This window comes from Triticum aestivum, chromosome 6D, assembly GCF_018294505.1.
Source record: "Triticum aestivum cultivar Chinese Spring chromosome 6D, IWGSC CS RefSeq v2.1, whole genome shotgun sequence".
Taxonomy (NCBI): Eukaryota; Viridiplantae; Streptophyta; class Magnoliopsida; order Poales; family Poaceae; genus Triticum; species Triticum aestivum.
In genome coordinates, this window is record NC_057811.1 from 264,787,279 (window position 1) to 264,859,367 (window position 72,089).

Genomic DNA, 72,089 nt, shown 5'->3' on the forward strand with positions numbered 1-72,089 from the left:
CCAAGTCAAACATATTTTTCAAAGTTTAAAATTTGTTTTTAAACATATTTGAATTTGAACTTCTTTTGATCGTAACTTGAGTTTCGTAATTCCGATTTAGATGATTCTTTTTGCAAATCGAAGTTCTTGACCAAACCTTTCTGTTAAGATTTTTTTCTTTGGTTTTCTTTGCATTTCATGCTTGAGTGCTTATGTATACTATTGTTTGTCTATGATATATTTTCCGGAGTGCGAAGCTTGCTACTACGAATCTCTAGGGTTTACCGATCGTCAGCAAGGCAAGTTACACTTTGATCATACCCTTTATTACCCTGTTTTTATGCATTAGTTACAAACTCAAATATTGCTTGAGTATGATTGGGAACATGTGGTTATTGCTATGTAGTTGATGAGGTACGAACCTAATACCTTTGATCACCCCGGGAATATACGTTATGCTCATATTGCTTAGCCATGCTCATAGACGGGGATTGGTATGTGAGAATCATGCAAGTTGTGAGAGATAATAACTAAGGGAAACTTAAGGTGGCTACTTTAATACACATCTGGGTGGATTGGTTGCGGGCACATGGGGAATCCAGTGTTGTCCTAGGAGATCCCGGGGTACCCATGTGATCATCCTATGGAATGCCGCCCAGGCTCAAAGGGATCATAAGATTATTCATGCTAGAAACTTCCGTGTGCAGCCACAAGCCATTATGGGCTCTGGCATAGTTAAGTAAGTTGTGGGAAACCTTTCCATGATGGGCTAGCAGATGTAGGGGAATTGTAGGTGTACTCGCCTATCTATCGGTTAAGCGGACCTCTTCATAAAAGCTATGTCTCGATCTTCCGATCATGGATGCGGTCGAGTCTTGTGGGGAAAAGTGTGCAAACCTCTGCAGACTGTATAAACTAATCATGGTTAGCCGTGTCCCCGGTTATGGACAATTTGAGTATCTGGTATTTGAATTATTGGTTGATCTCATCACTTTACTTAATGAATTTGTTGGGTTATTATTATTACATGGTAATTTTGGGAATGAGTTGGGGGAACCTTCTCAATAATGGCATAAACTTGGTAGTAAATAAAATATATTCCTTTGTTGTAGGGAAAATTTAGCTTTATGCAAATGTTAAACTTAGAGCCTCCACCAGCCAAATATGCATGTAGTGATAGCTATTATTCATCATTGCTCTATAGTGTGATCTTGCCAGCATATTCCATGTGCTGACCTACACGGCTGCAACGTCTCATGTTGCAGAATTTTCAGACGAGGTGTAAGGTGCGATATGTCGTTGTCTTGCACTCAGTTTTGCAGTGGAGTTGGATGGACTCATTTATCTTTGAAGCTTCCCCGGTTATTTTATTTTAGATGGCCCTCAGCCATATTTATTTAATAAGTACTCTTTATGAGACCCTCGATGTAATAAGTATGAGATTGAACTCTGTTATAAATCCTCGAGTACTATGTGTGTCAGCATACCGATCCAGGGATGACACTTAAGCACAGAGACTTCGATCCATTGGGATCGGGTCGCTAGATTTTTAAAGCGTGATAAAATGCTGATTCTTTTCAAAGAAGATTAATAGACAAATTACCCAGGTTTTCCTAATTTTTCAGAATTGTTGGAGTAGCGGAAATATGGTTGGAGTACAGATTACTACAGACTGTTCTGTTTCTGACAAATTCTGTTTTCAATGCATAGTTTGCTTGTTTTCTAGTTTCTATGGCTTATATTGCTCAATATAAATTGTGGAAATGATATACTATAGTAGGCATTACGTTGAAACAATTATGAATCTTGTCTTTGACAGTAACAAAGTGAAATGGTTTGCTCTTTATCATACTAAGCCATCTCACAAAGTTCCGTTAAGTTTTGTATGATTGAAGTTTTTAAGTTTTGAGTGAGATGTCGATATTAGGAGAATCAGGAGTGACAAGACCCTAAGCTTGGGGATGCTGAAGGCACCCCAAGGTAATATTCAAGGAAGATCCAAGCAACTAAGCTTGGGGATGCCCCGGAAGGCATCCCCTCTTTCGTCTCCAACATTATCGGTAACCTCACTTGGAGCTATGTTTCCATTCGTCACATGATATATGTTTTGCTTGGGGCGTCAATTTATTTTATTAGGACTTGCTTTCTGTTATTCAGAATAATATTTTGCATCTTTTATTTCAATAAAAATATCAAGTATAGCCTTTGCCATGCTTATCTTGCAAGTATATGAGTTGCTGTTTCAAAACAGAAAGTTTATCGATGTTGCAAAATTTCCCTAGAAAAGTCAGAATCTGATACAATGTTGAAACTTTTTGCACAATAAGCTCTATTAAATTTTCTATAGTGTGTTAAATTTTCAGAAGTTTTTGAGTTGAATAAGTATTGGTACTCTTACATTCTTTACAGACTGTACTGGTTTGGCAGATTGCTGTTATGTTTGGATTGTTTGCATATGTTTGCTTATTTAATGATTCTATTTGAGGATAGGAGTATTACATATGCAGATGCATTTAGTATGCAATGTTGAATAATAATTTTAGTGATTTGCTACTGTAGAGAATGGTAAGGTTTTTGCATTGGTTTATACTAACTTATCTCGCGAGTTCTTGTTGAGTTTTGTGTGGATGAAGCTTTTGAGATGTAGGAAAACCGTGATATCATAGGAATTAAGGAGACACAAAAGTTGGAGCTTGGGGATGCCCAAGGCATACCAAGATAATATTTCAAGAAGTCTCAAGCATCTAAGCTTGGGGATGCCCCGGTAGGCATCCCACCTTTCTTCTTCAACAATTATCGGTTAGTATCGGTTGAGTCTAAGTTTTTGCTTCTTCACATGATGTGTGCTATTCTTGGAATGTCATTTTATTTTGTTTTTCTTGCTGTTTTAATAAAATGATTAGATCTGAAAGTTTTTGAATAAGAGAGAGTCCTCAAATGGCTACCTATTTACTTAACTACTCGCTCGATCTTCACTTATATCTTTTTGGAGTAGCTTGTCATTTGCTCTAGTGCTTCACTTATATCTTTTTGAGCAGGGTGTGCTTTACTATTTTTGAAGAAATTCTCTCTGGCTTCACTTAAATTAATTTAAGAGAAATAAATACATGAAAATTAGTTCCAAAGTGATAGATATCCAAGAAGGATATAATGAAAACTTCCATGAAGATCATTGGACAAAATAAACTTGATTCATCGTAATAGTTTTGAGATATGATGATGTGATATGTGAGTCATGTTGATGAGTAATTATGCTTTAGTAAGAATATTGGTGTTAAGGTTTGTGATTCCCTATGCAAGCACGAAAGTCAATAGTTGTGCAATGAAATTACATCCTACTTGTGGTGCATTATTTGGTGTTAATTATGCCCAATGCTTGCTTATGAGATTATTCGTTTCTTGGTTGGTCGCTTCTCAATCTTTTGCTAGCCTTGATTTTGCACTAAGTATGATCACTACTTGTGCATCCAAAATCGTTTAAACCAGTTTTGACACATGAGTCCACCATAGCTACCTATCTACGGTATTCTTTTGCCGTTCTAAGCAAATTTGTATGTGCCATCTCTAATTTTCAAAATAAATTTCTCTTTTGTGTGCCCGTACCGCTCGCGAGGCAGTGAGGGGTGGCCAATATTTTCCATGCTAGATGGGTTATTATCACGATGAGTGTTTATTAACTTGTCATTGCACGTGAGTAAGGCAACGGTATTAGGGATGCCCAGTCCCGATATAAAAGATGAATTTACGTTATGTTGTCAAATAATAAATTCCTTGGAAAGTGTTGGTATGGAGGGCACCCGTGGATACGGTTAGCCATGGAAAGTGAAAGTATGGTGGAAAAAGGAATAAACTTTATTTTCTGCTTGGGAACCACCTATGATATATCTAGCATGGAAAGTGTAGGGAGCTCGAAGTCGTTTTCATTGGTGGGAAAAGTATGCCTCTCAAAATGTTTTTATCTCTCAATTTTCGCTATGAGCTCTGGCACCTCTACAAATCCCTACTTCCCTCTGCGAAGGGCCTTTCTTTTACTCTATGCACTTTTTATTTTTAATTTGAGTCTCCATCTTCTCTTATAAAGCACCAACTAGGAGCACTATGATCATACTTGAGCATTGGGTGTAGCTAATATGCTAGTGTGTTTCATGAAATGATTGAGCATGATGGGCTAGGGATAACTTATTTTAGCGTTGGCATTTTGAAAGACATGGTTACTTGTTGGTATGCTTGAGTATTTAAGTGCTCATGTCAAAACTAGACTATTGCTTTGAACCATATAAAAGTCCAAATGTCCATGCTATAACGAAAAGAATATGAGATGACATGTTAGGCAGCATTCCACATAAAAAAATCGGTTTTTATCATTTACCTACTCGAGGACGAGCAGGAATTAACCTTGGTGATGCTGATTTTTTGATTGTTCCATGCTGTTATATTATCATTCTTGGATGTTTTACAATCATTTTATAGCAACTTTATATCATTTTTTGGGACTAACCTATTGACCCAGTGCCCAGTGCCAGTTGTTATTTTTTGCTTGTTTTTACATCGTAGGAAATCAATATCAAACGGACTCCAAACAACGCGAAACTCTTTGTGGATTTTTTATGGACCAGAAGACCACCAGTGGGCCAGAAAAGCACCTGGGGGTGCCCCGAGGGCGGCACAACCCACCTCGGTGGCCTCCCGCACCCCCTCTTTGCCCTATAAAATCCAAAGTATTCCAAAAACCTTGGGGGTTAACCTTGATCAGATGTTCTGCCGCCGCAGGCCTCTGTAGCCACTGAAAACCAATCTAGACCCCGTTCCGACACCCTGCCGGAGGGGGAATCATCTCCGGTGGCCACCTTCATCATCCCGGCGCTACCATGATGAGGAAGGAGTAGTCCACCCTCGGGGCTGAGGGTTTGTACCAGTAGCTATGTGTTTAATCTCTCTCTCTCTCGTGTTCTTGAAATTTCACGATCTTGATGTATCGCGACCTTTGTTAATACAGTCGGATCATATGGTGTTTTCCCCTCTCTATCTTGTTGTGATGAATTGAGTTTTTCCCTTTGAGATTTCGTTGTTATCGGATTGAATACTTTTATGGATTTGAGATCACTTGATATATGTCTTGCATATGAATACCCGTGGTGACAATGGGGCAGCATATTGATTCACTTGATATGTGTTTTGGCATTCAACTCGCGGATTCCCGCGGTGACATTGTGGTAATCTACGCATATGGGTTGATGCACATTATCGTCTTTTGTTTCTCCGGTAGAAATCTTGGGGCACTCTTTGAGGTTCTTTGTGTTGGATTGAGTATTATGAATCTGAAATTATTTGGTGTTATTTTAGTACAAACTCTTGGATAGATCGATCGGAAGGAATAACTTCGAGGTGGTTTCGTACCCTACAAACGATTTCTTCATATGTTCTCGGCTAGATAGGAACTTTGGAGTGATTCTTTGTTGCACGTTGAGGGATGGGTAGATGATCCAATTATATTAGCATTGTTGAGAGATTGCACTAGCGAAAGTATGGACCCTAGGCCTCAATTTTAAGCATTGTAGTACCGTTTTTGTGCCTGTTTACTATTTGCTACCTTTCCATTTTTATTTATTCAGATTATAAAAATATATTTCTACCATCCATATTATAATTTTATCACCATCTCTTTGCCGAACTAGTGCACCTATACAATTTACCATTGTATTCGGTTTGTTGGGGACACAAGAGACTTTTTATTATTTTGTTGCAGGGTTGCTTGAGAGAGACAATCTTCATCCTACACCTCCTACGGATTGATAAACCTTAGGTCATCCACTTGAGGGAAAGTTGCTATTGTCCTACAAAACTCTGCGCTTGGAGGCCCAACACGTGTCTACAAGAATAAAGTTGCGTAGTAGACATCAATGGGCTGAATCAAGAACGATGAACTAACCATATTTACAAAAACAAAATAGGTTGAGTTCATACCAGATTTTCCTTATCTCAACCATTTCATCATATATCGTCATTATTGCCTTTCACTTGCACGACCGAACGGTGTGGATAATAATAAGAGTGCACGTGCATTGGACTAAGCTGGAATCTGCAAACATTTATTGAAAGGAGAAGACAAGGTAATATGGGCTCTTTGTTAGATCAACAATAATGCATATCAGAGCCACTCAACATTTTCATCGTGGTCTTCTCCTCTCGTCCCAAAGAAAAGAAAAATAATTTCAAAGAAATACACCAATTTTTTTTGAAGTTTTTGTTTTCTGAAGAAAGTAAAATAAGAACGAGAAAAACTATTTACATGGGAAAGCTCCCGACAAGCAAAAGAAGAACAAGAAATCTTTTTGGGTTTTATTTTAATACTACTACTAAATAAACTTAAAAAGAAAAACTGAAAAGAAGCTATAACTATTTTTTTTGGATTTTCTCAAAGTTTTTCAAACCCACAAGAAGAAAGTGAGAAAAATAGACTAACATGGATGATACAATGAAAAGGAATGAACACCGAAAACTGAAATGAGTGTGTGAACATGAATGTAATGTCAGTGAGAAATATGTACTCCCCCAAGCTTAGGCTTTTGGCCTAAGTTGGCCTATGCCCACGGATGGCCTGTCGGATATCCAAAGTTGTAGTCGGGGTTGTACTCGGATGCGGTAGCTAGTGCCTGAAGGGCTTTAGCATGGAGGCGAGCGACCTCCACCTCTCTCTCATACTCGTTCGCCTCCTCTCTTATTGTAAAGTATCTTCGTTTTACCTGAAAGTTAAAGAACGCAGGAGCAGGAATGGTAATATGGACAAGATGCTGCCTGTCAAAGATCAGTCGGTACAGGAGGGACCGTTCGTTCCTCTCAAGAAACTAGTAGCGCAGCATAGCATTATAATCAAGAAAAGCAGTTGGTAACTCAATTCCATTCTCCCTTATGGATACCCCAAGATAATTGTGACGCCCCCGATTTGACCGTACACTAATCATGCACGCAAATGTGTACGATCAAGATCAGGGACTCACGGGAAGATATCACAACACAACTCTACAACATAAATAAGTCATACAAGCATCATAATACAAGCCAGGGGCCTCGAGGGCTCGAATACAATTGCTCGATCATAGACGAGTCAGCGGAAGCAACAATATCTGAGAACAGACATAAGTTAAACAAGTTTGCCTTAACAAGACTAGCACAAAGTAGCAACGATCGAAAAGGCAAGGCCTCCTGCCTGGGACCTCCTAACTACTCCTCGAAGCCGAACTCCATGTAGAATCATCCTCGGGATCTCTAGCTCCTGAACTCCAGCATCTGGTTGCGACAATCCGGTATAGAAAAAGGGGAAAGAGGGAGAAAAGCAACCGTGAGTACTCATCCAAAGTACTCGCAAGCAAGGAGCTACACTACATATGCATGGGTATATGTGTAAAGGGCCATATCAGTGGACTGAACTGCAGAATGCCAGAATAAAAGGGGGATAGCTAGTCCTGTCGAAGACTACGCTTCTGGACATCTCCATCTTGCAGCATGTAGAAGAGAGTAGATTGAAGTCCTCCAAGTAGCATCGCATAGCATAATCCTACCCGGCGATCCCCTCCTCGTCGCCCTGTTAGAGAGCGATCACCGGGTTGTATCTGGCACTTGGAAGGGTGTATTTTATTCAGTATCCAGTTCTAGTTGTCATAAGGTCAAGGTACAACTCTGGGTCGTCCTTTTACCGAGGGACACGGCTATTCGAATAGATAAACTTCCCTGCAGGGGTGCACCACATAACCCAACACGCTCGATCCCATTTGGCCAGACACACTTTTCTGGGTCATGCCCGGCCTCGTAAGATCAACACGTCGCAGCCCCACCTAGGCTCAACAGAGAGGTCAGCACGCCGGTCTAAACCTATGCGCGCAGGGGTCTGGGCCCATCGCCCTATGCACACCTGCACGTTGCGTATGCGGCCGGAAGCAGACCTAGCCCCCTTAATACAAGCGCGAGCTTACGGTCCAATGCGGCGCGCGCCACTCAGTTGCGGACGTCAAAAGAGCTTCGGCGGATACCACGACGTCGGGATACCCATAACTACTCCCACGTAGATGGTTAGTGCGTATAGACCAAATGGCCAGACTCAGATCAAATACCAAGATCTCGTTAAGCGTGTTGAGTAACCGCGAACGCCGACCAGGGCTAGCCCACCTCTCTCCTAGGTGGTCTCAACCTGCCCTGTCGCTCCGCCATAAAGTAACAGTCGGGGGCCGTCAGGAACCCAGGCCCACCTCTACCGGGATGGAGCCACCTGTCCTTTCAGCCCCCTCATCAGAATCACTTGCGGGTACTCAACGAGCCGACCCGACTTTAGTCACCACATGTGTCATGTATATAATGTATAAAGTATATACCCGTGATCACCTCCCGAAGTGATCACGGCCCAGTAGTATAGCATGGCAGACGGACAAGAGTGTAGGGCCACTGATGGAACACTAGCATCCTATACTAAGCAGTAGGATAGCAGGTAAGGATAACAACTGTAGCAACAAAGACAGGCTATGCATCAGGATAGGATTAACGGAAAGCAGTAACATGCTACACTACTCTAATGCAAGCAGTATAGAGAAGAATAGGCGATATCTGGTGATCAAGGGGGGGGGGGGCTTGCCTGGTTGCTCTGTCAAGTAGGAGGGTTCGTCAACTCCGTAGTCGAACTGGGGTTCGCCGGTAGTCTCGGGGTCTACCGGAAAGAAGTAACGGAGGGGGAACACAATAAATAACTGAGCAATCAAAACAACACAAAGCGTAACATGACAATACGCGGTGCTAGGTGTGCCCTAACGCGGTAGTAGGTGATATCGGCAAAGGGGGGTAATATCCGGGAAAGTTTTTCCCGAAGTTTGCATTTTTCGGACAAATGAAACGGTGGGGGAAAGTTGCAAGTTTGCTATGCTAGGGACGTCTGGCGGACGAACGGACTACGTATTCGGATTCGTCTCGTCGTTCTGAGCAACTTTCATGTATAAAGTTTTTTTATCCGACTTATAGATTATTTTATATGATTTTCCAAAGTTTTTAAACATTTTTAGAAATTCCTGGAATTAAATTAATTTGAAAATAATTTAAACGCTAAATGCTATGGGTACACAGAAGTGTACCCAGAGATGTTCATGTGTGGCTGACAAGGGGGCCCAGTTGACTGGGTCAACTGCCCAGTCGGCAGAGGCTGACTGGTGGGGCCAGGGGGCTGAGTCAGCATGTACAGTCAGCAATTTACCAGTCAACGTTGACTGGTCAACAGGGTCAGCGGGGCCCACATGTCATTGACTCCTACCTTTTAACAGGGTCTTGTTTTAATTTAATTTATCCTAATTAGTAGGTGGGGCCCTACTGTTAGTGTCTATTAGAGGTTAGCTAGTTTGGCTAATTAGATTAGTTCCTAATCTAATCTACTGGGGCCCGCGTGTCGGTGGCACGTGCTGCTCACGCACGAGCACACCCAGAGGCGGGGCGCCGGCGGTTGGCGAACGTGGCCTACGGCCATGGCGGAACGGCTCCGGTGAACCACGGCGGAGGGGCTCCGGGAAGCTACGAGAGCAGCGGCGGCTGGAGTCGTCGCGGGCGGGGCCAGCGGCAGGCAACACGGCCGGGCGGCACGGGCGGAGTCGGGGGCCCGATGGGAGCGGCGGCGGTGGGCACGCACAAGGATGGTGCGCGGGTCTGCGGGGACCGAGCGCGGCCACGGCGTTGGGACGGAGGGGGGAAGACGGACGGGGCCCGATGGGGAGCTCACCCCCATTGAAGAGAAGAGGGCGGCGAGGCGCGGGGAGGACCGACGAAGGAGAGGCGGGGACGACGCGGTCCGGTGAGGGAGGTCCGAGAGGTGACGGGGTTCGGCGTCAATCGGCGCAGGTGGCGGCGGGACGCGCCGGGCGGTGGCGTCGCGACGTCGGGAGTGAGCGAGGTGCGCCTGCGTCGTGGAGGGCGGCGGTGCTAAGGGAGAGCGAGGGGAAGGGAGGTCGGGCGTGGAGGCGCCTGGCGGCGGGGGGAGGCGCCAGGGGCGCGATCCAGATGTGGATCGTGGGGGGGGGGGAACGGGGACCATGGGGGGAACGAGGTGGGAGTGGGGGTAGGTCATGTGGGTAGTTAGGGTTTGGGGGGTGGGGGTTATACAGCCGGGGTGGGCCAGCTGGGCCGCGTGGGTGGCCAGCTGGGCCTGTTGGCCCAGTTGGCTGGGGGGGGGTCCTTTTCTTTTCTTTTTCTTTTTTGTCTTTCTCTTTTCTTATTTTTGCCTTTTTTTTAGTTTCCTTTTATTTTAGTTTTAGTAAATTACCAAGGTGGCACCTAAATAGATTTTACAAATTATGCCACTGCCACAATAGTTTAATACTTATAACAATTTAGTTTTGAAAATGTTTATTATTTTTAAAGCATTTAAATAATTGTATTTGCTACTGTTTTATTCATTTTAGAGTATTTTATACATTTTATAAAAGTGTGGTTTCTCCACCATAATTACCTATGCAATATTTGGTTCACTCCGAACATTTTAGTTTTAATATTTGAAAAACTTTTATTGTTTGCTTTTATTTAAATTTTGAATTTGTTTCAGTTCTGAACTATCGAGAGTTTATCAACAGTAACCGCGGTGACATGGCATCATTAGTGGGGGATCACTGTAGCTTAATTATCCGGGCGTCACAATTCTCCTCCACTACAAGAAATCTCGTCCCGAGATTTAAGAGGGGAGTAAGGGGGGAAGGTTTGGTAACGAATCTAGCGGGTCTTCTCATCCTGGCTTGCACTTCTGGAAGAGGCTGGTCCAATACATTGATGTCTTCATTTCTCTGCTTCGGTCATCATGATGAAGTCGGCGTCCTTTCTTCAGGAACTCCATCGTACTTATGAAAGAATAAGGGGTGGGCATTCTGGGAGAACGGGCCTTGGCAAGGTTGTCTATCGGGTCGACAACATCGAGGAAGGTGGCAAAAAGTAACCCTCGAATCGAAACTTAAGAAAATATCGAGAACAAAGTAAGGAGGTAACCTGGGAAGTTTCGAGCGGGCAGGCAATCGTTCGATGCCTGTTATAGGGCGTGAAAGGGTCAAAACAACGGGAATAAGTATTGTGCCCGATATCAGACCTGAAGGTGGCTCGTGAATTACATACGAGGCCAGGTGCGAGGAACAACCTTGGAAACAGGGGGTGTACATAAGAGTCAGGTTTCGATCCTGTGGAACTGTGGGTTATGGGCCCACCATGTGGGTTAAAAGTAGGAAGGGCGGTGACATCTTGCACGATCATGATAGCAAGGCATGGCAGAGGGTAGCCTGTCAGTTATATGTCAGCAACATCGTCGGTACCAAGGGCGAGGGACGAAGAGAACCATTTTCCTGCTCGTTGAAACGAGGCGGACCATTAGGCAAAGTTCTCGTCCATCGGTGGTTACCGAAATGTCACCAACAATAATAACAGGATCTTACTGACAGAGTTGTACACCGAGGTGTTTACATAAGCAGGAGAATATTACTGCTTAGATCATATAGATCACCAGAAAGGTTAAATCAAACAATGGAAAGGAAAATATGATTATCAGATTAAACAGAAGAATGGAAAGGAAAATGTGTTAAAACACATATTTCAAGGGTATATTCTTCCCAAGGGTAAGCAGAGCATGATATCCATGACGGGATATAACGTAGAAAACACTTTAGGTACGGGAGAGAAATTTCATGACATTACCGATACAACGGTGTGTGGATAATTGAGCAGGAAACAATTAGCTTTGGGCTTCAAATGTTCCTGTTTAAAATCAGAGTACCATAGACATGCTTCGAGATAGCATTGACATGGTCAACAGGTGAAGATCAGACTTTGGAAACAAAAAGGATCCATCAGGAACAACTTATAGAGTAAGTCTTACAATTTCCTCATGGAAGAATAGCTAACCTTGCTAAAAAGTAAAACTTATAACAATAGGTCCTCCCGCCAGGTGTGTTAGGCATGACATCACCTTACCGGGTCATAAATAGGCCAATGTTATAACTCTTGGAAATATGTTCCAACCATCATATCTGACCGAGATTCAGATCTGATTGATGTCAGGATAACTCAGACTCAGGATCCCTGAGAAGAAAAGGTGCAACACAAATTGTCAAAACGACATCGAAGATTCTCGGGAGATGAACTATGGAAGCGAGTTCCGAACAAGGGTTCATAATTAAATCAAGGAGAGGTGAGGAGGTGACTGCTTGACTCAGCGACAATCCATTGAGATTTCCAAAAGATGGATTTCCACCACTATGTGAACAAGGAGATAACATTAGCTAGATCGAATGACTTAATGATGTATGCTCGATTAAAACATACACAGTTAAACATTGTTTGAAATGTGCACCCAAAATATGGGCTAGGTAGCACAATCAATGTTCGAATGATGATTCATTAAGCCATAGACGTAGAATGAAACTATAGACCAATGACTTCAAAGCAATAGGGTTGCTAGAAGTTTAGAATTTACACATCACAGACCATTTGTTGGTATTCCTTTTAGAAACAACATGGGGACCAAGAAAGAATGGTGACGGGGAGAAGTATCACTGTACCAAGATGTCATGCGAGGTGGTGAAATTCTTACGACATACTTGACATGAAAGATGGTAATACTCCAAGGTAAAGAAGAACAATTGCTGGATAGCAAGGAACTCAAGGTATAACACCAAACATGAACAAGCTTGTGTTGGTGGGAAGGCAATAAAGTGGTCGATGATAACACAGATCATCGAGGGCAAGGATGGTATTTCTCATCATGAACTCAATCGATATCCTGGAAGAGCGCATAAGGTTGATGATGATCACGACACATTTGTCGAGAGATTTCATGAAGATGTAATCAATCAGCGACGACATCAAGTCAAAGGAATGATGAAGCAGACGGTTATTGGAACCATGGGTAGGACACACGCTTGAAAGAAAGCTTGTTGTTCAAGGTGAAATGGTATGAGAGGAAGATCGGCGTAATCTTAGCTCATCATCGAAAGTTATGCTCCGGGGTTAAGGACCAGGTAGCACAGTTAAAATTTAGCACGCTAATGATATAGCCGATCAGGCTAGGAATGACTTAATGATTATTAAACTCGTAAGCAACGAAAATTACCTAGAGTTATTGAATCGGGGTGCGGACTTGATTCACTATTCGGTGTTCTCGGTTGACAAACAACCCAGAGCCCATGAAGTGACAAAGACAAGGTAAGGTAGTACTTCATCAAAGTTTATAAGATGTAGTGCAATGGAAAGATATCCCCGAGATACCAGGGGTAATACTCAAAGGTAGATCATAATAGAGGTTGGGCAGGCGTATTGACCTGCAGAAGACAAGTGATTTAACTTGTCCAAGAAATGGTATTTAAAGGAGAACATGGTCAGAAATCACGATCATAAATGATCGAACCACGGATACAAGGGGATAATTATTTTAAGAGAAGCTTCCATGATAAGGTATACATCGTGTCCATGGGCATGAACACAGGGTTCAATGTCGACTCCCACTTGTTCAACGCATAACCTTTCATTTACTTCTCATTTTTCAAAGAAGTTGTAGTGTTGAAATTTTATCTGGCAAAATACCAGAAGAGTATGACTCATGAAAGCTTTCGAGTTCACACATATTATGGACGACATAGGTTCAACCCATCGGGGCATCGTGGAAACATATACCACAACTTCGGAGTAAATAATACAAGCTCGAAAGTAGAGCATGGTTCACAAAACGGATGATACAATTTACCAAAGGCATTATATACCCATGGAAAGGCTCACAAGGTCATTCAATAGGAAGGACACTGTCGGATATAATCCAAGAAAGGAACCGATGGTCCACAAGGGATCTGATGTGAGCATCGGTACTCAACCAGAGGAAGAAGAATACAAGGAGATCTGATTATAGAAACAACTGACTAACTCAAAGTTCAAATGCAAAAGAATTATGATTTCCAAATCATGGGGTCAGAAGCAACGCTCTGATCAAGGATGGATAAGTTGAGTAGGCTTAGGGGTACAATCGATGACTATTTGATTGGTCGAGATCCAGCTCATGTTAAAGATGTGTGAGCCGGAAGGATGAATTCTAGGATCTGATTGAGGATTGCGAGCATTCGCAACCTATTGAATCAATGGACTCAAAAAGATAATGACAAGAGATGCCAATAAGATTATGAGAATTAAGATTAATCATAATGCAAGTAAGCAAGAATTTCAAGAGCAAAAAGGCTCCTGAAGATTTTCGGAAGATCGAATGATATCTTGAACACTTTTGTGAAATACTTGAATCAACTGGGGATGACCGGATACTCGGTAAGTGCTAGAAATTATCCGTAGTGGTATTCATGTGGCAAAGAACAGCAAGGCAGTAAGCTCAAAAGATTCTCGGAGCAGCAAAGAGAATTTTGGGGTATCTTGTAATAACAAGATCAACTGGGAAACATTGTATGAGTGGCGAGTATACATGGTTATCCATAGGAGTTTATCGATGAAAGGGAATTGCAAAAGCGATAAACACAAGTTCTCGGGTTATCAGCGGAGAGTATCTTCAGGGTCTTCTCGGGCAGCAGACGATCATCAGTAATAAGGGGCTCTCCGGGTGAAAGTGATAACGAGATCCTAATGTTAGATTTAGCAAAAATCATTTAACCCGAGTAGAAAAGAGATCAGAGTCCCAGAGTATAGACAAGGAGTAAAAGATCCTAATACCACCCAATGGCAACGTGGGCCCGTAAGCCACACAACCATGTTAGTAAAAGTTTTTCAATGACTAGACTCGACTTCGGCCAAGGAGTGTGGAAAGGGGGATTCCTACAGGCAGTCGGCTCTGATACCAACTTGTGACGCCCCCGATTTGACCGTACACTAATCATGCACGCAAATGTGTACGATCAAGATCAGGGACTCACGGGAAGATATCACAACACAACTCTACAACATAAATAAGTCATACAAGCATCATAATACAAGCCAGGGGCCTCGAGAGCTCGAATACAATTGCTCGATCATAGACGAGTCAGCGGAAGCAACAATATCTGAGAACAGACATAAGTTAAACAAGTTTGCCTTAAGAAGACTAGCACAAAGTAGCAACGATCGAAAAGGCAAGGCCTCCTGCCTGGGACCTACTAACTACTCCTCGAAGCCGAACTCCATGTAGAATCATCCTCGGGATCTCTAGCTCCTGGACTCCAGCATCTGGTTGCGACAATCCGGTATAGAAAAAGGGAAAAGAGGGAGAAAAGCAACCGTGAGTACTCATCCAAAGTACTCGCAAGCAAGGAGCTACACTACATATGCATGGGTATATGTGTAAAGGGCCATATCAGTGGACTAAACTGCAGAATGCCAGAATAAAAGGGGGATAGCTAGTCCTGTCGAAGACTACGCTTCTGGACATCTCCATCTTGCAGCATGTAGAGGAGAGTAGATTGAAGTCCTCCAAGTAGCATCGCATAGCATAATCCTACCCGGCGATCCCCTCCTCGTCGCCCTGTTAGAGAGCGATCACCGGGTTGTATCTGGCACTTGGAAGGGTGTATTTTATTCAGTATCCAGTTCTAGTTGTCACAAGGTCAAGGTACAACTCCGGGTCGTCCTTTTACCGAGGGACACGGCTATTCGAATAGATAAACTTCCCTGCAGGGGTGCACCACATAACCCAACACGCTCGATCCCATTTGGCTGGACACACTTTTCTGGGACATGCCCGGCCTCGTAAGATCAACACGTCGCAGCCCCACCTAGGCTCAACAGAGAGGTCAGCATGCCGGTCTAAACCTATGCGCGCAGGGGTCTGGGCCCATCGCCCTATGCACACCTGCACGTTGCGTATGCGGCCGGAAGCAGACCGAGCCCCCTTAATACAAGTGCGAGCTTACGGTCCAATGCGGCGCGCGCCACTCAGTTGCGGACGTCAAAAGAGCTTCGGCTGATACCACGACGTCGGGATACCCATAACTACTCCCACGTAGATGGTTAGTGCGTATAGACCAAATGGCCAGACTCAGATCAAATACCAAGATCTCGTTAAGCGTGTTAAGTAACCGCGAACGCCGACCAGGGCCAGCCCCACCTCTCTCCTAGGTGGTCTCAACCTGCCCTGTCGCTCCGCCATAAAGTAACAGTCGGGGGCCGTCAGGAACCCAGGCCCACCTCTACCGGGATGGAGCCACCTGTCCTTTCAGCCCCCTCATCAGAATCACTTGCGGGTACTCAACGAGCCGACCCGACTTTAGTCACCACATGTGTCATGTATATAATGTATAAAGTATATACCCGTGATCACCTCCCGAAGTGATCACGGCCCAGTAGTATAGCATGGCAGACGGACAAGAGTGTAGGGCCACTGATGGAACACTAGCATCCTATACTAAGCAGTAGGATAGCAGGTAAGGATAACAACTGTAGCAACAAAGACAGGCTATGCATCAGGATAGGATTAACGGAAAGCAGTAACATGCTACACTACTCTAATGCAAGCAGTATAGAGAAGAATAGGCGATATCTGGTGATCAAGGGGGGGCTTGCCTGGTTGCTCTGTCAAGTAGGAGGGTTCGTCAACTCCGTAGTCGAACTGGGGTTCGCCGGTAGTCTCGGGGTCTACCGGAAAGAAGTAACGGAGGGGGAACACAATAAATAACAGAGCAATCAAAACAACACAAAGCGTAACATGACAATACGCGGTGCTAGGTGTGCCCTAACGCGGTAGTAGGTGATATCGGCAAAGGGGGGAAACATCCGGGAAAGTTTTTCCCGAAGTTTGCATTTTTCGGACAGATGAAACGGAGGGGGAAAGTTGCAAGTTTGCTATGCTAGGGACGTCTGGCGGACGAACGGACTACGTATTCGGATTCGTCTCGTCGTTCTGAGCAACTTTCATGTATAAAGTTTTTTTATCCAACTTATAGATTATTTTATATGATTTTCCAAAGTTTTTAAACATTTTCTGAAATTCCTGGAATTAAATTAATTTGAAAATAATTTAAACGCTAAATGCTATGGGTACACAGAAGTGTACCCAGAGATGTTCATGTGTGGCTGACAAGGGGGCCCAGTTGCCTGGGTCAACTGCCCAGTCGGCAGAGGCTGACTGGTGGGGCCAGGGGGCTGAGTCAGCATGTACAGTCAGCAATTTACCAGTCAACGTTGACTGGTCAACAGGGTCAGCGGGGCCCACATGTCATTGACTCCTACCTTTTAACAGGGTCTTGTTTTAATTTAATTTATCCTAATTAGTAGGTGGGGCCCTACTGTTAGTGTCTATTAGAGGTTAGCTAGTTTGGCTAATTAGATTAGTTCCTAATCTAATCTGCTGGGGCCCGCGTGTCGGTGGCACGTGCTGCTCACGCACGAGCACACCCAGAGGCGGGGCGCCGGCAGTTGGCGAACATGGCCTACGGCCACGGCGGAACGGCTCCGGTGAACCACGGCGGAGGGGCTCCGGGAAGCTACGAGAGCAGCGGCGGCTGGAGTCATCGCGGGCGGGGCCAGTGGTAGGCAACACGGCCGGGCGGCACGGGCGGAGGCGGGGGCCCGACGGGAGCGGCGGCGGTGGGCACGCACAAGGATGGTGCGCGGGTCTGCGGGGACCGAGCGCGGCCACGGCGTTGGGATGGAGGGGGGAAGACGGACGGGGCCCGACGGGGAGCTCACCCCCGTTGAAGAGAAGAGGGCGGCGAGGCGCGGGGAGGACCGATGAAGGAGAGGCGGGGACGACGCGGTCCGGCGAGGGAGGTCCGAGAGGTGACGGGGTTCGGCGTCGATCGGCGCAGGTGGCGGCGGGACGCGCCGGGCGGCGGCGTCGCGACGTCGGGAGTGAGCGAGGTGCGCCTGCGTCGTGGAGGGCGGCGGCGTCGTGACGTCGGGAGTGAGCGAGGTGCGCCTGCGTCGTGGAGGGCGGCGGCGCTAAGGGAGAGCGAGGGGAAGGGAGGTCGGGCGTGGAGGCGCCTGGCGGCGGGGGGAGGCGCCAGGGGCGCGATCCAGATGTGGATCGTGTGGGGGGGGGAACGGGGACCGTGGGGGGAACGAGGTGGGAGTGGGGGTAGGTCGTGTGGGTAGTTAGGGTTTGGGGGGTGGGGGTTATCCAGCCGGGGTGGGCCAGCTGGGCCGCGTGGGTGGCCAGCTGGGCCTGTTGGCCCAGTTGGCTGGGGGGTCCTTTTCTTTTCTTTTTCTTTTTTGTCTTTCTCTTTTCTTATTTTTGCCTTTTTTTAGTTTCCTTTTATTTTAGTTTTAGTAAATTACCAAGGTGGCACCTAAATAGATTTTACAAATTATGCCACTGCCACAATAGTTTAATACTTATAACAATTTAGTTTTGAAAATGTTTATTATTTTTAAAGCATTTAAATAATTGTGTTTGCTACTGTTTTATGCATTTTAGAGTATTTTATACATTTTATAAAAGTGTGGTTTCTCCACCATAATTACCTATGCAATATTTGGTTCACTCCGAACATTTTAGTTTTAATATTTGAAAACTTTTATTGTTTGCTTTTATTTAAATTTTGAATTTGTTTCGGTTCTGAACTATCGAGAGTTTATCAACAGTAATCGCGGTGACATGGCATCATTAGCGGGGGATCACTGTAGCTTAATTATCCTGGCGTCACAATAATTAGCCAAACGGGTGATACGTCTCCAACGTATCTATAATTTATGAAGTATTCATGTTGTTATATTATAATTCTTGGATGTTTTACAATCATTTTATAGCAACTTTATATCATTTTTTGGGACTAACCTATTGACCCAGTGCCCAGTGGCAGTTGCTGTTTTTGCTTGTGTTTTACATCACAGGAAATGAATATCGAACGGGGTCCAATCACCATGAAACTTTTTGTGGATTTTTATGGACCAGAAGACAACCAGTGGGACAGAGAAGCACCTGGTGGTGCCCTGAGGGGGGCACAACCCACCAAGGCGCGCCTGGGGGCCCAGGCACGCCAAGGTGGATTGTGCCCACCTCGGTGGCCTCCTGCATCCCCTCTTTACCATATAAATTCGCAAATATTCAAAAACCCTAGAGGTTAACCTAGATCACAAGTTCCGCCGCTGCAGGCCTCTATAGCCACCGAAAACCAATCTAGACCCTATTCCGGCACTCTGCCGGAGGGGGAAATCATCACCGGTGGCCATCATCATCATCCTGGCGGCCACCACGATGAGGAGGGAGTATTCCACCCTCGGGGTTGAGGGTTTGTACCAATAGCTATTTGTTTAATCTCTCTCTGTCTCGTGTTCTTGATGGCACGATCTTGATGTATCGGGGGCTTTGTTAATATAGTTGGATCATATTGTGTTTTCCCCTCTCTATCTTGTTGTGATGAATTGAGTTTTCACTTTGAGATTTTGTTTTCTTGGATTGAATACTTTTATGGTTTTAAGAGCACTTGATATATGTCTTCCATATGAATACTCGTGGTGACAATGGGGTATCGTATTGATTCACTTGATATATGTTTTGGCACTCAACTCGCGGATTCCCAAGGAGACATTCGGGTAATCTACGCATAGGGGTTGATGCACATTCTTGTGTTTGTTTCTCCGGTAGAAATCTTGGGGCACTCTTTGAGGTTCTTTGTGTTGGATTGAGTATTATGAATCTGAAATTATTTGGTGTTATTTTAGTACGAACTCTTGGATAGATCGATCGGAAAGAATAGCTTTGAGGTGGTTTCGTACCCTACACGTAACTTCTTCTTATGTTCTCCGCGAGATAGGAACTTTGGAGTGATTCTTCATCACACTTTGAGGGGTGGCTATATGATCCAATTAGATTAGCACTGTTGAGAGATTGCACTAGCGAAAGTACGGACCCTAGGCCTCATTTTCAAGCATTGCAATACCGTTTGTGCTTCGTTTTATCAATTGCTACCTTGCTGTTTTTTATTGTTACTATTACAAAAATCAATATCTACTATCGTTACTACACTTTTATCACCATCTCTTCACTGAACAAGTGCACCTATACAATTTACCATCGTATTTGGTGTGTTGGGGACACAAGAGCCTTTTATTATTTGGTTGGAGGGTTGTTTGAGAGAGACCATCTTCCTCCTACGCCTCCCACAGATTGATAAACCTTAGGTCATCCACTTGAGGGAAAATTGCTACTGTCCTACAAAACTCTGCACTTGGAGGCCCAACATGTGTCTACAAGAATAAAGTTGCATAGTAGACATCGAGCTCTTTTCTGGAGCCGTTGCATGGGTGGTGAGTGCTTGAAGGTATATCTTTAGATCTTGCAATTGAATCTTTTAGTTTCTTGTTTTATCACTAGTTTGGTTTTATAATAGAAAACTACATAAAATGGAATTGAGGTTGCATCATATTATTGATCATCTTTATAATATCTTTCTTGAAAATGATGGATCGGAAAATTGTGCTCAATTGTTAGAAGAAGAAGTCAATAAAATGTTTGGCACAAAATATTTGAATGACGAGCATGATTGCAATGTTGTTAGTATGAATTCTTTGAATATCCAAAATGCTAAAGATGATTGCACAAGTCATGAGAAAAATGATTTTTATAAGCATGTCAATTTTTGTGGAGTGCATAAAGTTTGTGAAGACGTGCCTTATAGGGAAGATAGATTATGTAAGAAGCATAAACTTGATAGAACCAATTCTTTGCTCAAAGTGATATACGAACTTGCTACAAAATTATGTTCTCTTTGTCCTATTACTTGTGAACTTTCCAATAAGGTTGGTCATCTTAATTTCCAATGCAAACTCTTTCATGATCGAATCGTGTCCAAATATTGCAATAACTTGATCACCCTAGAACTTTATAATGAACTTTGTTTATTTTTGGGGAGTGAAATTGACATATAAAAATAGTTGGTTTGAAGTATTCATTCTCATGGACGACATTGAAACTAAACTAATATATATATATATGTTTTGCATGGTAAATTGCAATGAGAATGCTTATATTGCCAACTACAGAAAGATGGGAAAACCAATAGAATATAAAAGGAATATTAATGAAAGGGTAAAGATTTCCGCTTTCCCTCCTATTGTCTCTCATGATGAAATAGGTGACGAGGAGGAGCTCCCTATTCAACCAATCTCATCAATAAGAAGTTTGAAAAAATTAATTAAACCCACACGTGAGGTGTTGAAGAAGAAAAGGAAAAGAAGAAAGAATAGAGGTAAAAGGTATCTCTCCCAAATAATGTTACTCCTATTACTGTTATGCCTCATGAAAATGAATCAAAAATAATTGTGGAAGATGATGCACTTGATGATGATATTGCTTCTATGTCTTATGGCACAATGTCCGAGAGCACCATTGATGATGATTTTGTTATGCCTATTACTTGTTGTGATGATTATGATTGGGAAGATAATGATACTTCTTATAATCTTGGAAATCTTTTTGGCACCAACTTGGGAAATTATGATGATAGCAATTGTTATACCATTGCTGCTATTCATACTATTAATGATGAGAATGATTATGCTTATGATATGCCAAGCCACAAGCTTGGGGATGCTATGTTTGATGAGAATGACATGTTTGAGAATTTATTTGCTGCAATTAATGTTTGTCCCAATCTCGGGGATGCTATGCTTAATGAAGATGATATTTTTAGTCCCCTTACCTTGAATGATCAAATTCGCTATGATGATTGCATGCCTCCCACTTATGATGATTATTGTGGTGATACTTATGTTATAAAAAGTAGTGATAATTATTGTCTTAATTATGAATATCCTTTTACTGAACATTACTCTTTTAATGTGGGAACAATTTATAGTATTCGAGTTTCCTATGATACTCCCAATATTATGAATGAGAATAAAATTGCTTATATGGAGATTAATAAATTTTCTATGCTTTTGGATCATGAAAAGAATGCTTTATGTGATGGTTATATTGATGAATCTATTCATGATGCTACTGAAAATTATTATGAGAGATGAACTTATGATTCATAATGCTCTCTTTATGTTTCAATTCTTATCTTTTATGTGAGCATCATTGAAATCATCATGCCTAGCTAAAAGGCATTAAAGAAAAGCGCTTGTTGGGAGACAACCCAACACTTTTACCTACTGTTTTTGTTTTTTCACATGATTATGCTACTGTAGTGATCATGTTTTATTGCTTTTGTTTCAATAAAGTTCCAGGTAAAGCTTTTGGATAGTGTGGATGATAGTTGACTCGAATCTGTGCAAAAAACAGAAACTTTTGCGTCCAGTGCAGAAATTCTTATATTTTACTGGAACATGGAAAAATTCTGAAATTCTTGTACAGGTGATAGATATACAAATTCTCTACGATGTCGTAATTTTTCAGAATTTTTGGAGTAGCAGAAATATGGTTGGAGTACAGATTACTACAGACTATTCTATTTTTGACATATTCTGTTTTCAATGCACAGTTTGCTTGTTTTGTAGTTTATGGCTTATATTGCTCAATATAAATTATGGAAATGATATGCTACAGTAGGCATTGTGTGGAAACAATTATGTATCTTGTCTTTGACAGTACCAAAGTGAAATGGTCTGCTCTTTATCATACTAACCTATCTCATGAAGTTCCGTTAAGTTTTGTGTGACTGAAGTTTTTCAGGTTTTGGGTGAGATATCGATAAGAGGAGAATAAGGAGTGACAAGACCCTAAGCTTGGGGATGCCCAAGGCACCCCAAGTTAATATCCAAGGAAGATCCAAGCAACTAAGCTTGGGGATGCCCCGGAAGGCATCCCCTCTTTCGTCTGCAACATTATCGATAACCTCACTTGGAGCTATATTTTCATTCGTCACATGTTATAAGTCCTACTTGGTGCATCATTTTATTTTAGTAGGATTTGCTTTATTTTATTTAAAATAATATTTTGGATCTTTTTTTCAATAAAAATTCCAAGGATAGCCTGTGCCATGCTTATTTTGCAAGTCTACATGTTGCTGTTTCAAAACAGAAAGTTTACCGCTGTTGCAAAAATTCCCTAGAAAAGTTAGATTGTGATAAAATGTTGAAACTTTTTGCAAAATAAGCTCTGATAAATTTCTACAGTTTGGTAAATTTTCATAATTTTTGGAATTTAATACGTATTGATACTCTTGCATTCTTTACAGACTGTACTGGTTTGGCAGATTGCTGTTATGTTTGCATATGTTTGCTTGCTTAACGAATCTATTTGAGGATAGGGGTATTAAATATGCAGAGGTATTTAGTATCAATGTTGAATAACAATTTTAGTGATTTGCTACAGTAGAGAATGATAAGGTTTTTGCATTGGTTCATACTAACTTATCTCACGAGTACTTGTTGAGTTTTGTGTGGATGAAGCTTTTGAGACTTAGGAAAACCGTGATATGAGAGGAATTAAGGAGACACCAAAGCTCAAGCTTGGGGATGCCCAAGGCACCCCAAGATAATATTTAAAGAAGTCTCAAGCATCTAAGCTTGGGGATGCCCCGGTAGGCATCCCACCTCTCTTCTTCAACAATTATTGGTTAGTATCGGTTGAGCCTAAGTTTTTGCTTCTTCACATGAGTTGTGCTATTCTTGAAATGTCATTTTTTTTGTTTTGCTTGCTGTTTTAATAAAATACTTAGATCCGAAAGTTTTAAATAAAAGAGAGTCTTCAAATAGCTACCCATTTACATAACTACTTGCTTGATCTTCACTTATATCTTTTTGGAGTAGCTTGCCATTTACTCTTGTGATTCACTTATATCCTATGAGTAAAGTGTTGAATAAGTTGAATATAATGAAGCTGAAATTATATGTTCATATCATGCCTAGTGGTATCTTCACATTGGGTTTAGAAAGTGAAATCTTTTGAAGCTTGACAATCACAATATTGGTCATACAAGCAATTCCTGAATGATTACTACAAGGAAGAGAACCTTCACATGCAAATACACTATCTTGGAAATCTTTTGTGATTGTGAGCCCCCATCAAAATATTATATGCCAAAATTGTTGACGTTGGACAAGGAATACAATGTAATGGTTTATATTTGTTCATGTTCACATAGAAGTTATATTGTCATAGATCCTTCAATACGTGGTGCTTGGCCCCCATCTTTGCTAGCCAAAAAATTCTTCACCAAGTAGAGATACTACTTGTGCATCCAAAAACCCGTAAACCCAAATCTTATCTTCAAGAGTCTACCATACCTACCTAAGGATTGAGCAAGATCCTTCAAGTAAGTTTTCACCGGTGCAATAAGGCAATAAAAATTGCTTCTAAAAGTATTAGATCATTTAGTGTAAGGGAAAAAATGAGCGTTGTACGAACTTGTGATGGCAAAGTAATAAAAGCGACAGACTGCATAATTAAGGTTGCTATCGTAAGGGGCAAGATGGCGTGACGTTCTTTTGCACTAAGGGTTGAGAATACAAACAAAAAGCGCATGGCAACCTATGCTTCCCTCTGCGAAATTATAAGCCCCTATCTTTCTATGGGTCCGGTTGAAACGTTTTGCGCATGTGTATGCGGTGAGTGTTAGCAATCATAGAAGACTATATGATGGCTGAGTGTGTGGAGCTCTTACTTAGACTCTGTTGAATAAGTTGAATTGCAATTGCTTGGTGACTAAGAATATAGGTTGTTGAGTTTCAAGAGAATTCATTGTTTGAACCTTAACATGTGAATTGGTTGCTACTTTAACATGAGAAACTTCATGAGAAAGAATAGTTGTTATGATGCTAGGAAAACTGATTGAAATTGTCATTGATCAAACTTGTGCACCTTGCTAGCATTCACACTTCATAAATTATTTCTTTTATCATTTACCTACTCGAGGACGAGTAGGAATTAATCTTGGGGATGCTGATACGTCTCCAACATATCTATAATTCATGAAGTACCCACCTCGGTAGGGGTTGTGCCCACCTCGGTGGCCTCCCGCACCCCCTCTTTACCCTATAAATTCCCAAATATTCCAAAAACCCTCGGGGTTAACCTAGATCAGATGTTCCACCGCTACAAGCCTCTGTAGCCACCAAAAACTAATCTACACCCCATTTCGGCACTCTGCCGGAGGGGGAAATCATCACCGGTGGCCATCTTCATCATCATGGCGGCCACCACGACGAGGAGGGAGTAGTCCACCCTCGGGGCTGAGGGTTTGTACCAGTAGCTATGTGTTTAATCTCTCTCTCTCTCCCTCTCGTGTTCTTGATGGCACGATCTTGATGTATCAGTGGCTTTCTTAATATAGTTGGATCATATGGTGTTTTCCCCTCTCTATCTTCTTGTGATGAATTGAGTTTTCCTTTGAGATTTCATTTTATCGGATTGAAATTATGGATTTGAGAGCACTTGATATATGTCTTGCATATGAATACTCGAGGTGACAATGGGGTATTGTTTTGATTCACTTGATATATGTTTTGGCACTCAACTCATGGATTCCCGAGGTGACATTGGGGTAATCTACTCATAGGGGTTGCTGCACGTTCTTGTCTTTGTTTCTCCGGTAGAAATCTTGGGGCACTCTTTGAGGTTCTTTGTGTTGGATTGGGTATTATGAATATGAAATTATTTGGTGTTATTTTAGTAAGAACTCTTGGATAGATCGATCGGAAAGAATAGCTTCGAGGTGGTTTCGTACCCTATAAATAATTTCTTCTGATGTTCTCCGCTAGATAGGAACTTTGGAGTGATTCTTCATCGCACTTTGAGGGGTGGTTATATGATCCAATTATATTAGCACTATTGAGAGATTGCACTAGCGAAATTATGGACCCTAGGCCTCATTTTCAACCATTGCAATACCGTTTGTGCTCCGTTTTATCAATTGCTACCTTGCTGTTTTTTATTATTACTATTACAAAAATCAACACCTACTATTGTTACTACACTTTTATCACCATCTCTTCGCCGAACAAGTGCACCTATACAATTTACCATTGTATTTGGTGTGTTGGGGACACACGAGACTTTTTATTATTTGGTTGCAGGGTTGTTTGAGAGAGACCATCTTCATCCTACGCCTCCCACGGATTGATAAACCTTAGGTCATCCACTTGAAGGAAAATTGCTACTGTCCTACAAAACTCTACGCTTGGAGGCCCAACACATGTCTACAAGAATTAAGTTGCTTTGTAGACATCAACGGGTTGCATAAATCCCACCAAAGAAATCTCCATCCTTAGCATTAAGATGTAACCTCCTTGCAATAATAGCCCCCCAGTTATACCGTTTATCACCCATTACTGCACGCTTGAGGACACTAAGATCTGAATCGCAAAGGTGGCTATGATCATGTTTACCATTAATGAATCTACCTATGAAAAGAGCAAAATAATGTATGGCAGGAAAGTGAATGCTCCCTACGGTGGCTTGTGTAATATTTCTAGTTTCTCCCACAGTGATGCTAGCAAGGAAATCGTTATATTCAGTTTTGTGAGGCTCACTATGAGTGCCCTAGTTTCTCCCACAGTGATGCTAGCAAGGAAATCGTTATATCCAGTTTTGTGAGGCTCACTACGAATGCCCCAATTCAAACCTCTGCACAAAAGACTCAGCAAGGTAATAGTATTGCCTACACTTATCTGTAACGAAGTCTTGAAGGTCAGTGTTTTGTTTGTACGCAACAAATTCCTCCTTGAAACCAGCATGCACCATGAATTCATCCAACGGCCATTCACAAGGCCGCACATGAGCCTCCCTTGGTGGTTCGAAATCGGGCTCACGAATCGTGAGCCTAGGGGCTTTCTTGCTTGAGGAACCACCTTGGTATATTCTCCTAAACATTTTTCTTCCTTTGAAAAAATTATGAAATTTTTAGTGACTCAAAATAAAAGTGAACGAAACTCGAAAAAATTGATAGCAACTACTCCCACAAGTGCCTAGTGGCTACAACATGCATAAAAACTACTTGGGACCATATAAATTTGACATGCAAGCTCAAGAACAAGGTCGCCACAACAGCAAAAAATTGCAATATATAAAGCACTAGAACAAAAACTAATTGGACCATTGGAGGAGACACATACCAAAGAACAATCTTCCAAAACAGTTTTGCAAATGGAGCTTTGCACAAGGAGATCGAAAATGGCAGCAAGACGAGAAAGAACACAGGTTTGAGCAACGGGATGATTTTTTTTCTGGAGGAAGACGAAGTGGATAGGTACTGTAATAAGTGAGGGGGACCCACGTGGGACTCACAAGGCAGGGGGCGCGCCCTCCACCCTTGTGGCCCACTAGTGCAACCCCCTGGTGTGTTCTTGAAGGAAATATGCCCTAGAGGCAATAATAAAGTTGTTATTTATATTTCCTTATATCATGATAAATGTTTATTATTCATGCTAGAATTGTATTAACCGAAAACTTAGTACATGTGTGAATACATAGACAAACAGAGTGTCACTAGTATGCCTCTACTTGACTAGCTCGTTAATCAAAGATGGTTAAGTTTCCTAGTCATAGACATGAGTTGTCATTTGATGAACGGGATCACATCATTAGAGAATGATGTGATTGACAAGACCCATCCGTTAGCTTAGCACTATGATCGTTTAGTTTATTGCTATTGCTTTCTTCATGACTTATGCATGTTCCTATGACTTTGAGAGTATGCAACTCCCGAATACCGGAGGAACACTTAGTGTGCAATCAAACGTCACAACGTAACTGGGTGATTATAAAGATGCTCTACAGGTGTCTCCAATGGTGTTTGTTGAGTTGGCATAGATCGAGATTAGGATTTGTTACTCCAATTGTCGGAGAGGTATCTTTGGGCCCCCTCGGTAATGCACATCACGACAAGCCTTGCAAGCAACGTGACTAATGAGTTAGTTGCGGGATGATGCACTACAGAACGAGTAAAGAGACTTGCCGGTAACGAGATTGAACTAGGTATGATGATACTGACGATCGAATCTTGGGCAAGTAACATACCGATGACAAAGGGAACAACGTATGTTGTTGTGCGGTTTGACCGATAAAGATCTTCGTAGAATATGTAGGAACCAATATGAGCATTCAGGTTCCGCTATTGGTTATTGACCAGAGGAGTGTCTCAGTCATGTGTACATAGTTCTCGAACCCGCAGGGTCCGCACGCTTAACGTTCGGGGATGATTGGTATTATGAGTTTATATGATTTGATTTACCGAAGGTTGTTCGGAGTCCCGGATTAGATCACAGACATGATGAGGAGTCTCGAAATGGTTGAGACATCAAGATTGATATATTGGACCATGTTGTTCGGACACCTGAAGTGTTCCGGAGAGTTTCGGATAAAACCGGACTGCCAGAGGGTTACCGGAACCCCCCGGGAAGTTAATGGGCCACCATGGGCCTTAGAGGAGAGAGGGCCTGCGAGGAGGTGGCGCACGCCCCCAGTCTGAATTGGACAAGGGGTGGGGGCGGTGCCCCCCTCCTTCCTTCTCTCCCCTTCCTCCTTCCTTCCCCTCCTTGTTGGACTAGGAAAGGGGGGAACCTACTCCTAGTAGGAGTAGGATTCCCCCACCCTTGGGCGCGCCCCTTGAGGCCGGCAGGCCTCCTCCATTCCTCCTTTGTATACGGGGGAGGGGGGCACCCCATAGCCACACAAGTTGATCTTTTAGCCGTGTGCGGTGCCCCTCCACAGTTTCACACCTCGGTCATATCGTCGTAGTGCTTAGGCGAACCCCTGCGCCGGTAAATTCATCATCACCGTCACCACGCCATCATGCTGACGAAACTCTCCCTCGGCCTCAACTGGATCAAGAGTTCGAGGGACGTCACCGAGCTGAACGTGTCCTGATCGCGGAGGTGCCGTGTGTTCGGTACTTGGATCAGTTGGATCGCGAAGACGTTCGACTACATCAACCGCGCTACTAAACGCTTCCGCTTTCGGTCTACGAGGGTACGTGGACACACTCTCCCCACTCGTTGCTATGCTTCTCCTAGATAGATCTTGCGTGATCGTAGGTAAATTTTTTCAAACACTACGTTCCCCAACAGTGGCATCCGAGCAAGGTCTATGCGTAGATGTTATATGCACGAGTAGAACACAATGAGTTGAGGGTGATAATAGTCATATTTCTTACTAGCAACATCTTACTTTGATTCGGCGGTATTGTTGGATGAAGCCGCCCGGACCGACATTACATGACCGCGTTCATGAGACTGGTTCTACCGACGTGCTTCGCACACAGGTGGCTAGCGGGTGTTAGTTTATCCAACTTTAGTTGAATCGAGTTTGACTACGCCCGGTCCTTGTTGAAGGTTAAAACAACACACTTGACAAAAAATCGTTTTGGTTTTGATGCGTAGGTAAGAATAGTTCTTGCTAGAAGCCCATAGCAGCCATGTAAAATTTGCAACAACAAAGTAGAGGACGTCTAACTTGTTTTTGTTGGGCTTGCTGTGATGTGATATGGTCAAGATGTGATGATATATAAATTGTTGTATGAGATGATCATGTTTTGTAACAGTTATCGGCAACTGGCAGGAGCCATAAGGTTATCTCTTTATTGCATGAAATGCAATCGCCATGTAATTGCTTTACTTTATCACTAAGCGGTAGCGATAGTCGTAGAAGCAATAGTTGGCGAGACGACAATGATGCTTCGATGGAGATCAAGGTGTCAAGCCGGTGACGATGGTGATCATGACGGTGCTTTGGAGATGGAGATCAAAAGCAAAAGATGATGATGGCCATATCATATCACTTATATTGATAGCATGTGATGTTTATCCTTTATGCATCTTATTTTGCTTAGTACGGCAGTAGCATTATAAGATGATCTCTCACTAAATTTAAAGGTATTAGTGTTCTCCATGAGTATGCACCGTTGCTATAGTTCGTCGTGCCGAGACACCAGATGATGATCGGGTGTGATAAGCTCTACGTTCACATACAATGGGTGCAAGCCAGGTTTGCACACGCAGAATACTCGGGTTAAACTTGACGAGCCTAGCATATGCAGATATGGCCTCGGAACACTTAGACCGAAAGGTCGAGCGTGAATCATATAGTAGATATGATCCACATAGTGATGTTCGCCATTGAAAACTACTCCATCTCACGTGATGATCGGACATGGTTTAGTTGATATGGATCACGTGATCACTTAGATGATTAGAGGGATGTCTATCTAAGTGGGAGTTCTTAAGTAATATGATTAATTGAACTTTAATTTATCATGAACTTTGTACCTGATAGTATTTTGCATGTCTATGTTGTTGTAGATAAATGGCCCGTGCTACTGTTCCATTGAATTTTAATGCGTTCCTAGAGAAAGCTAAGTTGAAAGATGATGGTAGCAACTACATGGACTGGGTCCGTAACTTGAGGATTATCCTCATTGCTGCACAGAAGAATTACATCCTGGTAGCACGCTAGGTGCCAAACCCACTGCAGGAGCAACACCAGATGTTATGAACGTCTGGCAGAGCAAAGCTGATGACTACTCGATAGTTCAGTGTGCCATGCTTTACGGCTTAGAACCGGGACATCAACGACGTTTTGAACGTCATGGAGCATACGAGATGTTCCAGGAGTTGAAGTTAATATTTCAAGCAAATGCCCGGATTGAGAGATATGAAGTCTCCAATAAGTTCTAGAGCTGCAAAATGGAGGAGAATAGTTCTGTCAGTGAGCATATACTCAGAATGTCCGGGTACCATAATCACATGACTCAGCTCGGAGTTAATCTTCTGGTTGATAGTTTCATTGACAGAGTTCTTCAATCACTACCACCAAGCTACAAAAGCTACGAGATGAACTATAATATGCAAGGGATGGATAAGACAATTCCCTAGCTCTTCACAATGCAAAAGGCTGTGGAGGTAGAAATCAAGAAGGAGCATCAAGTGTTGATGGTCAACAAGACCACAAGTTTCAAGAAGAAGGGCAAAGGGAAGAAAGGGAACTTCAAGAAGAACGGCAAGCAAGTTGCTGCTCAAGTGAAGAAGCCCAAGTCTGGACCTAAGCCTGAGACTGAGTGCTTCTACTGCAAAGGGACTGGTCACTTGAAGCGGAACTGCCCCAAGTATTTGGCGGATAAGAAGGATGGCAAAGTGAAAGGTATATTTGATATACATGTTATTGATGTGTACCTTACTAATGCTCGTAGTAGCGCCTGGGTATTTGATACTGGTTCTGTTGCTCATATTTCCAACTCGAAACAGGGGCTATGGATTAAGCGAAGATTGGCTAAGGACGAGGTGACGATGCGCGTGGGAAATGGTTCCAAAGTCGATGTGGTCGCCGTCGGCACGCTACCTCTACATCTACCTTCGGGATTAGTTTTAGACCTGAATAATTGTTCTTTGGTGCCAGCGTTAAGCATGAACATTATATCTAGATCTTGTTTGCTGCGAGACAATTATTCATTTAAATCAAAGAATAGTGGTTGTTCTATTTTTATGAGTAATATCTTTTATGGTCATGCACCCTTAATGAGTGGTCTATTTTTATTGAATCTCGATAGTAGTGATACACATATTCATAGTTTTGAAGCCAAAAGATATAAGTTTAATAATGATAGTGCAACTTATTTGTGGCACTACCGTTTAGGTCATATTGGTGTAAAGCGCATGAAGAAACTCCATGCTGATGGGCTTTTGGAATCACTTGATGCTTGCGAACCATGCCTCATGGGCAAGATGACTAAAACTCCGTTCTCCGGAACAATGGAGCGAGCAACAGACTTGCTGGAAATAATACATACTGATGTATGCGGTCCATTGAGTATTGATGCTCACGACGGGTATCGTTATTTTCTAACCTTCACAGATGATTTGAGCAGATATGGGTATATCTACTTAATGAAACGTAAGTCTGAAACATTTGAAAATTTCAAAGAATTTTAGAGTGAAGTGGAAAATCATCGTAAAAAGAAAATAAAGTTTCTACGATCTGATCGTGGAGGAGAATATTTGAGTTACGAGTTTGGTCTTCATTTGAAACAATGTGGAATAGTTTCGCAACTCACGCCACCTGGAACACCACAGCGTAATGGTGTGTCCGAACGCCGTAATCGTACTTTATTAGATATGGTGCGATATCTGATGTCTCTTACTGATTTACCGCTATCGTTTTGGGGTTATGCTTTAAAGACGGCTGCATTCATGTTAAATAGGGCCCCATCTAAATCTGTTGAGACGACACCATATGAACTATGGTTTGGTAAGAAACCCAAGTTGTCATTTCTTAAAGTTTGGGGCTGCGATGCTTATGTGAAAAAGCTTCAACCTGATAAGCTCGAACCCAAATCGGAGAAATGTGTCTTCATAGGATACCCAAAGGAAACTGTTGGGTACACCTTCTATCACAGATCCGAAGGCAAGATATTCGTTGCAAAGAATGGATCCTTTCTAGAGAAGGAGTTTCTCTCGAAAGAAGTGAGTGGGAGGAAAGTAGAACTTGATGAGGTAATTGTACCTACTCCCTTATTGGAAAGTAGTTCATCACTGCAATCAGTTCCAGTGATTCCGACACCAATTAGTGAGGAAGCTAATGATGATGATCATGAAACTTCTGATCAAGTTACTACCGAACCTCGTAGGTCAACCAGAGTAAGATCCGCACCAGAGTGGTATGTATCCTGTTCTGGAAGTCATGTTACTAGACCATGACGAACCTACGAACTATGAGGAAGCAATGATGAGCCCAGATTCCGTGAAATGGCTTGAGGCCATGAAAGCTGAGATGGGATCCATGTATGAAAACAAAGTGTGGACTTTGGTTGACTTGCCCGATGATCGGCAAGCCATAGAGAATAAATGGATCTTCAAGAAGGAGACTGACGTTGACGGTAATGTTACTGTCTACAAACCTCGACTTGTTGTGAAAGGTTTTCGACAAGTTCAAGGAGTTGACTACGATGAGACCTTCTCACCCGTAGCAATGCTTAAGTCCGTCCGAATCATGTTAGCAATTGCCGCATTTTATGATTATGAAATTTGGCAAATGGATGTCGAAACTGCATTCCTTAATGGATATCTTAAATAAGAGTTGTATATGATGCAACCAGAAGGTTTTGTCGATCCAAAAGGTGCTAACAAAGTGTGCAAGCTCCAACGATCCATTTATGGACTGATGCAAGCATCTCGGAGTTGGAATATACGCTTTGATAGTGTGATCAAAGAATATGGTTTTATACAGACTTTTGGAGAAGCCTGTATTTACAAGAAAGTGAGTGGGAGCTCTGTAGCATTTCTGATATATTATGTAGATGACTCATAACCCACAAGTATAGGGGATCAATTGTAGCCTCTTTCGATAAGTAAGAGTGTCGAACCCAACGAGGAGCTAAAGGTAGAAAAAAATATTCCCTCAAGTTCTACCGACCATCGATACAACTCTACGCACGCTTGACGTTCGCTTTACCTAGAAAAAGTATGAAACTAGAAGTACTTTGTAGGTGTTTTTGGATAGGTTTGCAAGAAAATAAAGAGAACGTAAATAAAAGCTAGGGGCTGTTTAGATGAAGACACAACTAAATTAGTTTTAGTAGAGAGCTTTTTGTTACGAGAAAGTTATTTGTCCCTAGGCAATCGATAACTAAACCGGTAATCATTATTGCAATTTTATATGAGGGAGAGGCATAAGCTAACATACTTTCTCTACTTGGATCACATGCACTTATGATTGGAACTCTAGCAAGCATCCGCAACTACTAAAGATCATTAAGGTAAAACCCAACCATAGCATTAAAGCATCAAGTCCCCTTTATCCCATACGCAAACAACCTACTTACTCGGGTCTGTGCTTCTGTCACTCACGCCTCCCACCATAAGCAAATCATGAACATATTGCAAACCCTAAAGCGGGAATCCCTCACGCTTGCGCGACACGGAGAGCACCATAGGACAGCACCAATAATAAAACATGCAACTCAAACCAATCTTGATCATCAAACAGCCCATAGGACAAAACGGATCTACTCAAACCATGCTTGATCATCAAACAGCCCATAGGAAAAAATGGATCTACTCAAACATCATAGGATAGCCATACATCATTGGGAAATAATATATAGCGTTAAGCACCATGTTTAAGTAGAGATTACAGCGGGTAAGAGAGAGGTTACACCGCTGCATAGAGGGGGGAAGAGTTGGTGATGATGGCGGTGAAGTTGTTGGTGAAGATTGCGGTGATGATGATGGCCACGGCGGCGTTCCGGCGCCACCGAAAGAGAAGGGGAGAAGGGGCCCCTTTCGTCTTATTCTTCCTTGACCTCCTCCCTAGATGGGAGAAGGGTTTCCCCTCTCGTCCTTGGCCTCCATGGCGTGGGAGGGGCGAGAGCCCCTCCGAGATTGGATCTGTCTCTCTGTCTCTCTTTGTTTCTGCGTTCTGTTCTGCTGCCCTTTCACCGTTTCGTATATATATGGAGATCCGTAACTCCGATTGGGCTGAAACCCTCGTCGTGATCTTTTTCCAAAAATTTGCTTTCTTGCGGCCGAAGAAGGGCATCAACCGCCTTACGGGTGGCCCACGAGGGTGGGGGCGCGCCTGCCTGGAGTGGCCGTGGGCCACACCCTCGTGGCCACCTCGGGCACCGTCCCGCGTTGATTTTCTTCCCAAAAATCACAAATATTCCAAAATAATTCTCTGTCCGTTTTTATCCCGTTTGGACTCCGTTTGATATGGGGTTTCTGCGAAACATAAAACATGCAACAAACAGGAACTGGCATTGGGCACTGGATCAATATGTTAGTCCCAAAAATAGTATAAAAAGTTGCCAAAAAGTATATGAAAGTTGAATAATATTGGCATGGAACAATCACAAATTATAGATACGACGGAGACGTATCAGCATCCCCAAGCTTAATTTCTGCTCGTCCTCGAGTAGGTAAATGATAAAAAAGATAATTTTGATGTGGAATGCTACCTAGCATAATCTTGATCATGTATCTAATCATGGCATGAATATTAAGACACGAGTGATTTAAAGCAATAGTGTATCATTTGACATAAAAACAATAATACTTCAAGCCTACTAATAAAGCAATCATGCCATTTCAAAATAACATGGCCAAAGAAAGTTATCCCTACAAAATCATATAGTCTGGCTATGCTCCATCTTCACCACACAAAATATGCACATCATGCACAACCCCGATGACAAGCCAAGCAATTGGTTCATACTTTTGACGTTCTCAAACCTTTTCAACTTTCACGCAATACATGAGCGTGAGCCATGGACATAGCACTATAGGTGGAATAGAATATGATGGTGGAGGTTGTGTGGAGTAGACAAAAAGGAGAAGATAGTCTCACATCAACTAGGCGTATCAACGGGCTATGGAGATGCCCATCAATAGATATCAATGTGAGTGAGTAGGGATTGCCATGCAACGGATGCACTAAGAGCTATAAGTGTATGAAAGCTCAGACTGAAAACTAAGTGGGTGTGCATCCAACTTGCTTGCTCATGAAGACCTCGGGCGTTTGAGGAAGCCCATCATCGGAATATACAAGCCAAGTTCTATAATGAAAATTCCCACTAGTATATGAAAGTGAAAGCATAGGATACTCTCTCTATGAAGAACATGGTGCTACTCTGAAGCACAAGTGTGGTAAAAGGATAGTAACATTTCCCCTTCTCTCTTTTTCTCTCATTTTTTCCTTTTTTTTCTTTTTTTGGTGGGCTTCTTTGGCCTCTTTTTTTTATTTGGGCTTCTTTGGCCTCTTTTATTTTTTTTGTAAAGTCCAGAGTCTTATCCCGACTTGTGGGGGAATCATAGTCTCCATCATCCTTTCCTCAATGGGGCAATGCCCTAATAATGATGATCATCACACTTTTATTTACTTAGAACTCAATATTACAACTCGATATCTAGAACAAAGATACGACTGTATATGAATGCCTCCGGCGGTGTACCGGGATGTGCAATGATCTAGCGTAGCAATGACATCAAAAAATGGACAAGCCCTGAAAACATCATGCTAGCTATCTTACGATCATGCAAAGCAATATGACAATAAATGCTCAAGTCATGTATATGATGATGGAAGTTGCATGGCAATATATCTCGGAATGGCTATGGAAATGCCATGATAGGTCGGTATGGTGGCTGTTTTGAGGAAGATATAATGAGGCTTATGTGTGACAGAGTGTATCGTATCACGGGGTTTGGATGCACCGGCGAAGTTTGCACCAACTCTCTAGGTGAGAAAGGGCAATGCGCGGTACCGAAGAGGCTAGCAATGATGGAAGGGTGAGAGTGCGTATAATCCATGGACTCAACATTAGTCATAAAGAACTCACATACTTATTGCGAAAATCTATTAGTCATCAAAACAAAGTACTACGTGCATGCTCCTAGGGGGATAGATTGGTAGGAAAAAACCATCACTCGTCCCTGGCCGCCACTCATAAGGAAGACAATCAATAAATAAATCATGCTCCGACTTCATCACATAACGGTTCACCATACGTGCATGCTACGGGAATTACAAACTTCAACACAAGTATTTCTACAATCCACAACTACCCACTAGCATGACTCTAATATCACCATCTTTATATCGCAAAACTATTGCAAGGAATCAAACATATCATATTCAGTGATCTACAAGTTTTATGTAGGATTTTTTGACTAACCATGTGAATGACCAGTTCCTGTCATCTCTCTAAATAGATATAAGTGAAGGAAGAGAATTTTAATTCTTTCTACAAAAGATATGCCCACGCTCTACCAAATATAAGTGAAGCAAAAGAGCATTCTACAAATGGCGGTTGTCTAAGTGAAGAGAAACAGGCAATCCAAACTTCAAATGATATAAGTGAAGCACATGAAGCATTCTATAAAGCCATACTCAAAAGATATAAGTGAAGTGCAATGAGCATTCTATAAATCAACCGAGGACTATTTCATACCAGCATGGTGCGTAAAAGAAAAGTGAAAACTAAAGCAAAAGACGCTCCAAGATTGCACATATCGCATGAACGAAACGAATCTGAAAACATACCGATATTTGTTGAAGAAAGAGGGGATGCCTTCTGGGGCATCCCCAAGCTTAGACGCTTGAGTCTCCTTGAATATTTACTTGGGGTGCCTCGGGCATCCCCAAGCTTGAGCTCTTGCCTCTCTTCCTTCTTCTCACATCGAAACCTTCTCGATCATCGAACACTTCATCCACACAAAACTTGAACAGAAAACTCAGTAAGATCCGTTAGTATAATAAAGAAAATCACGACTCTAAGTACTGTTGCAAACCAATTCATATTTTGTTTTTGCATTGTGTCTACTGTAATATAGATTTTCCATGGCTTAATCCACTGATATAAATTGATAGTTTCATCAAAACAAGCAAACTATGCATCAAAAACAGAATCTGTCTAAAACAGAACAGTCTGTAATAATCTGAACATTCACCATACTTATGGTACTTGAACAATTCTGCCAAAATTAGGAAAAATAAACAATTCGTATAGAAAGACAGTTCAAAAAGAATCAGAACCATTTGGCGTTCCAGTAAAAAATGTAAAATCGAACACTACAGCCAAAGTTTCTGTCCTGCACCGTACGAACCAACAAGCATCGTAAACATCCTAAAGGCAAACCTTGTCACATTAATTTTATAATACAATGGAATTTTACAAGGGGATAATTATTTTTATTGAAAAGTTTCTGTAATCAAGATTCACAAAGTTTCCGTGAGCATGAACAAAGTTCAAGGCTAGCTCCCACTTCAACAATGCTTGTCTCTCTCACTTTCACTTTCCTTTTTGAAAAAGTTTTGGGTTCCCCTCTTTATTCTTGTTGTTTTTAAACTATATGAAAGCACTCAACAGAAATAAATGACTCTCTAAAACTTTTGGGTTGTCTCCCTGGCAGCGCTTTCTTTAAAGCCATTAAGCTAGGCATATAGTGCTCAAGTAGTGAATCCACCCGGATCCCAAGGTATATCAAAGCCAACTTTAATTAGCAATGATTTGTAATTTAGTAGTGAGCACAAAGCAACATATATCATGTAATGACGAAGTCTAACTCTCTTCCTATGAATCGGCATGCCATAAAAGAACAATTCATGCACACATAGTAAAGGCCAATGCATAGTATAAACAGTTTCTTGCAATTTTATCGTGTGGGAAACATAGAGAGGTGGAGATATAGTTCCTCTCTCATAATAATTGCAAGTAGGAGCAGCAAGCACATGCATATTATACTCATCAAAATCATCATGTGTAGTAGTAAAAGGCAACCCATCAATATAATCCTTAATAAGCACAAACTTCTCCGATATAGTGTAGTCGGGAGAGTTCAAAAAGATAATAGGACTATCATGCGTGGGTACAATAGCAACAATTTCATTTTTAACATAAGGAACTATAGCAAGTTCATCACCATAAGCATAATTCATATTGGCATCTTGGCCACAAGCATAGCAAGCATCATCAAAAAGGGATATTTCAAGAGAATCAACGGGATCATAGCAATCATCCTTTGGTAAGCACGAAGGGGAATTAACCAATGTATGAGTTGAAGAGTTACTCTCATTAGAAGGTGGGCACGGGTGATCAATCCGCTCTTCCTCCTTTTGTTCTTCGCTCTCCTCCTCATCTTTTTCATCCAATGAGCTCACAGTTTTATCAACTTCTTCTTCCATAAATTCCTGCAAAATATTATTCTCTTCTTGGACAGCGGAGACTTTCTCAATAAGTGCATTAATATCAGAATTGTATTCATAATTCTCATAGCAATATTTGAGGATAGCTAAATTTTCAGGTCTATAAATGGCATCATCAAAATCTTCAAACTCTTTAAACATAGATTCAATTTCATAAGCACCCATAAAATCAACAAATTCTTCTATTTGTTCCACATCATAGTAATCATATATACCATTAGCATAAGAAGCTAAGGTTTTATTATCATTAAATTTGCATGAAAAGGGAAGGTGTGGAGCCTTCATCCTAGAGCAACAAGTATAATCATAACTCAAGCATAGTTGCCTGGCATACCACCTTAATATATGAATTTGATCCCATAATTGTTTCCCTTTTTGTGTGAAGCGGTAATCCCTAAAGTATTCACGTTGATCCAACGTTACTCCCATTACATAATTGAATGGGGTTTTCTCAGGATTATTAAAGTAGTACATAATATCTTTCACATAACCAGCATCGAGGGTTTTAGGAGGTTCCTCATCTCCATGAGTAGCAAGTACACCTAATTTTTTTGGTATTTCGTGTTCCATATCCATAACTAAAGATAAAGAACAACTAAGAACATCAAATAAAAATTACTTAGTGATAAAGCAAACAAGCACACACGAGAATATTCACCCCACGCTATTGCTCCCCGGCAACGGCCCCAGAAAAAGGTCTTGATAACCCACAAGTATAGGGGGTCAATTGTATCCTCTTTCGATAAGTAAGAGTGTCGCACCCAACGAGGAGCTAAAGGTAGAACAAATATTCCCTCAAGTTCTATCGACCATCGCTACAACTCTTCGCACGCTTGACGTTCGCTTTACCTAGAACAAGTATGAAACTAGAAGTACTTTGTATGTGTTTTTGGATAGGTTTGCAAGAAAATAAAGAGCGCGTAAATAAAAGCTAGGGGCAGTTTAGATGAAGACACAACTAAATTAGTTTTAGTAGAGAGCTTTTTGTTACGAGAAAGTTATTTGTCCCTAGGCAATCGATAACTAAACCGGTAATCATTATTGCAATTTTATATGAGGGAGAGGCATAAGCTAACATACTTTCTCTACTTGGATCATATGCACTTATGATTGGAACTCTAGCAAGCATCCGCAACTACTAAAGATCATTAAGGTAAAACCCAACCATAGCATTAAAGCATCAAGTCCCCTTTATCCCATACGCAAACAACCTACTTACTCGGGTTTGTGCTTCTGTCACTCACGCCACCCACCATAAGCAAATCATGAACATATTGCAAACCCTAAAGCGGGAATCCCTCATGTTTGCACGACACAGAGAGCACCATAGGACAGCACCAATAATAAAACATGCAACTCAAACCAATCTTGATCATCAAACAGCCCATAGGACAAAACGGATCTACTCAAACATCGTAGGATAGCCATACATCATTGGGAAATAATATATAGCATTGAGCACCATGTTTAAGTAGAGATTACAGCGGGTAAGAGAGAGGTTACACCGCTGCATAGAGGGGGGAAGAGTTGGTGATGATGGCGGTGAAGTTGTTGGTGTAGATTGCGGTGATGATGATGGCCACGGCGGCGTTCCGGCGCCACCGGAAGAGAAGGGGAGAGGGGGCCCCTTCGTCATCTTCTTCCTTGACCTCCTCCCTAGATGGGAGAAGGGTTTCCCCTCTGGTCCTTGGCCTCCATGGCATGGGAGGGGCGAGAGCCCCTCCGAGATTGGACCTGTCTCTCTGTCTTTCTCTGTTTTTGCGTTCTGTTCTGCTGCCCTTTCACCGTTTCGTATATATATGGAGATCCGTAACTCCGATTGGGCTGAAACCTTCGTCGTGATCTTTTTCCAAAAATTAGCTTTCTTGCGGCCAAAGAAGGGCATCAACCGCCTTACGGGTGGCCCACGAGGGTGGGGGCGCGCCTGCCTGGAGTGGCCGTGGGCCCCACCCTCGTGGCCACCTCGGGCACCGTCTCGCGTTGATTTTCTTCCTAAAAATCACGAATATTCGAAAATAATTCTCTGTCCGTTTTTATCCCGTTTGGACTCCATTTGATATGGGGTTTCTGCGAAACATAAAACATGCAACAAACAGGAACTGGCACTGGATCAATATGTTAGTCCCAAAAATAGTATAAAAAGTTGCCAAAAAGTATATGAAAGTTGAATAATATTTGCATGGAACAATCAAAAATTATAGATACGACAGATACGTATCAATGACATATTGTTGATCGGAAATGATACTGAATTTTTGAATAGCATAAAAGGATACTTGAATAAGAATTTTTCAATGAAAGACCTCGGTGAAGCTGCTTATGTATTGGGCATCAAGATCTATATAGATCAAGACGCTTAATTGGACTTCCACAAAGCAAATACCTTGATAAAGTTTTGAAGAAGTTCAAAATGGATCTAGCAAAGAAAGGGTTCTTGCCTGTGTTACAAGGTGTGAAGTTGAGTCAGACTCAATGCCCGACCACTACAGAAGATAGAGAGAAAATGAAAGTCATTCCCTATGCTTCAGCCATAGGTTCTATCATGTATGCAATGCTATGTACCAGACCTGATGTGTGCCTTGCTATTAGTTTAGCACGGAGGTACCAAAGTAATCCAAAAGTGGATCACTGGACAGCGGTCAAGAACATCCTAAAATACCAGAAAAGGACTAAGGGTATGTTTCTCATTTATGGAGGTGACAAAGAGCTCGTCGTAAATGGTTACGTCGATGCAAGCTTTGACACTAATCCGGATGACTCTAAGTAATAAACCGGATACGTATTTATATAAAATGGAGGAGCTATAAGTTGGTGCAGTTCCAAGCAGAGTGTCGCGGCGGGATCTACGTGTGAAGCAGAGTACATAGCTGCCTCGGAAGCAGCAAATGAAGGAGTCAGGATGAAGGAGTTCATATCCGATCTAGGTGTCATACCTAGTGCATCGGGTCCAATGAAAATCTTTTGTGACAATACTGGTCCAATTGCCTTGGCAAAGGAATCCAGATATCACAAGAGAACCGAGCACATCAAGAGACGCTTCAATTCCATCCGCGATCAAGTCAAGGACGGAGACATAGAGATTTGCAAGATACATACGGATCTGAATGTCGCAGACCCGTTGACTAAGCTTCTCTCACGAGCGAAACATGATCAGCACCAAGACTCCATGGGTGTTAGAATCATTACTATGTAATCTAGATTATTGACTCTAGTGCAAGTGGGAGACTGAAGGAAATATGCCCTAGAGGCAATAATAAAGTTGTTATTTATATTTCCTTATATCATGATAAATGTTTATTATTCATGCTAGAATTGTATTAACCGGAAACTTAGTACATGTGTGAATACATAGACAAACAGAGTGTCACTAGTATGCCTCTACTTGACTAGCTCGTTAATCAAAGATGGTTAAGTTTCCTAGCCATAGACATTTCTTGTCATTTGATGAACGGGATCACATCATTAGAGAATGATGTGATTGACAAGACCCATCCATTGGCTTAGCACTATGATCGTTTAGTTTATTGCTATTGCTTTCTTCATGACTTATGCGTGTTCCTATGACTATGAGATTATGCAACTCCCTAATATCGGAGGAACACTTAGTGTGCTATCAAACGTCACAATGTAACTGGGTGATTATAAAGATGCTCTATAGGTGTCTGCGATGGTGTGTGTTGAGTCGACATAGATCGAGATTATGATTTGTCACTCCAATTGGCAGAGAGGTATCTCTGGGTCGGCTCGGTAATGCACATCACTATAAGCCTTGCAAGGAATGTGACTAATGAGTTAGTTGTGGGATGATGCACTATAGAACGGGTAAAGAGACTTGCCGGTAACGAGATTGAACTAGGTATGATGATACCGACGATCGAATCTCGGGCAAGTAACATACTGATGACAAAGGGAACGACGTATGTTGTTGTGCAGTTTGACTGATAAAGATCTTTGTATAATATGTAGGAACCAATATGAGCATCCACGTTCTGCTATTGGTTATTGACTAGAGAAGTGTCTCGGTCATGTCTACATAGTTCTCGAACCCGTAGGGTCCACACGCTTAACGTTCGATGATGATTGGTATTATGAGTTTATGTGATTTGATGCACCGAAGGTTGTTCGGAGTCCCGGATGAGATCTGGGACATGAAGAGGAGTCTCGAAATTGTCGAGACATAAAGATTGATATATTGGACCATGTTGTTCGGACACTGGAAGTGTTCCGGAGAGTTTCGGATAAAATCGGAGTGCCGGAGGGTTACCGGAACCCCCCCGGGAAGTTAATGGGCCACCATGGGGCTTAGAGGAGAGAGGGCCGGCTAGGAGGTGACGCGTGCCCCCCAGTCTGAATTGGACAAGGGGTGAGGGCGGCGCCCCCTCCTTCCTTCTCTCCCCTTCCTCCTTCCTTCCCCTCCTTGTTGGACAAGGAAAGGGGGGAACCTACTCCTAGTAGGACTAGGATTCCCCCCTGGGTGCGACCCTTGAGGCCGGCCGACCTCCTCCCTCCCTCCTTTATATACAGGGGAGGGGAGCACCCCATAGACACACAAGTTGATCTTTTAGCCATGTGCGGTGCCCCCCTCCACAGTTTCACACCTCGGTCATATCGTCGTAGTGCTTAGGCGAAGACCTGCACCGGTAATTTCATCATCACCCTCACCACGCCATCGTGCTGACGAAACTCTTCCTCGGCCTCAACTAGATCAAGAGTTCGAGGGACGTCACCGAGCTGAACGTGTGCAGATCGCGGAGGTGCCATGCGTCCGGTACTTGGATCGGTTGGATCGTGAAGACGTTCGACTACATCAACCGCGTTACTAAACGCTTCCGCTTTCGGTCTACGAGGGTACATGGACATACTCTCCCCGCTTGTTGCTATGCTTCTCCTAGATAGATCTTGCATGATCGTAGGTAAATTTTTTGAAATACTATGTTCCCCAACAGTTCTCAGTGCCAAAAATTCTCAAATATTCTATAAAAATCATACTAAATTTTCAGGGAATTTGGAGAACTTTTTTTTCGAGACATTTTTTATTGCACGGATAATTCAAAAAACAGACGAATACTACTATTTTTGCTTTATGTACTCTAAATAACAGAAAGTAAAAAGTGGGTACAGAAAGTTGTGCTTTCTAAACTCATCCATCTCATGTCCATCAAAAGGAATCCATTAACAAGGTTGATCAAGTCTTATTAACAAACTTCTTCTGAATGACATGAAACCGGTGAATTTTTGAATAACACTAGGTTACCTCAACGGGGATATGTGTGTCCCCAACAATAAGAATATCATATTTCTTCTGGACAGTAGGAAGAGGGAATTCAAAACCTCCAATAGTGATTGTTGAAAATTTTCCAATAGAATTGATACTATTCACTTGAGGTTGTTTCCTCGGAAAGTGTATCGTATGCTCATTACCATTAACATGAAAAGTGACACTGCCCTTGTTGCAATCAATAATAGCCCCTGCAGTACTGGAAAAAGGTCTACCAAGGATGATCGACATACTGTAGTCCTCGGGAATATCAAGAATAACAAAGTCTGTTAAGATAGTAACGTTTGCAACCACAACAGGCACATCCTCGCAAATACCTATGGGTATAGTAGTTGATTTATCAGCCATTTGCAAAGAGATTTTATTAGGTGTCAACTTATTCAATTCAAGTTTACGATATAAATAGAAAGGCATAACACTAACACCGGCTCCAACATCACATAATGCAGTTTTAACATAATTTCTTTTAATAGAGCGTGGTATGTTTTGTATTCTTAGATCTGCTAGTTTCTTTGGTATTCCACCCTTAAAAGCATAATAAGCAAGCATGGTGGAAATTTCAGCTTCCGGTATCTTTCTTTTGTTAGAAAAAATATCTTTTATATACTTAGCATAAGGAGACATTTTCAGAATATCAGTCAAGCGCATACGTAAAAAGATAGGTCTAAACATTTCAGCAAAGCACTCAAAATCCTCATCATCCTGATTCTTGGATGGTTTAGGAGGAAAGGACATGTGTTTCTGAACCCATGTTTCTCTTTCTTTACCATGTTTCCTAGCAATGAAGTCTCTCTTATCATAACGCTGATTCTTTGATTGTGGGTTATCAAGATCAACAGCAGGTTCTACCTCCACATCATTATCATTACTAGGTTGAGCATCAACATGAACATCATCATTAACACTAGCACTAGGTTCATGTTCATCACCAGGTTGTGTCTCAGCATCAGAAATAGAATTATCATTTGGATTCTCAGGTGTGTCTATAACAGGTTCACTAGAAGCATGCAAAGTCCTATCACCTTTGTTTTTCCTTTTAGAAGAACTAGGTGCATCAGTATTAATTCTCTGAGAATCTTTCTCAATTCTCTTAGGATGGCCCTCAAGATACAAAGGTTCCTGGGTCATTTACCACCTCTAGTCATAACCCTAACAACATTATCATTGTTCTTACTATTCAACTCATCTAACAATTCATTCTGAGCCTTGAGAACTTGTTCTAGTTGAGTTTTCACCATGGAAGCATGCTTACTAATAATCCTAAGACCATTAACAGTTCTACTCATATAATCACCCAAGCAGTCAAGCATATAAGCATTATGTTTCAATTGCCTACTAACTTAAGCATTGAAATTTTCTTGTTTAACAATAAAGTTATCAAACTCATCCAAGCATTGACTAGCAGACTTATTATGAGGAATATCACCATCATCAAATCTATAGAAGGAATTTACCTCTACTACCTGTGTTGGGTTATCAAGACCACGTATTTCTTCAATAGGTGGTAAATTCTTAATATCTTCAGCTTTAATACCTTTCTCTTTCATAGATTTCTTTGCCTCTTGCATATCTTCAGGACTGAGAAATAGAATACCTCTTTTCTTCAGAGTTGGCTTCAGAGTTGGTTCAGGAAGAGTCCAATCATTATAATTACTCAATATATTATTCAATAGCTATTCATCTTGCTCAATAGTATGTTCCCTGAAAACACAACCAACACAACTATCCAGGTGGTCTCTGGAAGCATCGGTTAGTCCATTATAAAAGATATCAAGTATTTCATTTTTCTTGAGAGGATGATCAGCCAAAGCATTAAGTAATTGGAGAAGCCTCCCCAAGCTTGTGGGAGACTCTCTTCTTCAATTTTTACAAAGTTAAATATTTCCGTTAAAGCAGCTTGTTTCTTATGAGCAGGGGAATATTTTTCAAAGAAGTAGCAAATCATATCCTGGGAACTACGCATACAACCAGGAGCAAGAGAATTAAACCATAACTTAGCATCACCCTTTAATGAGAAAGGAAACAACTTAAGAATATACTAATAGCAATTTTTTCCTCATGAGCAAATAGGGTGGCTATATCATTGAATTTAGTAAGATGTGCCACAATAGTTTCAGATTCATAACCATGGAAAGGATCAGATTCAACCAAAGTAATTAACTCAGGATCTATAGAGAATTCATAATCCTAATCAGTAACAAAGATAGGTGAAGTAGCAAACTTAGGATCATATTGCATTCTAGCATTCAAAGATTTTTCTTTCCACTTGCATAATAATTTCTTAAGATCATCTATATCCTTACAAGAAAGAAAGTCCCTAGCTACCTCTCCATCCATAGCATAGTTTTCAAGGGGAGATTATTCAACCCAAATTTATTGATTCGACACAAGGGAAGCCATAGAATATCCTCAAGTATTGGCAGATGAGTTGTCACTTCAACCACACCTGAAAGACTTAATTTCTGCAGCAAAGTATTTAGTATCAAAGTAATATGGAAGTAACGGTAATGGTGGCAAAAGTAACAGTAGCCATTTTGTAGTGATTGTAACAGCAGTAGCAATGAATGTAACTTAGCAACGATCAATATGTGAAAAGCTCATAGGCAATGGATCGACAATGATAATTGTGTTGGACGATATTCATCATGTAGCAGTTATAACCCAGGGTGACACAGAACTAGCTCCAATTCATCAATATAATCTAGACATGTATTTCCTATATAGTCATACGTGCTTATCGAAAAAAACTTGCGTGACATCTTTTGTACTATCCTCCCGTGGCAGCGAGGTGTAATGCCCCGAGTCTGATGCGCCAGGTGTCTTCTAGTTATTCACCGTCGTTGCCATGTCATTCTCTTGCATGTTGCTATTTGCCATGTCGTCCTGTGCATTGCATCCTCATGTTTTCAAAACTTGCATCCGGTCACTTTCTGTGTTGTCCGTTTTGGAATCCGACACTCTCACATGCCCCCGTCGCACCTCTCAAATCTTGTTTTGTGAGCGGGAGAAAACCGTTCTCAGAATGGGCCGAGATTTGTCGAGTGGTCTTGGCATATCACCGGTAGACCGCCTATCAAATTTTGTTCCATTTGGAGGTTGTTTGATGCCCCAACGGTTAACCGCGTTAACCGAAATCCCCTTTCTCTTTGCAGCCCAGCACCCATCCCACTAGCCCATCAAAACCCCGTCCATTCTCTCCGTCGTTGGATCACGATCGTGTGGGCGAAAACCGCACCTCCATAGCCCTCTCCTAGCTCCCTCTACCTATAAATTAGCCTCCCCCTCCATTTTGCGGATCAAACCCTAGCACCCACCTCCTCCGCGCCGCCGGACATGTCCGCCGACGGCCGGACACATCCACCCGCTGGCCGCAGCCAGTCAGAAGGCGCTACTTCATCCCGTCGGGCCTCCTCTCTCTCCCCGCACCGCCAAGCCCGCCTGGGCCTCGATCTGGGCTCCGAGGCCCGCCGCCACCCGCCGCCGGGCCCGAGCGCCGCCGCCGTACTCCGCCCCGCCTCGCCGCCGTTCGCCTCGTGCCGCCGGACTCCGCCCGCGCCCGCCGCCTCTCAGCCTCCACGTCGCAGCCAGCCGCGGCGGCGGCGCCCGCCACCCGTTCGCTACCGCCACACCACGCCTCGCCGTCGATCTGCTCCGCGCCATCGCAGGATGATCCAAACGCACGCCCGCGCCCTGGACCACGCCGTCCCGGATCCGCCCCGTCCCAGTTTTTCCCCGAGGTCCAATTTTCTCCAAGTCCCTGGCACATCAGCATCATGTTGCATTTTTGTGAGGCTCATAACCTTGTGCTTGTTACTACAATTGGAGTGTATGATATGTAAAATTGTTCATCTCTTGCTTCTCTACATGCTAGTGTCATTTGTATGCCGTAATCATCGTTGCAAAAGTGCTAAATGATATAAACTGCTGAAGATTGTCATAACTTGCTGATTTGTCTTTTTCATATCATTTTGTGTGTTATCTTTTGAGCATCATGTCAACATGTTTTAGGATCATATTCATGCCATATTTACAGTGGTGCAATTCATGTATTTTGTGTGCCTTGTGGTGAGTGCATGAAGCTTGTGAAATGAGCTACTTACTTTTGCTGATTTCTGCGACGATGATTTCTGCTGTCTATGAACCTGTTATCATTTGCATATTTGCCATGATGTTTTGAGCATGTTCTAATGGTTTCTATCAGTAGCTCATTGTTCATGTTTTGTTTTCCTCTACATGTAAATGCTTTCCATGCCCTATGATGCCTTATTTATCTCCTGTACGATATGTTTGCATTGCCATGAACATGCCTAAATGATGTTCCAGTTTTCTGTTAACTTCATGATGCCATGTTCTAAGCTTGTTATTAATTAGTCTATGCCTCTTTTGGAGATTCTCCAATTACATGAATTGAAGTATGCTATGATTACTTTCTCCGCATGCCAAGTTTGATAATTTTGGACTTCATATCACCTCTGTTCCAAGCTTGCAAACATGCGATGATGATGTTGCTGTTTTTACACTTGCTGAAACTGTTACAACATTCAAACTTGTCTTGATGGTTCCCACTAGTCCATGAGCCATATGTTTATGATGTCTGGATGTTATTTGCTCCTTTTTATGTGTACCTTGATGCCATGCCCTTAGTTGCCTTATAACTTTCTGTAGTTTGTCTCTTTCTTGCTCTCAAGTTGCCATCATGCCAATATGTCAACCTGTTAACAGTATGTTCCATTTTGCAAGAATCATAGTAATTACTCCACGCATCATATGAACTTGTGCCCATGTACTAAGTTGAATTCTATCATGTCTACTACATTCCCATGTCTTCTTAATGATTACTAAAGTTGCTATGCTTGCTGTTATGTGCCTCCAAACTCAGCATCATAACGTTATTGCTTTGCATTCCCAGATTTCCTCCAAGTCTGAGAATCTATTGTTAACTTGCAATCTTGTCTTGATAAATTCCATTGATCTAGGGGTTATATGTAGATGCTTAGTGATCATGTTTTTCCATGTTTTACCTGTACTTTAATTCCATGCTTTTGTTTGCTATGATCTTGCACTGTAGCGTGCTTGTTTCATGCCTCCAACATGTCAACATGTTATTGCTGCTCACATGTATGCCCTGTTTTTCACAAAGTCATAATCTGTGTTATTAAGTTATTTTTTGCATTGATCATCTTGGATTAATCTTTATTCCTATGAACCTGAACCTTAATGTTATAAGCATGTAATCTGTACTTTGAGTGAATATCATGTTTATGCCCATATGTTTCCTGTAGCATGTTGTTTCCTTGATTGGAAAGTGCCTAGTTGCTGTTTTGGACAGCTTGTCCCACTACTGCAGGATGCTGCTAACGCGACAGTAGATCAGAGACCCTTTCACGAAACTGTGTGCGATGCATCAATCACAAACGGGGATGTAAAACAACCGTCAAAAAAGGTGCAAAACATTTGCAATGGAGGATGCATCAAACACGGTTCAGATCTTAGTTGCGTGTGCGATCCAGGGCATACGGTTCAGTCCAATGAACTGTTTGCGATGATACGGAACAAAAGAAACGGGCAGCCTGATGAAGGCATGTGCGATATAGAGGATACAGTTCACTCGGATGAACTATTTGTGATTAGGCAACACAAAAGAAACGGGCAGCCGGATGAAGGTGTGTGCGATATACAACATACGGTTCACTCGGATGAACTGTTTGTGATTTGGCAACACAAAAGAAACGGTCAGCCAGATCATGGTGTGTGTGATTGAGGGCATACGCTTCAGAAGGATTAACTGTTTGCGATTAGGCAACAAAACAGAAATGGGCAAGCCAGATCAAAGTGTCTGCGATTGATGGCATACACTTCACATGGATGAACTCTTTGCGATTAGCCACAACAAATGAAACAGTTAGATAGATCAAACTGTGTGTGCTAGACGGGCACACCCATTCTAATTAAAAGAAGCATGTGCGATGGTAATAACGAGCACGCACGGTTGTTGGAACAAGACGTGTGCTGACATTGCATATTGTGGTGCACCCTATGGTGCAAACGCCACGTACGCGGCCGAGAAGGCGTACGTGCCCACGTTACGCATTTTGGGAATACTGCCACACTTATAACCGTCAGTATAGTTTGAGCATGTGTCCTATCACAATTTTTTTAGAAGAACAGGGAGGCCGCGTCCCGTCCCATTCTAAATTGCAAAGCTGTTCACACCGATCAAAACCTAAACAGTTTCCCACTTAGGAGCGTATTACTAGGCGGTTATAAATACTACTACTCCAAGATGACTGTACGTTCCTCCTTGTCGGTGGAAAACGACACCTATGGGATCACAAGAATCCCTACTACAGTTGCCGGGCCGCGGGGTCGTGAGAAGAGCAGGATTAACAGTCAACACAAGTATCGTTTACCTAGGTTTGGGCCGTGAGGATGCGTAAAACCCTAGTCCTGCTTTGGTGGATGTATTGAGAGTTCTTGAGCTTTCGAACTAGCTACGGTGGCTGTGTAGTTCAAAAGAGCCGAATCCCCCTCCAGTACGCCATGGGCGTCCATTTATAGTCGAAAGGGGCTGCCACAGTGGCACACAGGAGGTGGAAAGGTATATAGTGTTGCGAGCTTATCGCCCGTGTTATAGGACAAGACGCATTTAATGTGTAACTTAGGTGTCCCTTAGCTTTATCGGGGACGGGAGCGAGGCCCGTCCCGTGCGTTGCCGCCTCGCCTTCCTTCGACACGCGACCAGGTCAGTGATGCATGCGGCGCCATGTAGGCAGGCAGGCAGCTGAGGTGGCGCAGTGGTAGGGTCTTCACGAAGATCTGCATGCCACCACGCAGGTGCTTGCTGAGTTGGCGTAGGGGCCGCCCGTCGCCACGTAAGCGCCTGCCCAGCTGGTTGAGCTAGCAGCTGCTTGGGGACGATGGTGGAGTCTTAGTCGACGTGGGCCTGGCTGTGGCCCCGCTGACGCCCTCGGCAAGGGCCTTGCCGGGGGCCCGGCAAGGGTCTTGCCGTGGCGTTGTAGTCGTCTGGCAAGGCGCTTGCCGGGGGTCTTGTGGATCTCCTCGGCAAGGATCACGCCGCGGGTCGCCGTCTTCTGGTTCTCACCTGATTTCATATATCTATGGTCTTGACAAAGATCTGCATGCCACCACGGAGGTGCCTCCCGAGCCCTGGTCCCAATGCAGTTGGTTGGGTTGGGACCCGTGGGCTCAAGGGTGGATCACTCTGCTGGCGTCGGGTGTGCCGCTCCGGCAAGGCCCTTGCCGGGGCCGCCGAGGTTGCCCCGGCAAGGGCCTTGCCGGGGGAACCTGCTTCACCCTTCTGTCCTTTGTTTTTTTGTCTTGGCGTTGCCTTGGCCGTCTTGTCCCTTTGGCTTCTCTCCGGCTTCCATCCCTTGTCCTGCTAAGAGTGGCCATGGCGCGTGGCTCCGACTGCCCGTGCACAAGTAAAGGGGTACGAAGGAGTGCCCCCACTTTTGTACACCGACAGGAGCCCCCGGGCCTGGGCCACACATAAGCGCAACACGTTGTTGGGCCTGGCCCAGAACGGTGCGCGGGCAGGTGGGGCGGATTTTACCGCAGTAACTCTTCGTCTGCTGCGCTTCCCCACGACCCACGTTGAACGGGCAACGTGGGGAGGGGGGCGTGCATGACGTGGGTGGCATGCGTGGGGCGGTTCTCGCACTCATGCATCACATCTTAGTTAATGGGAAAGGAGGTGGCCCGCTCCTTCCCTATAAAAAGGAATAACCGCGGGCGCGCTGCTCACTTTACCCCCTCCCCTGCGTCTTCTCCAATCTCAGAGCCGCCGCCTCTTGGGGAACGTAGTAAATTCAAAAAATTTCTACGCACATGCAGGATCATGGTGATGCATAGCAACGAGAGGGGAGAGTGTGTCCACGTACCCTCGTAGACCGAAAGCGGAAGCGTTATGACAACGCGGTTGATGTAGTCGTACGTCTTCACGATCCAACCAATCCAAGTACCGAACGCACGGCACCTCCGAGTTCTGCACACGTTCAGCTCGATGATGTCCCACGAACTCTGATCCAGCAGAGCTTTGAAGGAGAGTTCCGTCAGCGCGACGGCGTGATGACGGTGTTGATGATGCTACCAACGCAGGGCTTCGCCTAAGCACCGCTACGATATTACCGAGGTGGAATATGATGGAGGGGGGCACCGCACACAGCTAAGAGATCAATAGATCAATTGTTGTGTCTCCAAGGGGTGCCCCCTCCCCGTATATAAAGGAGTGGAGGAGGGGGAGGGACGACCCTCTCTATGGCGCGCCCTAGGGGAGTCCTACTCCCACCGGGAGTAGGATTCCCCCTTTCGTAGTAGAACTAGGAGCCCTTCCAAGTAATAGGAGTAGGAGTCAAGGAAAGGGAAGAGAGAAGAGAAGGAAGGAGGGGGCGCAGCCCCTCCCGCTAGTCCAATTCGGACTAGGCCTTGGGGGGCGTGCAACCTCTCCTCTCTCTTTTCCCTAAAGCCCAATAAGGCCCATATACTCCTCGGCGAATTCCCGGAAATCTCCGGTACTCCGAAAAATACCCGAATCACTCGGAACCTTTGCGATGTCCGAATATAGTCGTCCAATATATCAATCTTTACGTCTCAACCATTTCGAGACTCCTCTTCATGTCCCCGATCTCATCCGGGACTCTGAACTACCTTCGGTACATCAAAACACATAAACTCATAATACAAATCGACACCAAACGTTAAGCGTGCGGACCCTACGGGTTCGAGAACAATGTAGACATGACCGAGACACGTCTCTGGTCAATAACCAATAGCGGAACCCGGATGCTCATATTGGCTCCTATATATTCTATGAAGATCTTTATCGGTCAAAACACATAACAACATACGTTGTTCCCTTTGTCATCGGTATGTTACTTGCCCGAGATTCGATTGTCGGTATCTCAATACCTAGTTCAATCTCGTTACCGGCAAGTCTCTTTACTCGTTCCGTAATACATCATCATGCAACTAACTCATTAGTTACAATGCTTGCAAGGCTTACAATGATGTGCATTACCGAGTGGGCCCAGAGATACCTCTCCGACAATCGGAGTGACAAATCCTAATCTCGAAATACGCCAACCGAACAAGTACCTTCAGAGACACCTGTAGAGTACCTTTATAATCACCCAGTTACGTTGTGACGTTTGGTAGCACACACAGTGTTCCTCCGGTAAACGGGAGTTGCATAATCTCATAGTCATAGGAACATGTATAAGTCATGAAGAAAGCAATAGCAACATACTAAACGATCAAGTGCTAAGCTAATAGAATGGGTCAATTCAATCACATCATTCTCCTAATGATGTGATCCCGTTAATCAAATGACAACTCATGTCTATGGTTAGGAAACTTAACCATCTTTGATTAACGAGCTAGTCAAGTAGAGGCATACTAGTGACACATTGTTTTGTCTATGTATTCACACATGTATTAAGTTTCCGGTTAATACAATTCTAACATGAATAATAACATTTAACATGAAATAAGGAAATAAATAATAACTTTATTATTGCCTCTAGGGCATATTTCCTTCAGTCTCCCACTTGCACTAGAGTCAATAATCTAGTTCACATGGCCATGTGATTTAACATCAATAGTTCACATCTTTATGTGGTTAACACCCATAGTTCACATCGATATGTGACCAACAACCAAAGGGTTTACTAGAGTCAGTAATCTAGTTCACATCGCTATGTGATTAACACCCAGAGAGTACTAAGGTGTGATCATGTTTTGCTTGTGAGATAATTTTAGTCAACGGGTCTCTCACATTCAGATCCATAAGTATTTTGCAAATTTCTATGTCTACAATGCTCTGTAGGGAGCTACTCTAGCTAATAGCTCCCACTTTCAATATGTATCCAGATTGAGACTTAGAGTCATCTGGATCAGTGTCAAAACTTGCATCCACGTAACCCTTTACGATGAACCTTTTGTCACCTCCATAATCAAGAAATATATCCTTATTCCACTAAGGATAATTTTGACAGCTGCCCAGTGATCTACTCCTAGATCACTATTATACTCCCTTGCCAAAATTAGTGGTAGCGTATAAAATAGAACTGGTAAACAACATGGCATACTTTATAGAACCTATGGCTGAGGCATAGGGAATGACTTTCATTCTCTTTCTATCTTCTGATGTGGTCGGGCTTTGAGTCTTACTCAATTTCACACCTTGTAACACAGGCAAGAACTCTTTCTTTGACTATTCCATTTTTGAACTATTTCAAAATCTTGTCAAGGTATGTACTCAATGAAAAAACTTATCAAGCATCTTGATCTATCTCTATAGATCTTGATGCTCAATATGTAAGCAGCTTCACCGAGGTCTTTCTTTGAAAAACTCCTTTCAAACACTCCTTTTATGCTTTCCAGAAAATTTTACATTATTTCCGATCAACAATATGTCATTCACATATACTTATTAGAAATGCTGTAGTGCTCCCACTCGCTTTCTTGTAAAAACAGGCTTCACCACAAGTCTGTATAAAACTATATGCTTTGATCAACTCATCAAAGCGTATATTCCAACACCGAGATGCTTGCACCAGTCCATAGATGGATTGCTAGAGCTTGCACATCTTGTTAGCACCTTTAGGATCGACAAAACCTTCTGGTTGCATCATATACAACACTTCTTTAAGAAATCCATTAAGGAATGTAGTTTTTACATACATTTGCCAGATTTCATAAAATGTGGCAATTTGCTAAAATGATTCGGACAGACTTAAGCGTCGCTACGAGTGAGAAAATCTCATCGTAGTCAACACCTTGAACTTTGTCAAAAACCTTTTTTCGACAAGTCTAGCTTTATAGATAGTAACACTACTATCAGCGTCCGTCTTCCTCTTGAAGATCCATTTATTTTCTATGGCTTGCCGATCATCGGGCAAGTCAACCAAAGTCCACACTTTGTTCTCATACATGGATCCCATCTCAGATTTTATGGCCTCAAGCCATTTCGCGCAATCTGGGCTCATTATCGCTTCCTCATAGTTTGTAGATTCGTCATGGTCAAGTAACATGACCTCCAGAACAGGATTACCGTACCACTCTGGTGCGGATCTCACTCTGGTTTACCTACAAGATTCGGTAGTAACTTGATCTGAAGTTACATGATCATCATCATTAGCTTCCTCACTAGTTGGTGTAGTAGTCACAGGAACAGATTTCTGTGATGAACTACTTTCCAATAAGGGAGCAGGTACAGTTACCTCATCAAGTTCTACTTTCCTCCCACTCACTTCTTTCCAGAGAAACTCCTTCTCTAGAAAGGATCCATTCTTAGCAATGAATATCTTGCCTTCGGATCTGTGATAGAAGGTGTACCCAACTATCTCCTTTGGGTATCCTATGAAGACACATTTCTCCGATTTGGGTTTGAGCTTATCAGGATAAAACTTTTTCTTATAAGCATTGCAACCCCAAACTTTAAGAAACGACAACTTTGGTTTCTTGCCAAACCACAGTTCATACCATGTCGTCTCAACAGATTTAGATGGTGCCCTTTTTAACGTGAATGCAGCTGTCTCTAATGCATAACCCCAAAACTATAGTGGTAAATCGGTAAGAAACATCATAGATTGCACTATATCCAATAAAGTACGGTTATGACGTTCGGATACACCATTATGCTGTGGTGTTCCAGGTGGCACGAATTTGTGAACCTATTCCACATTGTTTTAATTGAAGACCAAACTCGTAACTCAAATATTTGTCTCCGCGATCAGATCGTAGAAACTTTATTTTCTTGTTACGATGATTTTCCACTTCACTCTGAAATTCTTTGAACTTTTCAAATGTTTCAGACTTATGTTTCATTAAGTAGATATACCCATATCTGCTCAAATCATCTGTTAAAGTGAGAAAATAACGATACCCGCCGCGAGCCTCAACACTCATCGGACCGCATACATCGGTATGTATTATTTCCAACAAGTCAGTGGCTCGCTCCATTGTTCCGAAGAACGGAGTCTTAGTCATCTTGCCCATGAGGCATGGTTCGCAAGCATCAAGTGATTCCAAAAGCCCATCAGCATGGAGTTTCTTCATGCGCTTTACACCAATATGACCTAAACGGCAGTGCCACAAATAAGTTGCACTATCATTATTAACTTTGCATCTTTTGGATTCAATATTATGAATATGTGTATCACTACAATCGAGATCCAACAAACCATTTTCATTGGGTTTATGACCATAGAAGGTTTTATTCATGTAAACAGAACAACAATTATTCTCTAATTTAAATGAATAACTGTATTGCAATAAACATGATCAAATCATATTCATGCTCAACGCAAACACCAAATAACATTTATTTAGGTTCAACACTAATCCCGAAAGTATAGGGAGTATGTGATGATGATCATATCAGTCTTGGAACTGCTTCCAACACACATCGTCACTTCATCCTTAACTAGTTTCTGTTCATTCTGCAACTCCTGTTTCGAGTTACTACTCTTAGCAACTGAACTAGTATCAAATACCGCGGGGTTGCTATAAACACTAGTAAAGTACACATCAACAACATGTATATCAAATATACCTTTGTTCACTTTGCCATCCTTCTTATCCGCCAAATACTTGGGGCAGTTCCGCTTCTAGTGACCAGTCCCTTTGCAGTAGAAGCACTCAGTTTCAGGCTTAGGTCCAGACTTGGGCTTTTTCACTTGAGCAGGAACTTGCTTGCCGTTCTTCTTGAAGTTCCCTTTTCTTCCCTTTGTCCCTTTATTTGAAACTAGTGGTCTTGTTAACCATCAACTCTTGATGCTCTTTCTTGATTTCTACCTTCGTCGATTTCAGCATCGCGAAGAGCTCGGGAATTACTTTTGTCATCCCTTGCATAGTATAGTTCATCATGAAGTTCTAGTAACTTGGTGATAGTGACTAGAGAATTCTGTCAATTACTATCTTATCTGCAAGATTAACTCCCACTTGATTCAAGCAATTGTAGGACCCAGACAATCTGAGCACATGCTCACTGGTTGAGCTATTTTCCTCCATCTTGTAAGCAAAGTACTGTCAGAGGTCTCATACCTCTCGACACGGGCATGACTATGAAATACCAATTTCAACTCTTGGAACATCTTATATGCTCCGTGGCATTCAAAACATTTTTTAAGTCCCGGTTCTAAGCCGTAAAGCATGGTGCACTATACTATCAAATAGTCATCATACCGAGCTTTTGTCAAAACGTTCAAAACGTCTGCATCTGCTCCTGCAATAGTTCTATCACCTAGCGGTGCATCCAGGACATAATACTTCTGTGTAGCAATGAGGATAATCCTCAGATCACGGAGCTAGTCCGCATCTTTGCTACTAACATCTTTCAACTTATTTTTCTCTAGGAACATATCAAAAATAAAATAGGGGAGCTAAACACGAGCTATTGATCTACAACATAGACATGCTAATACTACCAGGACTAAGTTCATGATAAATTAAAGTTCAATTAATCATATTAGTTAAGAACTCCCACTTACATAGACATCCCTCTAATCATCTAAGTGATCACGTGATCCATATCAACTAAACCATGTCCGATCATCACGTGAGATGGAGTAGTTTTCAATGGTGAACATCACTATGTTGATCATATCTACTCTATGATTCACGCTTGACCTTTCGGTCTCAATGTTCCGAGGCCATATCTGCATATGCTAGGCTCGTCAAGTTTAACCTGAGTATTCCGTGTGTGCAACTGTTTTGCACCCGTTGTATTTGAACGTAGAGCCTATCACACCCGATCATCACGTGGTGTCTCAGCATGAAGAACTTTCGCAACGGTGCATACTCAGGGAGAACACTTATACCTTGAAATTTAGTGAGATATAATCTTATAATGCTACCGACAATCAAAGCAAAATAAGATGCATAAAAGATAAACATCACATGCAATCAATATAAGTGATATGATATGGCCATCATCATCTTGTGCTTGTGATCTCCATCTCCGAAGCACCGTCATGATCACCATCGTCACCAGCGCGACACCTTGATCTCCATCGCAGCATGGTTGTCGTCTCGCCAACTATTGCTTCTACGACTATCTCTATCGCTTAGTGATAAAGTAAAGCAATTACAGGGCGATTGCATTGCATACAATAAAGCGACAACCATATGGCTCCTGCCAGTTGCCGATAACTCGGTTACAAAACATGATCATCTCATACAATAAAATATAGCATCATGTCTTGACCATATCACATCACAACATGCCCTGCAAAAACAAGTTAGATGTCCTCTACTTTGTTGTTGCAAGTTTTACGTGGCTGCTATGGGCTGAGCAAGAACCGTTCTTTCCTACGCATCAAAACCACAACGATAATTCGTCAAGTTAGTGTTGTTTTAATCTTCTCAAGGACCGGGCATAGCCACACTCGGTTCAACTAAAGTTGGAGAAACTGACACCCGCCAGCCACCTGTGTGCAAAGCACGTCGGTAGAACCAGTCTCGCGTAAGCGTACGCGTAATTTCGGTCCGGGCCGCTTCATCCAACAATACCACCGAACCAAAGTATGACATGCTGGTAAGCAGTATGACTTGTATCGCCCACAACTCACTTGTGTTCTACTCGTGCATATAACATCAACGCATAAAATCAGGCTCGGATGCCACTGCTGGGGACGTAGTAAATTCAAAAAAATTCTACGCACACGCAGGATCATGGTGGTGCATAGCAACGAGAGGGGAGAGTATGTCCACGTACCCTCGTAGACCGAAAGCGGAAGCGTTATGACAACGCGGTTGATGTAGTCGTACGTCTTCACGATCCGACCGATCCAAGTACCGAACGCACGGCACCTCCGAGTTCTGCACACGTTTAGCTCGATGACGTCCCACGAACTCCGATCCAGCAGAGCTTTGCAGGAGAGTTCCGTCAGCGCGATGGCGTGATGACGGTGTTGATGATGCTACCGACGCAGGGCTTCGCCTAAGCACCGCTACGATATTACCGAGGTGGAATATGGTGGAGGGGGGCACCGCACACGGCTAAGAGATCAATAGATCAATTGTCGTGTCTCCAAGTGGTGCCCCCCTCCCCGTATATAAAGGAGTGGAGGAGGGGGAGGGCCAGCCCTCTCTATGGTGCGCCCTAGGGGAGTCCTACTCCCACCAGGAGTAGGATTCCCCCTTTCCTAGTAGAACTACGAGCCCTTCCAAGTAATAGGAGTAGGAGTCAAGGAAAGGGAAGAGAGAAGAGAAGGAAGGAGGGGGCGCAGCCCCTCCCCCTAGTCCAATTCGGACTAGGCCTTGGGGGCCGCGCAGCCTCTCCTCTTTCTTTTCCCTAAAGCCCAAAAAGGCCCATATACTCCTCGGCGAATTACAGTAACTCTCCGGTACTCCGAAAAATACCCGAATCACTCGGAACCTTTCCGATATCCGAATATAGTTGTCCAATATATCGATCTTTACGTCTTGGCCATTTTAAGACTCCTCGTCATGTCCCCGATCTCATCCGGGAATCCGAACTACCTTCGGTACATCAAAACACATAAACTCATAATACAAATCGTCACCGAACGTTAAGCGTGCGGACCCTATGGGTTCGAGAACAATGTAGACATGACCGAGACACGTCTCCTGTCAATAACCAATTGCGGAACCTAGATGCTCATATTGGCTCCTACATATTCTACGAAGATCTTTATCGGTCAAACCGCATAACAACATACGTTGTTCCCTTTGTCATCGGTATGTTACTTGCCCGAGATTCGATCGTCGGTATCTCAATACCTAGTTCAATCTCGTTACCGGAAAGTCTCTTTACTCGTTCCGTAATACACCATCCCACAACTAACTCATTAGTTACAATGCTTGCGAGGCTTATAGTGATGTGCATTACCGAGTGGGCCCAGAGATACCTCTCCGACAATCGGAGTGACAAATCCTAATCTGGAAATACGCCAACCCAACAAGTACCTTCGAAGACACCTGTAGAGTACCTTTATAATCACCCAGTTACGTTTTGACGTTTGGTAGCACACAAAGTGTTCCTCCGGTAAACGGGAGTTGCATAATCTCATAGTCATAGGAACATGTATAAGTAATGAAGAAAGCAATAGCAACATACTAAACGATCAAGTGCTAAGCTAATATAATGGGTCAAGTCAATCACATAATTCTCCTAATGATGTGATCCCGTTAATCAAATGACAACTCATGTCTATGGTTAGGAAACTTAACCATCTGTGATTAACGAGCTAGTCAAGTAGAGGCATACTAGTGACACATTGTTTTGTCTATGTATTCACACATGTATTAAGTTTCCGGTTAATACAATTCTAGCATGAATAATAAACATTTATCATGAAATAAGGAAATAAATAAAATTTATTATTGCCTCTAGGGCATATTTCCTTCACCGCCCCCGTTCTTCCTCCTTCTCGAGCTCTCGCCTTCGCCCGCCGCCGCTGCGTCTCCGCCGTCTTTTGTCTCTTGCTCCCCCCAGCCACCATGGCGCCCAAATCCACCAAGGGCAAGGGAGTGGCCAAGGACGCCGGAGCGACGGAGCCGCCGGAGAGTGCATTGGCGGCGCAGCGGACGCAGCTCGCCTACTTCCCCTCGACGGTAGACGTGTTCGAGCTTCGGGAGGCCTTCAAACCCCTGTGGAGGGTGAAGACGGGGGAAGAGACGACGGGGCATCCACCCACGCGCGTCATCCCCACCAATTGCGCTGAGGCCGCTTCAAATCGGTACCCTTTCTTTGTCGACTACTTCTCCTACGGGCTCTGCCCCCCTTCTCCGACTTCTTCAATGACGTCATGCACACCTACGGCTTCCATCTTTTGGATTTTACTCCGAATGCTATGGCGTGCATGGCTCTTTTCGCGTACCTCTGCGAGGGCTTCGTCGGGATGCATCCCAACACGGCGCTCTTCCGCCACTACTTCTTCCCTCGAATCCAACCGGGGGGCGCCATTTCTGGTTGTGACGCCTGGATCCCACAGGCCAAGGGGGCATACCCGGAGGGCGCCATGAAGGAGAGGTGGGAAGAATGGCGGGGCCGGTGGTGCTGGATTGAAGAGAAGGACCCGCCGAACTTTTGCCGTGTCCGCGACGTGCCACCGGTTCGCCGGGGAGACTGGAGCGACGTTGACGCTGATGATGTGAAGCTCACGGTCGCCACCACCAGGATCCTTCGCCTTACCAAGGCCGGGCTCACCCTTGAGATGATCGGGGCGGATTTCATCCGTTGCCGGATCGCTCCGCTGCATAACAAGGGGAGGCCGGCCTGGCTCTTCACGAACGCCTCCGACATCAAGAGGCTTCGCCCCGGCCTCGACCACAACTTCACGGTGATGGGGCACGCCCACTTCTGCCAGCGGCTCTTCCAGCTCGACGTGAACCGCGACTGCGAGGTCGAGTGGACCAGCAAGGCTGCGAGGGCCGCCGTGAAGGCCGGCAAGGTCCCCAAGGGGCCCTTGTTCAAGTTGCCGGCATGAGTGGTCCCGCTGAGCAACAACTCGCGCCGGACCGACATCATCGCCATGATGCCGGACTTCAACGTGCATGGCCTTAACTCGAGCAGGGTCAAGCCGGAGGAAATTCAAGTGCAGGAGTTCTTCGACACCTTGCATGAGGGGTACGTCACCGCCGAGCCGCGGCTCGTCCAGGACACCACCCAGGCGGAGCTGGACTACATCGCCGCCAGGGCGATGGAGGCGAACCTTGCTGAGGAGGCCGGCAGCACCGGTGGCGTGGAGGACAAGGCCGCGGCGGAAGCGGAGGAGAAGGAGCTCGCCCAGTGGGCGGAGGTCGCTGGGGAGGTCAGCAGCGCCGGCACCGGGGCTCCTCTCGTCGAGGAGGCGGTCGACGAGTCATTGGAGGAGGAGGCCAAGGCTGTTGACCCTCCGGTCACGAGGAGAGGGCGAGTCCTGCGGCGGGCCACTTCTGGCGAGCCGGTACGGCCGTCAAGGCCGCGCAGCGGCCAAAGTCTGTGGAGGAGTCCGCGCGTCAGACGAGGGCCGCGACGGCGAAGAAGGTGGTGAAGGCCGCGGTGGCGAAGAAGAAAGCATCTGCCTCCTCTTCATCCAAGCGCGCGCAGACTCCACCAATCCCCTCCTCCGGCAGACGTCGACGCGGATGTCACCTTTGATTTCGGGTCCCTCAGCCCAAGGAGGAAGAGGAAGGCAATAGAGGAGGAGGTGGATGACGAGTAAGTATCTTGCTCCTTTCTGTCATCTTCGTCTCCTCAATCTGTGCCGCTTGTCTTGACTTGTTCTCATCCTTGCAGGGATGCGGAGACGCTGGCCCAGAGGGTGAAGAGTGCCAAAGCCTCAGTGGGGGGCCAGCCCCTGGCGGGTACTTCGAGGGCACTACTGGTGGTGTTGAGCAGCCCGGACAGCAGCCCCCGGCACAGCCCCCAGCGTAAGTTCATCGCTCACCCCCCGTCAACATGTGTTGGGGGCACGATCTCTTGGTGCTGACCTTGCTGTGGCCGCAGGAGGAGGACAGCAGCAGGAGGAGCCACAGAGGGCCACCCCCAACACGCCGCCCCCGTCGACCACGCCGCCCCAAGGGGCGTCCCCGGCAAGGGCGCCAAGCACCGAGCCCACACACATGGAGGAGGAGGAGAGCTCGGGCGCCGGTGGATTCGCCTCGGTGCCAAATGTTGGCGGGAAGGGCACCTCTGCTTCCCAGCTCGGCGTTGGTATGCCGTTCGCCTTTCGTCCCTGTTCTTTTTCTTTCCTTGCTGGCTCTTGGCCTTGGCTTTGTCTCATCCCCTACCTGGCGCGCCAAAGATGTCGGTGGAAAACGACACCTATGGGATCACAAGAATCCCTACTACGGTTGTCGGGGCGCTGGGTCGTGAGAAGAGCAGGATTAACAGTCAACACAAGGATCATTTACCCAGGTTCGGGCCGCGAGGATGCGTAAAACCCTAGTCCTGCTTTGGTGGATGTATAGAGTGTTCTTGAGCTTTCGAACTAGCTACGGTGGCTGTGTAGTTCAAAAGAGTCGAATCCCCCTCCAGTACTCCATGGGCCTCCTTTTATAGTCGAAAGGGGCTGCCACAGTGGCACAAAGGAGGTGGAAAGGTATACAGTGCTACGAGCTTATTGCCAATGTTACAGGACAAGACACATTTAATGCGTAGCTTAGGTGTCCCTTAGCTTTATCGGGGACGGGACCAAGGCCCGTCCCGTCCGTTTGCCGCCTCGCCTTCCTTCGACACGCGCCCAGGTCAGCGGTGCATGCGGTGCCATGTAGGCAGGCAGGCAGCTGAGGTGGCGTGGTGGTAGGGTCTTCACGAAGATCTGCATGCCACCATGCAGGTGCTTGCTGAGTTGGCGTAGGGGCCGCCCGTCGCCACTTAAGTGCCTGCCCAGCTGGTTGAGCGCAGCTGCTTGCGAACGATGGTGGAGTCTTGGTCGACGTGGGCCTGGCTGTGGCCCCACTGACGCCCTCGGCAAGGGCCTTGCCGGGGGCCTGGCAAGGGTCTTGCCGTGGCGTCATAGTCGTCCCCGGCAAGGCGCTTGCCGGGGGTCTTGTGGATCTCCTCGACAAGGATCCCGCCGAGGGTCGCCGTCTTCTGGTTCTCACCTGATTTCATTTATCTATGGTATTGACAAAGATCTGCATGCCACCACGGAGGTGCCTCCCGAGCCCTGGTCCCAACGCAGTTGGTTGGGTTGGGGACCGTGGGATCAAGGGTGCTCACTCTGCTGGTGTCGGGCGTGCCGCTCCAGCAAGGCCCTTGCCGGGGCCGCCGAGGTTGCCCCGTCAAGGGCCTTGCCAGGGGAACCTGCTTCGCCCTTTTGTCCTTTGTTTTTTTGGTCTAGGCGTTGTCTTGGCCGTCTTGTGCCTTTGGCTTCTCTCCGGCTTCCCTCCCTTGTCCTGCTAAGAGTGGTCGTGGCGCGTGGCTCCGACTGCCCGTGCACAAGTAAAGGGGTACAAAGGAGTGCCCCTACTTTTGTACACCAACACTCCTCAACTCCTCATCCACAAAAAGTCAAAACCAAACAAGTTATTCATCATCGTTCCCTTGCATCCGCCATGGCCAGCGTGAGTTCTGCGTCGAGAGATTGCCACCAGGGAGAGGCGAGCCTGGAAGCGGGAGCACGAGATATGTCCCGCCTTGCTGCGAAAGCAGCCAACATGTCCCACCGCACGACCGTAGCAGCTGAGAGGTCCCGCCACGCCGCTGCAGCAGCACGGAGGACCCGCCGCACCGTCGATGCAGCAGACTCGTCCGACCGTGCCGCAAAAGCAGAAGAGATGTCCCGCTGCGCCGCGAATGCAGTACAGATGTCCTCCCTTGCCGCGGCGACCTTGGAAAATGCCCCGCGGGCAGGCTAGGACTCTTAGAGGCGCATGCGTGCCCTCGTCCTTAGGCAGATTGATCAGATCTCCAGGTGGGAGAGGTTGCAGGATGACCTGAAAAGCCTCGTTTGAACAGTCTACCGACGTCATCCGGCAACTAAATGAGAGCAATGCGAAGATCCGGCCCGAGCGCGACCTGTTGAGGGCGAAGATCGTCGGAAGTGCGGAGTAGCAGGAGCAGACCACTGCCTTGTTGAAGAGGACCGATGTCATGGTCGAGAAACTTATGGACGAGAATAACAAGCAGCGCATCGAGCGCAGAAGGCTGGTGGAGGAATCCGTGGATGCTCTCAAGCAGCATCTTGAGGACAAGAAAGAGCTCGTCGCCGCTCGCCGCGGAGACTAGTTCCCGTGGCCTGCAGCAACGCATCAAGAAAGTAGAGATCAGCGAGCCAGATCGTTGTCTTCCTTCTTCTTTTGCCCTTGTGTATTTCGGGCATTGCCGCATGTGGCTTTTTTAATTATGTTTCTAAATATGTAAGACAATTATTATCCACTGTCATCGTCCTTATATTCATCATGCTTGCTATAAGTCGCAGTCGATGCTATATAGGTCCGTCGGATCTTACATCAAGATCCGTGCAAAACTTTCTTTTCAGAATTTCATTTTTCTCTCTTAAATCTCAGTCCAGTGAGACATATAGCCACGCCGTAGAACAGGTGCTCGGGCGCCATTAATGGAGACGTTGGGAGGGAGGTGCGCGGCGGGTAGCGGTCAAAGGGCTCTCCTCCCAATGAGCACGTGCAGGCGTCTGATCGCACGCCTCCCGTACTCAAATAGCTACCCCGCACGGCACCTCCTAGCCAATAAAAAAAGCGGACGCATGGCCGCACGTAATTGGTAAGTCGAACGCCCACGATTTCAATAATACTTGTGTTTCCGATTTGTAACGTGACATCACTTGTTCCAAAATGACTTTGTTGATTGTTAATGTGTGGGCCTTCGCAAATCGGACAGAAAAATTACCACAACATGTTGGTGCCATGTCATGAGACCATGCCAAGTTTCATGATTTTTAGGCGTGTCTTGGCATTACAGGAATTAAAAAAACCAAGTTTCTCAATCTTTCAGGCCGAGCCACGACGCCCAGATGTTTGAATTTCACTCCCATCTCTTGCATTGGACTTAAAAATTCACCCAAGGACAGACATGTGATTTTTCAAAGAACTTTGCTGCACTGGAGCATGTGCTTGTAGTTCAAATTTGAATTATGCACATTAAATCCCCAGAAACTCAATTAATGTATAACAAAGGCCAAACGAACCCGGAATAATTCCAAAATTTAGCACGGTACTTCTATTTGGTCTAATCTGGCTGTGTAAAAAAATAAGGTGGGAGAAGGCAGTGTACGTATGTCGTTTTGCACACGGAGGTGAAACATTCCCTCTCGGAACCACGAACCTTCTTGAGGGAAGCTCAGGTTTGCAAGAAGCTTACACCAAAGCTTGTCCCAATTCGGCCAGAAAAATTACCGCAACATGTTGGTGGCATGTCATGACACCATGCCAAGTTTCATGATTTTCAGGCGTGTTTTGGAATTACAGGAATTAAAAGACCAAGTTTCTCAATCTTTCCGGCCGAGCCACGACGCCCAGATGTTTAAATTTCACTCCAATCTCTTGCATGGGACCTAGAAATTCACCCAAGGACACACATGTGATTTTTCAAACAACTTTGGTGCACTGGAGCCTGTGCTTGCAGTTCAAATTTGAATTATGCACATTAAATGCCCAGAAACTCAATTAATGTATAAAAAAGGCGAAACGAGCCCAGAATAATTCCAAAATTTAGCACGGTACTTCTATTTGGTCTAATCTGGCTGTGTAAAAAAATTAAGGCGGGAGAAGGCAGTGTACGTACACGTTCCCTCTCGGAACCACGAGCCTTCTTGAGGAAAGCTCCAGTTTGCAAGAAGCTTACGCCAAAGTTTGTCCCAATTCGGCCAAAAAAATTACCGCAGCATGTTGGTGCCATGTCATGACACCATGCCAAGTTGCATGATTTTCAGGCATGTTTTGGAATTACATGAGTTAAAAAACCAAGTTTCTCAATCTTTACGGCCGAGCCACGATGCCCAGATGTTTGTATTTCACTCCCATCTCTTGCATGGGACCTAGAAATTTACCCAAGGACACACATGTGATTTTTCAAACAACTTTGGTGCATTGGAGCACGTGCTTTTAGTTAAAATTTGAATTATACACATTAAATGCGCACAAACTGAATTAATGTATAAAAAAGGCCAAACATACACGGAATAATTCCAAAATTTAGCACGATACTTCTATTTGGTCTAATCTGCCTGTGTAAAAAAATTAAGGCGGGAGAAGGTAGTGTACGTATGTTGTTTCGCACACGGAGGTGACATGTTCCCTCTCAGAACCAGGAGCCTTCTTGAGTGAAGCTCTGGTTTGCAAGAAGCCTACACCAAAGCTTGTCCGAATTCGGCCAAAAAATTTATTGGATCATGTTGGTGCCATGTCATGAGACCATGCCAAGTTTCATGACTTTCAGCCGTGTTTTGGAATTACAGGAATTAAAAAACCAAGTTTCTCAATCTTTCCGGCCGAGCCACGACGCCCAGATTTTTGAATTTCACTCCCATCTCTTGCATGGGACCTAGAAATTCACCCAAGGACACACATGTGATTTTTCAAACAGCTTTGGTGCACTGGAGCATGTGCTTTTAGTTCAAATTTGAATTATGCACATTAAATGCCCAGAAACTCAATTAATGTATAAAAAAGGCCAAACAAACACGGAATAATTCCTAAATTTAGCACGATACTTCTATTTGGTCTAATCTACCTGTGTAAAAAAATTAAGGCGGGAGAAGGCAGTGTACATATGTCGTTTCGCACACGGAGGTGACACGTTCCCTCTCGGAACCAGGAGCTTTCTTGAGGGAAGCTCCGGTTTGAAGGAAGCCTACACCAAAGCTTGTCCCAATTCGGCCAAAAAAATTACCGCAGCATGTTGGTGCCATGTCATGAGACCATGCCAGGTTTCATGATTTTAAGCCATGTTTTGGATTTACAGGAATTAAAAAACCAAGTTTCTCAATCTTTCCGGCCGAGCCACGACACCCAGATGTTTGAATTTCACTCCCATCTCTTGCATGGGACCTAGAAATTCACCCAAGGACACACATGTGATTTTTCAAACAACTTTGGTGCAATGGAGCACGTGTTTGTAGTTTAAATTTGAATTATGCACACTAAATGCCCAAAAACTCAATTAATGTATAAAAAAGGCCAATTGAACACGGAATAATTCCAAAACTTAGCACGATACTTCTATTTGGTCTAATCTGCCTGTGTAAAAAAATTAAGGTGGGAGAAGGCAGTGTACGTATGTCGTTTCACACACGGAGGTGACATGTTCCCTCTCGGAACCAGGAGCCTTCTTGAGGGAAGGTCCGGTTTGCAAGAAGCTTACACCAAAGCTTGTCCCAATTCGGCCAAAAAAATCACTGTAGAATGTTGGTGCCATGTCATGACACCATCCCAAGTTTCATGATTTTCAGCCGTGTTTTGGATTTACAGGAATTAAAAAACCATGTTTCTCAATCATTCCGGCCGAGCCACGACACCCAGATGCTTCAATTTTATTCCCATTTCTTGCATGGGACCTATAAATTCACCCAAAGACACACATGTGATTTTTCAGCAAACTTTGGTGCATTGGAGCATGTGCTTGTAGTTCAAATTTGAATTATGCACATTAAATGCCCAGAAACTCAATTAATGCATAAAAAATGCCAAACGAACCCGAAATAATTCCAAATTTAAACACAACACTCATGTACTAGTTGCATGTTCACTGTACGTAAATGCTCTAGCAATTCAAACACCATCCTTTCCCTCCGTAACACCATCTTGTCTTTCAAAACATAATGAAAAGTTCAGGTATACCACAAACAGTTTACTAGAAAGAATCGTGTTGGATGCGATATAAAATATCTTGGCGCACCGTCTTGTCTGGCATACGCAGGAAGCCTCGTCGTCTACAGTCCACCGCCCCCGCTTGAACCACACTTGCGCGCCTGTTTCTCGCGGCACCGAGCGAAATTTTTTGGCCACCGCGGAAATATCTATCTCCCCGCCCCCTCCCTCCTACCAAAAGCCACATTTCCACTGTGCCTCCTTGCTTTCCAAGTTCAAACCTTCACTGCTGCTTGCTGGCAGCTCATCCTCCTCGTCGGCGACCCTTCTTCTTGCACCGCCGCCTCCTCGCCGGCTACCCTTCTTCTTGCAGCGCCGCCTCCTCGCCGGTGACCCTTCTTCTTGTAGCGCCGCCTCCTCGCCGGTGACCCTTCTTCTTGCTGCGCGGCTTCCTTGCCACCGACCCTTCTTCTTGCTGCGTGGCCTCGTCGATATGGTCAGGTAATCCACACCCCACCCACACCATCCTCCTCCTTTCCCGTACCACATGCCCCGACTGACGGAGCGACACCTTCCACCGAAATCACTGCCCCCTCCTCCAATTAAGCACCGCCCACAGCCATTTTACACGCAGTATAATGTGGAGCTGAGTAGCATGCGGCCACACACGCGAACGTGGTCGCTATGGCTGACATGCGTGTCGACCGCCAAATCTTGGAAGAGCACCTCATCTTCGAGGCCACCGTCGACACCGCCGCGCGGTTGTCTACTTTAAAATACAGTTTGTGATGTTTTCTCGAGGCCACCGCTAGTGCCTTCTAGTGATTTGTCCTCTGTAATGTTAATATGCAATCTGATGTTCAGTTAACAGTTTGGTCCTCTGAAATGTAATGTTCAGTTAACACTTTGGTCCAACAATTGCTACATTTCGTAGTACTGTTTTCAAGCATTCTTTGTTTTGTTAACTATCTTATATTCTAGTAGATGTTTCTATTCTGCAATGTCGTGCTAAGTTAACTATTTTGGTTCATTTGGTCCGCTGTCCATTTAACTGTTTGGTTCAGTTCTGCAATTTGATTTTCATTTGTTGTGGGTACAATTTTGTATTGTTATGCATGTGACACCAATCGAATTTGGCTGTACTCAATACGTGTTCTACTGATAGTATGGCAACTCTCACTTAACCTGATCAAGATCTTCCTTATGTGTGTTGCAGGGAAACGATGGGAGACACTGTGGTTTACCATCGAGGTTTGTTCAAGCAGGGTCCCTTGGCTAATAGCACATTATTGTGCAGTTGCAGGAATCATTCTAATATTTAGGTTTCTTACAATTTTGTCTTGCACATGTAGGTCCTGCTGTCAGAGGCTTAGACCCACTGTTCGACCCATTTTGCATATGGGGAAAGAGATGTCCATGAATATCAGTCAAGTCAAGAAACTCAGAAAGATTGTTAGGATGAGGAAACTTGCGACGAATAACAACAAGATCTTTGTTTGCACAATGAAGAAGACATCAGTCACCTATAGGATGGTACCAACTCTTTTACCTTGTTTTTAGCCCTTGCGCCATTTCAAAATTTACAACGCCAATTCATGCATAGCTTTCTTTTCAGTACTTTTCAAAGTAGTTCACAGATGATTACCTCTCAAACCACCTGCATGGTCAAGGGGCCAGGAAGGTATTCATTCAGCACCCACGGTACAATATTGAAGTCTTGCTGAAGAGGACAACGGTTGGGCGGGCAATTATCCATAGCCACTGGCCTAAAGTTGCAAGGACATTCAACATCACCGAAGGCTCAATATTTGCCTTCCGCTTCTGCAGTTTCCCAGATGAGATTCATCTTTCTATTTACCGTGTATGATGCTACTTTCCAAAGGTTTTTGATGCTGCATGTGAAACTTGGTGCTGTTGTGTAATGGCGTAACTGAGTGCCGAAGCTATCTGATGTAATTTGATTATGAAATCCTTGTTGCTTTTATATGGATATGAAATATCTGGCGTGTTTTATAAGAAATATCTGTTTGATTAGTACATGGATTATCAATAATAGGCTAATTACCTTGCTTATTGGGGTTTTCTATTGCAAACGGTTACTCATACAGCACCGTGGGCGATGAACTCAAACAACCCACACGGTTTCTAGAAAGTAGGCGTGTTTGATCAACTAACAATCACACACGGCTTCCGACAACGAATCGTTTGCATTAGGCCACCTTGCACAAACATTTCCACTCAAAGAACTATGTGGGATGTACATACCTACGGAAATGATTTTCTGGGATTCACCGTGTGGGATGTACATACCTACGGAAATGATTTCTGGGATTCACCGTGTGGGATGTACATTTCTATGGAAATGATTTCTGGGATTCACCGTGTGGGATGTACATACCTATGGAAATGATTTCTAGGATTCACCGTTTGGGATGTACATACGTACGGAAATGATTTTTGGGATTCACCGTGTGGGATGTACATACCTACGGAAATGATTGGGTTTCCATGCCTCGCCCGATCGCACACGGCCCCAGCCTGGGCCCCATGAGGGCCTATCCCCGATGATTTCTGGGTCATGTGGGAAGGACCCCCCTATCACCCACACTCACTTGGTGACGAGGGGTTTTAAACCGTTTGTCTAGGACGTCGCTGTACCAGTGTCCTTTAAACTTGTATTGAGTGTATGTGTTGAACTGTGGCTCCATTTGGAGCATGCTCTACATGAAACTTGCTTGGTTTTGTATGTAGTTTCATCATGCCATGTTGCACCCTTGTTTTCGAGTGTTTGCGATGTTGTTTTGCTTGCATTTGCATCAATGCCATGTTTAACTTGTTTTTCTCATATCTTTTAGGCCGTAGCTCCGAATTAAACGAACTTTATATGTAACTTGACTATAAAACCGCGTAGATCATCTTGGTGCACTTTAACTTGCTGTTTAACAACTTTAACTTAATGTTTTTTAGATCTGGACCAATTTCGAAATTTGCATATGAGGACTAGCCGGAATTGTTATATGTTGTTTCCAGCCTCATTTAAACTTGCTTTGGTGAGTTGTTCTTGTATGAATCATCTCTTGCCATGAGTAGCATCCTGTAGCCTTGTCATGCATCATACTTGGTTGAGCATCATGTCAAGTTTATGTGTTGTGTGTTTACCATGTTGTTTGCTTCTTTCCGGTTGTGCTCCTTCTCTATAGTTCTTGTTTTGTTGCGATTGTGTGGATTCGTTCGACTACATGGGATCGTCTTCTTCATGGACTCTTTCTTCTTCCTAGCGGGATTTCAGGCAAGATGACCGTTACCCTAGATCTCACTAGTATCTTTGCTATGCTAGTTGTCTCGATGCTATCGCTATGTTGCGCTACCTACCACTTGTTTATCAAGCCTCCCAAATTGGCATGATAGCCTCTTACCTTTTCACGCTTCCTAGCAAACCGTTGTTTGGCTATGTTACCGCTTTGCTCAGCCCCTCTTACAACGTTGCTAGTTGCAGGTGCAGTGCAGTTTGTTCCATGTTGGGACATGGATATCATGGGATATCACAATATCTCTTATTTAATTAATGCACATATATACTTGGTAAAGGGTGGAAGGCTCGGCCTTATGCCTGGTGTTTTGTTCCACTCTTGCCGCCCTAGTTTCCGTCACACCGGTGTTAGGTTCCTTGATTTTGCGTCCCTAAAATGGTGAGGGTTTATGGGCACCTCTTGACAGTTCGCTTTGAATAAAACTCTTCCAGCAAGGCCCAACATTGGTTTTAACATTTGCCATAATAATATTGAACTAAATAATTAATTGGCATAGGGCGTCATGAACCCGAGGATTCTTTCTACATACAGGGGGCAGTGCTGATGGTGCTGGTCCAAACTAGAGTTGTGTGCGGCTTCCCCTGGGGCAACTCGGGTCTCAGTTGCCGTACGCTGTGCTCATCCGGACGTGGCCTGAGACGAGATACGCGCAGCTACTATCAGGGTGTCGGCATGCCGGGAGGTCTTGCTGGACTTGTTTTACCATTGTCGAAATGTCTTGTGCACCGGGATTCCGAGTCTGATC